Genomic DNA, 72089 nt, shown 5'->3' on the forward strand with positions numbered 1-72089 from the left:
GGCAATGGACCAGTTGACTCTGAAGTTTATATGGAAATGTAAAACATCAAGAATAGCTAAAATAATCTTTTGGAAATACATTAGAGGAGGGCTTAGGCTGACAGATAAAGGCTTCTTTTTTTAACTACAGAAATTGAGAAGGTAGTACTAGTACAGGATAGACAAACCAGCGTTATGGATAAGACAGAAAGCCCAGAAACAGACGCATCAACAGACAGTGCAGTTATGAGCAAGGTGACACTGCAGTTCAGGAGGACGCCGCCCTCCCCACTGCCGGAAGGGAGCTGTGAGCAGCCCGGACAGCGCATTCAAAGCACAGGCACGACTCTGCCAGCAAAGGTCCATCTGGTCAAAGCTATGTTTTTTCCAGTAGTCAGGTATGGATGTGAGAGTTGGACTATAAATAACGCTGAGCACCGAAGAATTAATGCTTTTGAACTGTGGTGTTGGAGAAGACTCTTGAGAGTCCCTTGGACTGCAAGGAGATCCAACCAGTCCATCCTAAAGGAAATCAGTCCTGAATATTCATTGGAAGGACTGATGCTGAAGCTGAAACTCCAGTACTCTGGCCACCTGATGCAAAGAACTGACTCACTGGAAAAGACCCTGATGCCGGGAAAGACTGAAGGCGAGAGGAGAAGGGGACAACAGAGGAGGAGATGGTTGGATGGCATCATCAACTTGATGGACATGAGTTTGAGCAAGCTCCGGAAATTGGTGATGGACAGGGAAGCCTGGTATGCTGCAGTCCGTAGGGTTGCCAAGAGCCGGACACGACTGAGCGACTGAACTGAACTGAATGATAACGAATTAACTGAACGCATTAAAAAAAAAAAACCCTTATCCCTACTTTACACCACGTACAGAAATCAATCCCAGGTGAATTGATGTATTGTAGAAAAGTAAAACAATAAAGCTTCTCGGGGGAAAAAAACTTAAAAGACTATCTTCACAACCTTTAAAAGTGAAGTCGCTCAGTCTCGTCTGACTCTTTGAGACCCCATGGACCGTAACCTACCAGGCTCCTCTGTCCATGGGATTTCCCAGGCAAGAGTACTGGAGTGTGCTGCCATTTCCTTCTCCAGGGGATCTTCCCAAGCCAGGGATCAAACCCAGGTCTCCCGCATTGCAAGCAGATGCTTTACCATCAGAGCAACATCTGAGGACAAGCAAACACATCTTCAGAACAGGTTAAGAAAAAAAAGTGCAAGGGCCAAACCACAGAATGAGAGAAGATATTTGCAATGCGTATCAGACAAAGACTAGTATTCTGAATATGTGAAGAATGAGTCAGAAAGAAGTCTAATATTTCCCTGTTTTTCTGAGGAGGGGAAAAAAGAAAAGATTCTTAAGACTCTCAAACAGGTACATTACAAATGAGGATAACCAAATGGCCAATAAACATGAAATGTGCTTAGTTTCATTAGCCATCAAGGAAATAAAATTAAAATCACAATGAGATTCTACTGTGTAAACAAAAATCCTGCCAGAATGACAGACAATAGCAAATGTGTACAAAGATGTAGAGCAACTGGAACTCTTGTATATTGCTGGAACTAATGCAAATTCCTTTTAGAAAACTGATACATAATTCACGTATGATAATTCACCCTTCTGAAGTGACAAGTCTTTAGTATTCACAAGACTGAGGACTGTATCATTTCAGAACTACTTATATAACCCTCAGCAGAAACCCTATACCTATTAGCAGTCAACCCTCAGTGCCCTCTCCTCTTGCAACCACTAATATGTCTCACAGAACTGGCCTGTTCTGGACATTTCATATAAATGGAATTACACATTTTGATTTTTTGTGACTGGCTTCTTTCACTTAATATGTTTCCAAAGTTCATCCATGTTGTAGTAGATATCAATATTTCATTCCTTTTTTTTTTGTTTTTTTCTGGCCATACCACCTGACTTGTAGGATCCTAGGTCCTGCAACAGGGACTGAGCCTGGGCCCTCGGCAGCAAAAGCAGAGTCCTAACCACTGGACCACCAATTCCCCATTCCTTTTCATAGTTGAAAAATACTCCATCGTATGGACAGGCCACACTTTGTTTATCCATTTGTGCACTGATGGACGTCTGGGTTATTGTCACCTTTTAGCTATTATTACTAGCTGTAATAGCTGTACTGTTATACATAATGCTACTATAAACATCTGTATACAAATGTTTCTAGGAGGACATCATTCTCATTTCTGTTGGGTATATATCCAGGAGCGGAAGTGGTAGGTCTTATGGTAACTATATGCTTAACCTTTTGAAGAACCACCACGCTGCTATCCAGAGTAGCTGTGCCACTTTACATTCCCAACAGCAACATACAGGTGTTCTAATTTCTTCACGTATTTGCCAATTCTTATTTTTTATTTTTGGCTGTGAGGTGGGATCTCCTTGTGGCTTTGTTTTGCATTTCCCCAGTCAATACTAATGACATCAAGCATCTTTTTATGTGCTTGTCACTTGTGTATCTTCTCTGAAGAAGTATCTACTCAAGTATTTTGTCCATTTTAACACTAGGTTGATTTCCTATGAAGTTTTAAAGAGTTTTCCGATATTCTGAATACTAAAGCCTTATCAGATATATAATTTGCAAACATTTGCTCCCAGAAATGCGACCTCCTATAACTTTGGAAAAACTGTTTGGCTAAACATTTAATATCTGCTAATGTTGAAAATACACACAGCTTACGAATCCAGCAATCCAGGTCGACATACACACCCAACAGAAAGGAGGACACATTTCCACAGGACACGCTGAAGACTGCTCATGACTGCACAAGTCGTAACAGCAGGAGGAAGACTGAGTGACCAGCCAGGGGCCTGGCAGGAAGCTGAATCCCAGTGCCCGGGTGCCCCTGTCCTAACCCCTGCGCCTGTGTACACTATTTCTCCTGGTAAGGGAAGTCCACAGGTGCAATCGGGATTCTGAGAGGGGAAACAGACTTCCATATTCTTGGAAGTCATCCCTCCATCTAGTAAGTAAAAAAGCTGAACACACTGAGAAAAATAATCAAGTCTCCTTGGATCTGTCAGAAGCGAGGGGATAGGGCCAACTGTACTCCCCCAAACTGGAGAGACAGGTGGGTGGGCACAGAGAATCACAACTTAACTGAAGCAGAAACTTCCAGGCAGAAACCTTCTAAGGGAGACAGCGCTGGGGTGAGAGGGCCTGGACCGTGACTAACAGACTGCTGGAGCTCAGCATGGACAGGCCTGTGAGTTAAACACTATGGGGATCATAAGGGGATCCCCACAGTTTTGTGAGTTTTACGTCCAGGAATTCTACTAGAGTCTCAGAGGGAAATTCAGAGAAAAATCCCCTGGTGCTTCTGGCAGGGGAAGGAAGAAAGTAACCATTTTGAAATAAGTCAAAGTCATCTGTTCTTAACAAGGCCTGCCCTCAGCAGAAATTATTTTATTAGAGACTGAACATACTGGCAGGGAAATCCCCAACTCCAGCTCCCCCTAGACAAGCATTCGTGAAGTTCAGAGCCCAGGGACACAGGCTTACTGAGAACTGATCACAGGACTATGGAAAGACTTCCTCCCCAACCCCTCACCATCACAGCACTAAAGGGTCCATTCACTGGCGCGCATTTTACCCCGTACATCATGTTCAGCTGTCAACAGAAAATCACAAGGCAGAGCAAAAGGCCAAAAAAAAAAAAACACACAAAAAAACACAAAAAAACCAAACCACATCACAGTCTTTGAAGAGACACAGCAAGCATCAGAATCACATTCAGACTCGGCAGAAATATTAGAACTGTTAGACCATGAATTTAAAACAACTGTGATTAACACATTAAGGGCTTTAACAGTAAAAGTAGACAACACACCAAAACAAATGGGTAATTTAAGTAGAGAGACGGAAATTCTAAGAAATAACCTTTTTAAAAAACAGATAGAAAACTGTAACAGAAATGAAGAATGCTTTCCATGGGCTCATCAGTTGACTGGACTTGGCTGAGGAAGAATCTCTGAGCTGGACGATAGGGTAACAGAAACTTCAAAAACTAAAAAGCAAAGATAAAAAAAGACTGGGGGTGGGGGAGGGTGGGGAAAAAAAGAGGAAACAGAATACCCCAAAACTATGGGACAACTACAAGAGATGTAACATATACATGAGAATGCTAGGAGAGAAAAGGACGGAAAAAATATCTGAAGCAATAGTGACCAAGAATTTCCCCCAAGTTAACATTATTGAGAATTTCCCCCCAATTAATGTCAGATACTAAACCACAGACCCAGGAAGTTCAGAGAATACTAAAGATAACCACTCCTCCACCCCCACCCCTAGGCACCTAGGCATATTATATTCAAGCTGCATAAAATCAAAGATTTTTAAAATCTCAAAAGAAGTCAAAGGGAAAACACCGCCTATGGAGGACCCAAGGCAATAAAATAACATTCAATTGCTCTTCAGAAACCATGCACGCAAGGAGAGTGAAGCGTTGGGGGAGCTTACAGCGGATTACTCACGTGGGCCAAATTTAATCCCATGGATCCTGATATGCAGAAGCAGCAGGGTCAGAGCGAAGCGGTGTGCTGGGAGCAGAGACTAGAAGATGCAACGCTGTTGCCTTTGAAGATGGACAGGGGGCCAGGAAACAAGGAAGTCAGGCAGCCTCTAGAAGCTGGAAAGGAAGGAAACAGACGCTCCCTGGAGCCTCCTAAAGAAACCAGACCTGATGACACGTTAACCTAGCACAGCTGATTTTGGGCTTCTGCCCGCCAGAATAGATGATAACACATTTGTATTAAACCACTAAATTCTGCCAGTGTGTTACAGCAGCAATAGGAAGCTAACACACCCCTGTCAACAGCTCACTAGAGAAACCAGTGCTTTTGCACAAGAAATACTGCGATGCAATGAGAATCAGTAACTATCGCTACAGGCAACGAAACGCAGGCTCCCCAGAAAACGGCAAGAAGCCTGACGCAAAGAAACAGAGATGTTAAGAGTCCGTTTATACACAGCTTAAATACAAGTAAGACTGAGCTATGGCTTTAGAGGAAAGGGCAGGAATTACTTGGTGGGCGGGAGGACTCGGGGGCGGGGGGCACGCAGGAAATACCAGTAACGTTGTCTTTCTTGATGCTGGTGCTGGTTATATGTGGTCACTTTGTGGTATTTCAAACCATACACCTGTAAGTTGTCTACTGTTCTGTACTGTGTACTTCAATCAAAAAAAGCTAGGAAAAAAAAAAAATTAAGTAGTTTAAAAACAAATTTCCTTGCAAAAGTTGGGACCAAAAAAGGTTTAAAGTCTAACCACAGTAAACAAAAGATCTTCAATTAGTTAAAACTGAACCTCATATAAAGTGAACAGTTATAATTAATTCAGGTAACAAAGCAATTCTGAGGGTTTTCTAGTATATCTCCAATGTACACAGGAAAAAAAAAAACAAACCATGAGTTGGTCTAGACATGCCAACATGGCAGACATGCCACAGTATACCACGAAGCACGGTCTGCAATTTTCTTCAGTGGCTTCACTTACTTCAAGTACAACTAGTTTAGGAAAACTGGCCTTTACAACACCAGAAAATTGCAGAATCGTTAAGATTTTATCAACGGCATTTTCCCCCTCATTTTATCAAACAAAATGTTTTCGCAAATTAATTTTTCCATGCCCACAAACACCCTAAGTTTTTCCCACACTGAAACAAATTATAACCCTCTCATATATTTTAGTATTTACATTCAACCATTAGGAGCCAAACACTACTTATAAAACTAAACAGATTTTAAAGTTATAATGAAAGAATTACGTTTGAAAGTAGAAGAACTGTCCTCAAATATTTTGTGGAAAAAAATCTTAGGAATATATATTATAAAGTTATAACAAAGACCAATGTAAACAGAAGTAACCGTTTTCCCTCAATTATCTGAAATTAAGCAATAGGTCAAACGTATGTACGTTCCTTAGTTGAACATCAGTATGAAAATCTAACTGTTCTTACAAATGTTCCAAAGCTGAGTTTCAAAAGGTGAAACCACCACCAGGTGATCTGACCTGGAAGGACGGTAAGAGCAGCCGTGTGAATCTGCCGAACTTCTAAAACAGTTTCTGCCCATTAAATAATGATTAAAAAAAGGCTTTATTTTTTTCTACTAGGAATGCTGACATTAGATTTGATAGTTCAAGACATGCTGATAGGGAAGATGTACTGATCAAGGTAAATTCCTAATTTAAGGAGACTTACAGGGTAGTAATCTCAGGTACTTACTTGTCTCTCAGAAGAGGAGAAAGCTTAATAATCCTCTGAAGTTAAATAAAATACTGACAAATCTTATTCTCTGTATGATAAATATAGATTTACATATAAGAGAATGCAACAAGTTATTTGAACCTGAATGCAGAGAATAAATACTTTATTAACTGATTACAGTTGAAAGTCACAAACAAAAAAGGGGTATATTAAGGCAGAGTCATATATATATATATATATATAGGTAAATATATATATATATATAGATATAGACAAATCCAGACTGTTATACCTCTTTACATTTTAACCTCTGCATTATTCTTTTATCCATTCAGGCAGTGTGCTTTCTTTTTCTTCTCAGTTAAAGAAACAAATCTTGACCAAAGTTTCTAAATCACATTTTGATAACTTATAGGACCATGGATTAAGACAGTGACTAGTGTATCCAATGCTACCTGACAGGATTCTCAGCACATTCCATGTGTGGTGGTATAGTTACGGTGGGGTGGAAAATCTGACAACTGATCATCCTTTTCCAGCAAAACTACTACATAATTCTTTAAAAGATTTCTTAACAGTCTTAACTAAAATAAGCTTGGACTTCCAAGTCAGTCAAATGCCCAAAGCGTATTATTTTTCTGCCCTTCCCAAACCCTCCTAGATGTTTTAAGTAGCCTTCAGAATATGATTCCATGGCTGTATTTCACATCTATAAATTTGAGTTTTTCAAAATCCAAAATTACTTTCTTATGCAAAGTGGCGATGCAAACAGCAATCCTACATAGTGTAGAATAATTTTTTCTGTATAGTTCCCTTTTATTAAAAAATGGGCAACCACACACACAAAAAAAGGACATAAATTTAGTCCATCTGAAAAAGCACTCCAGCTCCCTAATCCCACTTCTGAAGGAGAAGGCAGAGGCAAGTTTACATTATCCCAGAAAGTGAATAAATGGCTTTATTTGGCATCTTCAAGAAGCTTCTCCTTCCGCAGGAGATGTAGGTGTGGTAGTGGAGACCGTCACTGGTTTCCGTGCGATTCTGTCCAGCTCCGCATGGACGTCTGACAGGACGGGCTTCTGGCCTACAGTGAAGAAAAAAGGCCACGATTTACACATAAGGCAAGGGATCTCTGACACCAGGGCATCTTCATTTAACAACTGCCAATGGTTTCACTAACTGTATCTAACACGCGTCTAAAAAACATATGTAAACATGTATTTACCTAAAATACATATATATCCAAAACTTTACACATATGTATCTAAACACATATATATCTAAAACTTTATCTAAAGCACATATATGTATATATAAACATCTTAATTTAAACATAAATTCCCTCATTTTCATTTTTTTTTAAATTTTTAATTTTGGGGGGGTCACACGCCATGTGGGATCTTAGTTCCCTGACCAGGGATCAAACTCACACCCCCTGCAGTGGAAGCACAGAGTCTAAACCACTGGACTGCCAGGGAAGTCCTTACAGTCCCTCATGTTAAACTGTAGGGTCTGTTACCAAATAGAAGTAAAACTAGCACCTACCATTTCATCTCATTAAGGTTTTTTTAAATAAGAAGGCACAGAACAAACATAGAAAATAGCCAGAAAATAGCTAGAAAATAGCCAACAAAATTTTGTAATCTGGAAAGATGAGTGAGTGGTAATTAAATTAGCAACCCTGAGACAGGTAATCTTTTCTACACTGAGGGTGACAGAAGCCAGAAACTAATTCAATTTATACTCAGAAATCTGTAAGATTGAAAACGGTAGCAGCAGGTACTTGAGAAAAGGGTGGCAAGAAGGTGTGATTAAAAAAGAATTGGTTAAAGTCTGAAGAGCACTTACAAAAACAAAAGGAAAAAACACTTCATCAAAATTTAAAAATTCTGTGTTTCACAGGACACTCTTAACAAAGTGAAGGGACAACCGACACAAGAATACTTGCAAATTCTATGTCTTCTATATAGGGGAGACAATTCTTGCAAATTCTACATTTGAAAAATGTCCAATAAACAGAATATATAAAAAACACTTAGAACTCAATAAAAACAACCCCATTTTAAATGGGCAAAGAATTTGAATAGACATTTTACCAAAGAATAGATAAAATTATTAAACATGTGAAAAGATTTTCAAAATCATTAGCTATCAGAGAAATTCAAATCAAAACCACAATGAGATACAACTTCACAGCTGAAATGATGTCTCTAACCAAAAAGATGGACAAGTGGTGACCATTTTGTAATGTATAAATGTATAATGTATAAATGTATAAATAAATATCAAATCAGGGACCTCCCTGGCAGTCCAGTGGTTAGGACTCTGAGCCTCCACTGCACAGGGCATGGGTTTGATCCCTTGACGGGGAACTAAGATCCCACATGCTGTGCGGTGTGGCCAAAACAAAAAAATCAAATCACTAGGTCGTATACTTGAAATATAGTATTGTTCATCAATTATATTTCACTCTAAAATACAGACATATACACAAAAATGTCTCTAACAAAAAAGACATTCTGGACTTGGATAAGCAAAACCAAAAGAAAAAACAACAAAAGCCCACAAAGATGAACAATAACACCTGTTGGAAAGGATGTGGAGAAACTAAGGTCCTCAAACTGCTGGTGGGAATGTAAAGTGGTGGAGCATTTTGGAAACTTTAAACACAGAGGTGCTACATGACCCACCAATCCCACACCTAGATTCGAACCCAAGAGAAATGAAAACACGTGCGTGTCAACTGAAGAATGGATAAATAAAAGATGTGTGCAGACCCACACAATGGGATTTTTTTCAACAGTAAAAAAATATTGATACATATGCTACAACACGGATGAAACTCAAAAACATTACTTTAAGTAGGCATGTACTGTTTCATTTATATGAAATCTCCAGACAGGCAAATACAAAGAGAAAGAAAGCAAATCACTGCCGAGGAGGACTGCAGGGGAGGGAAGGGTAACTGATAACAGGTTGGATTTTTTAATTAAAAAAAATTTTTTTTACAATGGTGTGTTGGTTTCTGAGATACAACAACTCAAATCGTCCATAATTATACATCCATCCCCTCCCTCCCTTACCTCCCTCTTCTCCCCCATCCGATCCTTCCAGATCATCATAGGGCACCAGACTGGGCTCCCCGTGCTCCCAGCAGCTTCTCCCCAGGATCCATCCGACCTGGTAGTGTATATATATTGCTACTTCCTCCATTTGTCCTACTCCCTCCCTCCCCCACTGTGTACACAGGTCCATGCTCTGCATCTCCTTTCCTTGTCTGCAAGTAGGTTCCTCAGTGTCACTTTTTCTAGATTCCATATATATGTGCTAATAGTGTATTGGTTTTTTCTGACTTTCTTCACTCTATTATTAGGCTCTAGGTTTAACCTTCTCACTAGAACTGTCTCACATTCCTTCTTTTTGATGTGGATGTTTTTAAGGAGATGAAAATGTTCTAAAATTAGGTTACGGTAATGTTGTGCGTGGATTCCCTGGTGGCTCAGCAGTGTAGAAGAATCCGCCTGCCAGTGCAGGAGAAATGGGTTCGATCCCTGGGTTAGGAAGATCCCCTTGGAAAGGGAATGGCAACGCACTCCAGTATTTTTGCCCAGAGAAGCCCATGGACAGAGGAGCCTGGTGGGCTACAGTCCCTGGGTATCAAAGAATCAGGCGTGACTGAGCAACTAAACAACAACAACAACTGGTTTGTGTAAGTCTGTAAATACATTAAAACACTGAAATGCACACTTTAAATGCGCAATACAGCTGTTAAGAAAGGAACGCTCCAGTAAGTACCTGACTTTTTGGCAGACGATGGTAAACCGCCGCCTCCGCCCGCAGCCCCACCTCCAGGGCCACCTCCAACACCAGGGCCTCCTGGGGAGCCAGTCTTCTTACTCAGCAAACTGTTAAAGAAATTTGCCAGGACACCTTCACTTGTAGCTCCAGCTATTAAAAAAAAAAAAAAAAAAGGATAAAAAACGTACTCAAAGCATTCAACTTTTCTGTAAATTATTACAGTAATGATACACAGAAAATGAATCACACACAGAAGATGTTCCACATCCAGGCCAACTTTAATCTTTTGAGGCTGGGTAACTTCTCTAATCAATCATATATAAAACAAAATATGAGTAAGTGTTAAGAATGCAAGATAATTATTAAAAACTTAAGAGTGTTATTTTTTTCTGTACATTTTATTTCTTTTTTGCTGTGCTAGGTTCATTGCTGAAAGAGGGTAGAGTGTTATCTTTAAAAGGCCAAAAGCATTTAAAACAGATGCTACTTGTGAATATATATCCCCTTTGAAAGGGGTTCTTCAAAAATAAAAATAGTTGCTTCAAGTATTACACAAAGCTGTCCAATCTGATATGAAAATCAGTAGAAGCTCTAAGAGATTAATGGACAAATAAGCAATTCACAGAAGAAAAATAAACAATTCACAGAAGGGCAATAAACAATTTACAGAAGAAAAATACAAACAGGAAAGAAATGCTAGGGGCGGTGGGAGCTCTTACTAGTTAGTATTTATAGAATGCTGATTAGGTTTAGGCAAACTCTAAGGCTCCATGTTGATGACAGGTAACCTGAACAACTGAGAAACATCAGGAAGGGGCATGAAAAGACATGAAGTCTCACCCACTAATCCCACATAGGGCAAGTATTCCTATAGAAATAACTATAATGCATACAGTTTTTTTTCTGCTTGTTAATTGCAAATAACCCATTTCAAGTAAAACATGAATTTCTCCAATGAACTATAGGTATAGTTCAGTTCAGTCGCTCAATCGTGTCCAACTCTTTGTGACCCTATGCACGCCAGGCCTCCCTGTCCGTCACCAACTCCCGGAGTCCACCCAAACCCATGTCCATTAAGTCGGTGATGCCATCCAACCATCTTATCCTCTGTCGTCCCCTTCTCCTCCTGCCCTCGATCTTTCCCAGCATCAGGGTCTTTTCAAACAAGTCAGCTCTTCGCATGAGGTGGTCAAAGTATTAAGAGTTGCAGCTTCAAAATCAGTCCTACCAATTAACACCCAGGACTTATCTCCTTTAGGACGGACTGGTTAGATCTCCTCAAAGTCCAAGGGACTCTCAAGAGTCTTCTCCAGCACCACAGTTTAAAAGCAACGATTCTTCAGCACTCAGCTTTCTTTATAGTCTAACTCTCACATCCATACATGACCACTGGAAAAACCATAGCCTTGTCTAGACGGACCTTTGTGGACAAAGTAATGTCTCTGCTTTTTACTATGCTGTCTAAGTTGGTCATAGCTTTCTTTTCAAGGAGTAAGCATCTTTATATTTCATGGCTGCAGTCATCACCTGCAGTGATTTTGGAGCCCAGAAAAATAAAGTCAGCCACTCTTTCCCCATCTTTTGCCATGAAGTGATGGGACCAGATGCCATGATCTTCGTTTTCTGAATGTTGAGCTTTAAGCCAACTTCTTCACTCTCCTCATTCACTTTCATCAAGAGACTCTTTAGTTCTTCTTCACTTTCTGCCATAAGGGTGGTATCATCTGCATATCTGAGGTTATTGATATTTGTCCTGGCAATCCTGATTCCAGCTTGTGCTTCCTCCAGCCCAGCATTTCTCATGATGTACTCTGCATGTAAGTTAAATAAGCAGGGTGACAATATACAGACTTGACATATTCCTTTTCCTATTTGAAACCAGTCTGTTGTTCTAGGTCCAGTTCTGACTGTTGCTTCCTGACCTGCATACAGGTTTCTCAAGAGGCAGGTCAGGTGGTCTGGTATTCCCATCTCTTTCAGAATTTTCCACAGTTTATTGTGATCCACACAGTCAAAGGCTTTGGCATAGTCAATAAAGTAGAAATAGATGTTTTTCTGGAACTCTCTTGCTTTTTCGATGATCCAGCATGAGTAAATATAACACAAAGCTTTTATAAAGTGCACACCATAGAGTGTATGTTAAAACTACACTGTAAGATGGTTCACAGTCTGATTCACTCTGAGTTTCTATCTCTATAGATACACAAAGACAAGACACTACTGCATAAAAAAGAAAATAGCTTAGGCAAGAGGTGGGATGACACTGGGTAGATTTCTATTGTGAAATACATTGTGTTGTTTACTCTTAAAAAGAGAGAAATGTACCTTTCATGTTTGGATCAATCTTTTTTGACCCAGCAGGGATGGGTGACACGCTAGCAACATTGGATGACACAGATCTGTTTGGTGTTCGAGGGGAGCCTCCTGGGACTCTTGGTGAGGCGTCCTAGGTAAAAAGGTGAAAGCCATATGTATAAAACCCTGAAAGCTCAACTTCACAAAAATTATCACATAAACAAGTCCTTTACAACTGGCCCCCATCTCTTCTACTGGTCCCTTTATGCTGCAAGCCCTGGACAAAAGTGTTTAGCAACCGTGTCCTCATTATTAGAATACCAGGGACCCCTCACATTTTAGCATATTAATTTTCCCTTCAATGGAAAAAGGGAAACACACAGAATAATGAAGCATGGTTATGAAAAGAAGCATGGGAGTCAGATCCAGACTCAAATCTGGACTTGCATCCTATCCCACCAACTTAATCTCAGATAAGCCATGATGTCCTAGAAAGCCTCCATTTCGCCTCCTGCAAAATGGGGATAAGGATAGGACTTGCCTCATCCGGCTGTTGTGAGGATTTATAAAACAACATACAAAAATGGTTCAGCCTAGTAATGGATACAGGGCAAACGGTACAAAATAGATCTTTATGATTTCAATATTCTAAAAGGGAATCAAAGTTTATCTTTTAAAATCTCACAGATTCCAGGGGAATTCTTAATTCAACTTTATATCCAAGTACACCCATAAGAGACAGATACACAATTAAAGAAACTAAGAACTAAAACAATATGCACTGCATTTTAATCGTTTAGTCAGGATCTGTAATACTGACCACAGGCCTTCCAGCTGCAGTTGGTGGTTGCTTTGCTAAAAGGGACTGGAAAACACACAAAAAGTCTAGGTTAGACATTCAGTCATGTATTGCTGTTTTTTAAGAAAATGTGTACAAGAACTGTGTAACCATTAACCATACTAAGTCTGCTTCTGATGTAATTTCATACCTGTAGCTTCATAAGAAACACTTGGTCATCTTCTGCCATAATTTCCTTCTCATGCACAAACTGAAATGAGCAATGCATAAATGAACAGGTCATTATGCTAAAGTCATTCATAACTCACTGTCTAGATTAGCACAATTTTTTAAAAACACTAAGAATATGAATATTACCTGTATCACATATACATGGGTGGACTGCCCTCCCCAGGGCCCTTCAGCAGAGCCATCCAATGCCGATCTGCACTAATATAAATGTCCATATCTGTGCTGTCCAACCTGTCAGCCAGTGGCTACTGAGGAGCTGCAATAACGGCTAGCGTGACTGAGGAACTGAACTTCTCATTTAGTTGTACTTAATTTACACTTAAGAGCCCATAAGAGCCATATGTAACCAGTTCCTACTGCACTGGACAGCACAATCCACGAGCCACACGCATATAGACTCTTATAAGATTTATACATGCTTATCAAATCTGCGCAACTCAGTGGTAAAGAATATAATGCAGGAGACACAGGTTCAATCCCTGGGTCAGGAAGATCCCCTGGACAACGGAATGGCAACCCACTCCAGTATGCTTGCCTGGAGAGTCCCATGGACATGGGAGTCTGGTGAGCTACAGCCCGTGGTGTTGCAAAAGAGTCAGACAAAACTTGGCGACTAAACAACAACAAAACAACAGTTAGGTGTTTTAAAAGGGCCAACAACATCCCAGTTGAGAGAAGAGCAACTTGCTCCTCATTTCCTGAAATAAAAATATAATATCCCTTCCATCTGCTGAACAATTAGAAAAAAAGGGGGGGGGCGCTGCCAATCCCTCCTGCTCCCCGTTTCTGTGCAAGGCAGGCCGTTGTCTTGTTTGTCAACCAGCAGCCAGGGCGACCCTTTGGAAAGGTTAAGGCAGGCTGGATCCCACCTCCACTGCAGCTTGCCTGCCCGTCACTTTCCACCCCACTGAGCATGAAATCCATGAGTATGAAATCCAGAGCCCTGCCTGCAGCCTAATGCTGAGGCCCCGCAAGACCCTCGCTCTGCCTTTCCTCCCTCTGCTCTGGCCCTCCCGGGGGCTCTTTCCCAGCCCCTCCAGCCGCCTTACACACTCCTGCCTCAGGGCGTGCACGTTCTCTTCCCATGCCTCCATATCCTCCCCTCTCATCGGACCTGCCCTCCCCATTCCCGACTGTAACCCCCCACCCACCCGCTTCCCCTCCCTCACTGGGCTTCCTTTCCAGAGCACAGACCACCACCTGAGTGATGGCATCTACAGATTCACTACATTATGGTCCTGTTTAGCACCTAATGCCTAAACGGCAGCTCAATAAATATTTGTGGAATGAATAAAAAACAATTTGAAGCACAACTTCGCTGGTAAAAGAAAGAATGGGAAAAATATTGTTTTTAAAGTGTGCATTTCTTTTAATAGACATTCAAACCGAATAATGCACTAACTGAGTTTTCATTTGATGCTATGTGTCTTATTTCTAACTGCTCTATAAATGTTTGGACTTTTAATTAAGACCCTTATTATATGCTGAATCAACATTACTTTTTCCTGAAGCATGTTTAAATTAAAAGTCAGTGAGAACTTACTAAATGCGAATACTCAACTTTATACAGCTTTTCAGAAGTGTCTATACTATCTAACCATAAAACACCATCCTTAGCGAAATCAAGACATATGAAAGCAGAGTATCATCTGGAATCAGATTTAAAAATCTTAAGAATGACATGCAACAATACGGAATAAAATGGAGCCTGGCAGCCCGCGGACCTGCTGAGCGCTAGTGCGAACAACTCATGACCGTGAAGACGACGCGAGATCTGTCTCAAGAGCCAAAGGCGAATACAATTATTCCACCAAGGTTTTCCTGGCTTTTGATTGAGCCCCAGGTTGTAAAGTTCACAACTTGATAGAAATGAAACCCCTTACCTTTCTACCTACAATCTTAAAATTATGGGCTTCCCCCTCAGTTTAAAAGACTATTAAGACTATACACTAAAATTTACCTTTCGGACAGGTGGTTTAGTTATGATGTCTTCAAAATTATCTTCTGCTTTTAACGTTTGAAAGTTTTCATGTAATATTCCTATTTTCTTATCATTATCCCACCCTGCTGGACTAGAAAGAAACACAGATGATAAATTCTCAACCATTTATACAGTCATTCTTTCATTGATCAGATTAAGGAGAACAGTTTCTATGAAGTTAAATTTGACCAATTATGGAAAATTAATCTATTACAATACTCAAGTTACAGTTTACTAATTTCTACTTAAATGTATTAACTTTCTTGATTCTAGAACTGACATTACAGGTTTTTTGAGAGGAACTAATCATTAGTGTTACCTCCCCATTTATTCAGATAACTTTTCAAAGCATATCTAGGTTATTATACATTGGGTCCTTTATGTACCATTAGTCAATTAAAGAACAGATACACTGACTGATACATGCACCCAATAGATAGGTTAGATATAATAGCAGCCTTTCAAAAAGGCTCAGGCCAGCAGTAAATCTGAAAGGCAACAATAATAAATCAAAGCATGTTATAAATAAAATAATCTAGGAACAGATTCTCACCAACTCATCAAGGAAAAGTTTACTGGTCTCACTTCAAAACTGAAAATGATATAGCATCAAACTGCAGCAACAGTATATGACAGAACAATATACTTCGGAGCACAGTAGGGTTTTCCTGGTGGTCCAGTGGTTAAGACTGAGCACTTCCAATGCAGGGGGCAAGGGTTCGACCCTTGGTTGGGGAACTAAGATCCCATGTGCTGCGTGGCACAGCCAAAAAAATTTAAAAAAGCATACTTACATAAATACTGCATCTTTTTCCACAACAACAGCAGGAATCTTATAAGGAAATCCATAGAGTTTCTGGACGATGTACTTATATACTAAATCTATATTTTTATTTTCTTTTACTGAAGTGTATATAAGTGCTGCACCATCTGAATAATACCGTTAAAGAAACTTTTGGACAAACTCCATGAAGAGGTACTGTAAAAGTCTGTGTTCTCAGTTTAACATTTACAGCATATTAGTTTCAAAAATAATTTCCATGAATATAATTACACGGTAATCAAGAATTTCAAAATCATAAAGTATTTCACACACGTTAAATTCAAATCAAACAATCTCTACATAATTGATTTAACTCAGGAGGGCAAAAATCTCGTTAGCCAAGAAAGTAAAGGTAATTAACTGAGTCCACTACTACCTCTATATTTACAGCACATGAAGACAAGATTTGTTTTTGCTTTTTACCTTCTTAAACTTCATGAAGGAGGGATATTATTTATCAAAACAACTGTCTTGCCTTTTCAACAAAGGTAGTCGGCACTAGCATCTCTTATAATTTTTACTAGTTTCAGGAATCAGGACCCTGGGGAGAAAGCTCAGGAAAGCCACTGAACAGAGAAGATGAACCATCAAGAAACATCAAGGAGCTTTCAGGAACAATCCACAGCAACTGCGACCAAAATGTGATATAACACAAGCCTACATGAAGACACAGTAACGAACACAGATTCTAACTGTGACCTTTATCCAAATGACCTGTGGACCAAAAGATCAAGAGACGCCTGTAGAAAAAAGGGCCATGTGACTCCTGGCAGATGATGTGGTGGGAGTGGCTAATAGAAATCTGACCACTGCTCAGGGGGATCTGCTAGCACTTGATGCTGGGTCCCGAGAGAAATGGTGACTCAGGCCAGGAGGAAGTGATGAGACTGGTCTAACCTCTGAAATGGGATATTCATATTTTCTAGGACACGAACCAAAGCTTGAGAACCTTAAAATAGTATTGCGAAATATACTTAACTTGTCATAATACTTAATTTGGTAGAAACAAACTTCATAATCTTAAGTAAAAGCTTAACTGTGTGAACTTGTCAACCATCTTTCTCACAATGAGAACCAATTTATGATAATTTGGAAAATTTATACAGCTGGAAAATTTGCATTATAATGAAACATGTTTTAATTTTAAAGGAAACATGATTTTGAATTGTTGCCCTCACTCCCTGGTGGCTCGGACAGTAAAGCGTCTGACTGCAATGCAGCAGACCGGGGTTTAATCCCTGGGTCGGGAAGATCCCCTGGAGAAGCAAATGGCAACCCTCTCCAGTATTATTGCCTGGAAAATCCCATGGACGGAGGAGCCTGGCAGCTCACAGTCCTTGGGGTCGCAAAGAGTCAGACATGACTGAGCGACTTCACTTTTCACTTAAGTTCACTCACCCACACAGACACAAACCCACATACACAACTCACTCTCCTGAAGTGATATGTTTGTATTCTTTTAAAATCAGCCGGCTTTATTACAGATCTGTAATTATTTTAGTGGACAATCTTCTTCCTGTTCACATCTCTCTATATACATTTTCAAGTGTAGTTTTAAATAACCATTTAAAGAGAGTGCTTGTTCTCAAATTTTCTAATCTGCAAAGATAACTAAAAAGGCCATAAACACCTGACTTCAATTACTCCCACTTTTTGTTTTCTTTGGCAGACGAATGCCCTTTAATTCAACCCAACTAACCATTATGTGGCATGAGAAGAGAAAGGGCAGCAGAGGACAAAGTCCTGAAGGAAAAGGGGGAAAAGGAGGCTCCCAGGGTCAAGCGATCTTCTTCACTATTCGGCCAGGCTTTCTCCACGTGGTCAACGTGCACTAATGACGATGAAAACCTTAGGACACTCTAAACACGTGTCTGTCACTTACTCTTCCTATCTAGTCCTAATACCTATCATTCAGTCACTTTTCAGACCCACAAGCTTTGGTTCGGGAAGGCAACTGCACCAAATCTGATCCAGGAGGGGCGAGTGAGCACACTTCTCCTTCAGTGCTCTCAAGCCATCTGAAGTTTTCAACAGGAAATTCTAAAAGCATTCACTCACTGATTCATTTTATCCTTTGCTTAGCTGTATATTCATTGGTTCATCTAATCCTTGCAACCTAGACTACACAAGATTCCTATGATTGGTTTTCTAACCTTGTGATCATCAAAATTAACCCAGAAAGCTTTTTCAGAATTTAGCACAGATTTCTCCAGCCTTCCTTTTGAATGTTCCAATTCAGTTAACTCTTAGATGGGCAGAGCCAGATTTAAAAACCATTTAAAACCATTGCTCAGACTATGCAATGGGGATGAATGCATACTCTGGAGAAGATTAACATACTAAACATATTAAACATAAGAACACACAAACCCAAACACTGATCTTGCCCTACCACCCACCCCCAAGTAATGAACACCAGTTTTAAATGAGAATATTTACAATGCTAACTTGTTAGAATTTTCTGCATAAGTCTGAGAATTATTTTTCTTAATCATAGTACTTTAAACACATCAAATCAAAGTTACATATTTCAGTACTTGCTTTTGTATCTCAAAATACCAAGATACTTGGGAATTAAAATGAAATTTCTAACCAGAGATAGGAAGATAAAAGTTTATGGAATTTCTAAGTTCATCAATTTACTCCTCAACTTAAATAAACAAACAGCTTAGAAATATTGCACCAACCAATGTATTAAAAGGATACACTGTAAACAAAACTTCCGGATATGTGACTGAATAAAATCAAAATGCTCATCTCTGTAGTCATGTTCTTTCTCCAACACACTAATGGCATCACACTAATGAGTTAAAATAATTTTAAAAAGAACAATATTAACTTTAAATAATAATATAATGATTTAAATTCAATTTTGGGTGGGAGAATATCACGAAACTACAACTCTGATATGGTGACTGATCGGTAGGACCTAGAGTATCAACTACTCCTATCTGTCTAGAGACTTTTAGTCAGAGTCTTGAGACTAATGAATGCTTTCATTACTTAAAGAAGTACTGACTTCTATGATATACTGATCTCTTTGGTGATAAGAACACCAAAGAGAAAGTTTTGGTACATAAAGGAAGAATAACAGGACAAGCTTATAAACAGCGGTTATACTTGTTAACTCAATGACTTACATTCTAGAACAAGTTCTCTAAAACATTCCGTATCTCCAGGGAGTCTGTACCACACACCATTTCCCCTTTGTTCCTCTGATGATCCGACAACTCTAAATTGACCTTCATTACTTTTCTGGTGCTTTTATTCACTCTCACTTCAATTTTACCAACAGTAGAAAAGAGGAATTACAGGGTATTTCTGAAATGTCACCAGTTCAATCAATGAAACAAATCTGATTTCTACTTGGCAACAAAAAAATGTTAGGAAAAAAATTAAAGCATGTTCCAAACATGACATCCAAGTAACGTCACCAAAACTTCTGAATTGGAAGCTTATGAAATCTAAAAATAAACAAGTATTAATTTGGGGTCCAATCTGTCATTTTTTGTCATGCGTATATTTATCATAGGATGGTTTCCTTTATAAACAGCATATAAAATGTGGCATATTTGTCCATTCTATAGAACTGAGAGCATTTCAAATTATTAAAGATACATTTAATTACTATAATGACACTTGGCAAAGCGTGACAGTTTACTAAAGATATTGTTAACTGAACTATGAGGATGTGGCAAGTAACAGGCTGAACCTCAATGTCCAGGGTCTGCAAAATGAGCTGAGTAACTCATCTAATCTGAGACACACATTCTCCCACACCCACATATTTTAAAACCTCTTAAACTCAAGTAGAACTGATGGTGCCTTAGATTCTACGAAATACTATAAATGATCTCTTCTGGCTTGAAAATTTTATGAATCTATGACTCATCTGATACTGATTCAGGTCCCTTTTAAACTCAACATTTTTTTCATTAGAAAATAAGATCTTTTATGAGGCAATCTGCAGTGTAAAAACAGGAAAATAGCTGCCAATAAGCAGCTGTTTGCCAAACAAAATCAAAACAAGCCACACGCGAAAGGACTCTACTGGGAGAGCTTAGGCCAGGTTTACAGAAAAGGTACAAGCAACACTTCCAACTACACCAGAATTACCGTTTGAAAAGCAGGCAACAAATTTTGACTTAATTATTTTAAATCGTACTCCTATTCCTTTGTTATTGATAAGTTTTACTTTAAACTCTTCAAAAATTAAATTATATTTTAAAATCTATCATTTTTATTCCAAAGATGAATTTCATACCCTCTTTCAATTATATGCACAAATTTCACATTACTTTTTGATAATAATTTTAGATAGCAAAAGCATTTTCTTAACTAGTTCGTGGCTTACTAAAGTAAAAACACACTACTTAAGACCAAATAGGGAGAAGATGAAGTATAAATTACTTTTTAAAGGAAATCTGATTTTATTATAAAGTGTATATATACAGTGACAGAACGAAATTAACAGAATTTTTATAATAGCAACCCTACCAGAATCTCTTAATAAAAGGCTTTTGATAGATGCATATCAACTTTACATAATGAGCACTGATAGGTCTTTAAAATCAAGTCCATTTTATATACATAATCTCCTAATATATCAAGATATCAGCATATATAACTCAATGCAGGAAAATATTTTACAAACTTGATAATCATCATCTTATCTGTAATCTTTTCTACTAAACTGACTACACAATTTGAAGTCTAATCAGAATTAGGAAAATGAAATTCGATCACAATAGAACATCTGAAGTAACACTTTCTTTCCAAGAAAACTACGATTTAGATCACAAGGCTAACATGTGAACAGCATTCAATATTTTAAACTATTATTTCTAGTTTGGAAGTTACCTAGAAAAAGTAATGTGTCACCTCCACAAGGAGCCTAGAAAATAAACAACTGGTCATCCCGGGCCAACATCAGAAGCAGCATCTACAGGAAGCAGACTAACCTTTGTGCACACCACTAGCACCGGAACGCCCAGGTTCTGTGTGAGCGTGTCCGCACCCAGAGGCAAGAGCACGCTGTCATCCCTGTCCTCCTGTGACGCGGTACTTCTTCTCTGAGGGGAAGCTGGGAAATCTTCTCCTGGTTCAACATATTCTTGAAAATCTCTCACCACTGAAAATCAAAGTAAGGTAATTTAATACATAGTTTAGCTTTTCATTTCAGTAGGTAGCTTTTCTGCCATAATCTAGACACGTATTTTTTTTTTTTACTAGAGTTCATACTTGGTCTTTTAAGAAACAAAAAGGGTTTGAGAAATCTGCTTCGAAGACAGTACAGAAACACTGGACACTGGACCCACATTAATTATCAGGAGGCAGAACAAACGCTGAGTGGTTCCAAAGAGTGGGGTTCAATGCAGGCCTGGCTCATCTGGGCAAATTACTGTGGGCTAGTCACAACTGAGCTTTGTCCCTCTTCCTCTCTAACTCACAAAGGGCACTTGACAGATAAAGGAAAAGATAAATGTGTGTTGGCGGGGGGCGGGGGGTCCACAATTTAAAAGATGGTTCCAGATGACTTTCTAATAGTAACTTCTCTCTAAACTTTTTATTCAGGTCTTTTTATCTAGGTGCAATCTTGAGCCATATTTATTCTATCACTCCCATAAGAACTCATGAGGTATTACCAAAACTGATACAATTTTTAGAATTCATCTGCAAAACTATCAAAACCTTCACTTAAAAAAAAGCTACTGTGAATATACCAAGGACCTTAACAAAGTATACTTTGATTTAGTAATTCCTCGTCAAAGAATTCTTAAGGAACCAATGATATACACAGGGATTTCCACATGACTGATTTTCATGTTTAAAGGCAAAACAACAGCACAGGATAATAAGTGCATGAGGGAATATTATACAGAATCACAAAGGAGGAAAACTCTCCTAACTGACATGGGATCAAGGAAGAGGGTATCCTGGACAGTTGACCACGGTTGCTGTAGGAACACAGGGGCACGTGTACACCTTTGTGCATGCATGCTCAGTCGCTTCAGTCAGGTCCGACTCTGTGCAACCCTATGGATTGTAGCCTGACAGGTTCCTCCATCCACGGGGATTCTCCAAGGCAAGAATACTGGAGTGGGTTACCATGCCCTCCTCCAGGAGATCCTCCAGACCCAGGGATCAAATCCGTGTTATCTTCTGCATCACAGGTGAATTCTTTACCGCTGAGCTCTAGGAAGCCCATGCACACCTTTACTGCCCTTCAAATCAGAGGCTGAAACCTCACAGTGGTTCTCAAATCTGAGCACACACCAGAAGTTTCTCACTCAGCAGTCTACGGTAGGGCCTGAGAATATGTATTTCTAACAAACTCCCAGCTGTACTGTTGCCGGTCGTGGGACCACAGACTGAGAACCACCTTATGGCAGAAACTTAGGCAGGAAAAAGCTCCATAGGCAATGGCCAAAAAGAAAAGAAAGGTACAGATTAAAAGCAGTTAGATATCTTTTTCAATGATTTAGGACATACATTCTCTTAACGTTTTTACTGTTTCCATACACATAAATTTCAGTAAGCTGTCAAATTTCCCCTAAAAGTTATCAGCTAACGACAGCAAAGAACAGCAGCATGCCATCTGTATATTTCCTTAAATGAAGTGCAACACCAACATATGAAGAGCTCTCAGTGAAATAAAGAAGTGTGACGACTGGCTTACAACTTGTCAGAAACAACCCATGTTATTTTCATAATTTCCATGAAAATTTCCAACTTACGTGGGCACATACAAAATATATTATGTACTTCATAAACCATAAAACCAGCTTCACATCTTTATGTTATAGTGTTAACATCCTTATGGACATACTTCATTTTGACAAGGTTAATAAGATTGCTCCACTTATCAAGAAACTAAACTACTGAAAATGAGCAGCTGTAGAAAGATTCAGAATTTTTTAATCCTGAAATACCGCTCTCCAAATGAACACATACGGCCTTTTGGCAAAGAAGAAAGGGCATCTCTTCAGAAGAGTCTGCCATTATGCGTATGCTTCCAGTGTAAAGCTATATTAAAACCTAGCACGTCATCCAAACTGAATTTCAAAGGCAGTACTCACATTATGTTTCCATCATCAAATCTTTTTCAAACTCAAAAATTCCTAACAATTATGAAAGTCAACTAGGAAATTTTGTCTTCGAAATCTGTATTGTCTAGACTACTCACACTTTTGTTCCATTTCTTTCATTTCTTCAGGAGGAATTTTCAATTTGTCAATATGTTCTCTAACAACACTTGCCCATTTCTGTAAAGAATCCAAAGCAGTCCAAGGCTTTGACATGTCAACAACCAGCATAACCAGAGTGTCCTTCAGAGAAATGGCATCCAGTGAAAATTTAAGGAGGCCTTTGTGATATGGGTCTCCATCCAAGATCCATACATTACATCTTGTTTGATCTGCAAAAGACAAAGAAGGTTACCAAGGCAACAAGACAAAGTCATCTCATCATCCAACTCACAATACTACTTGGTATTCTATGGCAGCTCCACAGGAGAGGTCTCCTTTGGCAAGGTTCAACTACTTAGGTGACATCTACCAACTCAGTATATTCCTAATGAGTACTCAAGAAAATGATTTAACTGCCAACACAGAAAATGAGCATCCTCTACTTAGAATTTCTCAATCCCAAACCACAGACTGAATCACTTGTTTCTATTCTTACCATGAGAAGACCGAGTCATGCATATTCAAGATATTATATACAAAAATGAGAAAGCAAGTGATCTACAGGAGACAAAAATGGCTGATCAGATGAAAAAAGCTGGGATGTAGATGACATTTTCTTGTCAAAAAATGAGAAGACGGAAAAACGAGGGCAAAATATTCACAGAACACTCTTATTTCACTAAACAGGAGAGAAATGGAACTTAAAAACTGAGATTCTTCAAGGTCAGTGAGAAAGCTGAAGTTCACATACCAATACCTTAAGATGTTTAAAAATACCACCATACGAATCCCAATCCCAAACCCTAAACTATTTACTGACTGGCATGAGATAGTACGAATCCTGGTAAAATAAATGACACTAAGCAAAGTCAAAGACCAATATTCATATGGACAGCAGCACAACTTGAAGAAAGACATCAGGAAAATTAATTACAAGTAAACGACACTCACCGTCCCTGTCTTCATCATGAACATTTAAGTACAGATATTCCAATCCTCTTCCTTTCTTGTACTCCTCTATTCCCTGAATTTTTCTTATTAAGCTTGTTTTTCCAGCTCCATCTTCACCTGTAAAAAGGACAGATCTTTAAAATTATAATATGGACTATTTAAGGATGCTTTCTAGTGTGCTGAGTGAAAAACCCAATTGGAACTAGCTTCAACCAAGAGGGTAATTTGCCGGAAGATGACCAGGGAACTGTACAGGAGAAGATGCAGACTTCACCTCCATGATTCTCTCTCCATTATCTCCACTCCTCTTGTTAAGCCTCTATTTCTTCTATTACGAATAATCTCCACTGTGGCTATCTTTTAAGAAGCTCAACTTTTACACCATCCTCATTCAAGCTACAAGGAATAAAAGACTCTCTCTGTCATTTTTCAGTCTGAGGACCCTCAGGTAAAGACTTTTAGTTGGTCCAGTTGGCATCACGTGCACACACCCAAGGGCCACTCATGAAGGAAGGGTCATAGATAAAAACTGACCAGGGCAGGGACCTGTGACTGGCCTCACCCAAATCATGAAGCCATAAGAAATAAGTAGCAAAGGAAAGGGGTGAGTAACTTAGAGGCAGTGAGCTGAGTAAGAACAAGGGTAGAGAGAATGTAGAATAGACAAAAACTGTAGGCTTAAAAAATATTAATAGCAAGAAATCATGTGACTTAAACCTGGCACAAATTTCAGAAGCTTAAAACTAGGCCAGCTATTTGATGGTTTGGTGGGAGGTTTTTTTAAAAAGTTTTTTTTTTTTTAATATTGGGGCTTCCCTGGTGGCTCAGATGGTAAAGTGTCTGCCTGCAGTGTGGGAGAGGCAGGTTTGATCCCTAGGTCAGGAAGATCCCCTGGAAAAGGAAATGGCAACCCACTCCAGGACACCTGCCTGGAAAATCCCGTGGTTGGACACAACTGAGCAACTCTACTTAACACTGTCTTTAAATACTACGTGTTACTACTTCATGGACTTCTTTTGTTATTGGCAATATCATGTTATTAGTACTTAATAAAAGTGAATTTCTTGGATCTAAGGACTTATTTCTACAGATTCATGAGTTCTCTGAGAATTTCAAAATTATTTTCAATTTTCATGTTAAGCATTTAAGAAACTATATATATCCTGGATCTTCTAACTATCTTTAGCTGTCAGGAAACTGCAGTAGCCACCTGTGCATTGGTGTTTTCATCCTACTGGTGCCACACTAAGGCCAAGTGACGCAGACAGAGCAGAGCAGAGGGCGGCCACGGGGCCAACTCACAACAAAGTGTCCCGGGGAGTCAACGCTGTTTTCAATCGCACTGCTCCTACTGGCTTTAAACCATCTCTCAACACTTCACAGCAGTAAGTGTAGCCTTTGCTATTGTTCAGTCGCTTCAGTCGTGTCCGACTCTTTGGGACCCCGTGGACTGTAGCCCGCCAGGCTCCTCTGTCCAAAGGATTTTCCAGGCAAGAATACTGGAGTGGGTTGCCATTTCCTACTCTAGGGCATCTTCCCCACGCAGGAACCGAACCTGTGTCTCCTGCATTGCAAGTGGATTCTTTACTGCTGAGCCACCAAGGAAGCCAGTATTTAAACAGATGCTTGGGGGAAAAACCTGTATTTAAATAGATGCGTGGAAGAAAACTATTTTCAGGACAGCGGTAAGTGTAGCCTTAACTAAGCAATAAAGAACTTGCCATTAAAAAGAGTACTTATTTTTCAGCACTATTTTTGCAGTAAACTATTAAAGATCCACCAAGGGAATTTCCTGGTGGTCCAGTGTTTAGGACTCAGTGCTTCCCCTCCTGAAGCTGGATTTGATCCCTGGTCAAGGAACTAAGATCCCACAAGCCACGTGGTGCAGACAAAACAACAAAATAGAGAGTCCATCAAAATAACAAACTGGGTTGAAAACAGTAATAACTATGATAATGACATGCATTCCGTGATGATCACACTTAAAACAGAAATCATAAATTCAACCAGTGAAAACGAAAACACAGACTTCAGTTTACTATTAAACTTATTTAATTTCAGCAAAACATCATTTGTTATACTGATTACTAATTTGAATGTTATCAGTTTTACAGTTTTTATGGCATTTACGTCATAAAAATTTTTTTTTTTTTTGGTTGCCATCGTGCAGCACGTGGGATTTTATCCGATCAAGGATCAAACCCACACCCTCTGCACTGAAAGTGTAGAGTCTTAACCACTGGACCGCCAGGGAAATCTCTATATAATTTGCTTTTGTAGTTCAAGAACTATAAAACAAAATTTAAGAATTTATATCTAGTCAACTAAGTGGGTATGAGCAACAGACATAAAACAGTCTAAATCATAGTTAGATCTAGGAAAACTTGCTTTTAAAGAGGGTCCTTGGCAAGATCAGAGGATTTTTAAGGCAGTGAGACTATTCTGTGTGGCACTATAATAGTAGATACAAGTCATCAGGCACTATATTTTCAAAGTACATAAAAACAGGCAGTAATTAGTCAGGTAAAACTTCACTTAATATGACCCAGGATTTAGCTTGTCGCTTTAATTTCCATTTTAGATGTTAGAAAGTGAAAGGGTATGTTTAGAAGAGTCAAAAAACTTGAGTTAGTCTCAACTTTTTTTAAACGTTTCAAATATATATTTTATATATAAACATTTCTGAATAAAAAATACATATACTTGAAGATGATCTTAAGCATAAACAAAAAGAATAAAACCACAGTAACATCAGTTAGAAACAATCACTGATAATTTGGTCATCTATGGTGAGATGATGAGTGATTCCTTAAGCTGTAAGTTTTTGTCTTCCTTTTAGTTTATCTAATTCTAACTGTAAAGGCTTGTAAACAGTTTCAGGTCAGAACTCCAAATTCATGACATTGTTTAGGTGGTTAGAATAGGAAAGCGGAGTCCAAAATGGCGGCGGCTAAAAGACAAAGACAGGAAAAGCCCAAGAAAACGAACGAAAGAAAATCCAAGGACCAGAGTGAGAACCTCGGGTGGAACAAACAGCCCTCCTGGCTAGCCCATTTTACACACGGCAGGCTCGGGGGAGAAGAAGGAACATATAAAAAGAGGAGCCAAACTGAGCCCCTCTCTTCTTTTGGGTCAGCCCACCTCACGCCTCAATGATGTATGTTCCTTTGCTTACCAAATAAAACTGAGCTGTAACCAAGCCATCAGCCATTTCACATTTTTGGTGCAGTGAGACAGAACCGAGGAAATTACACACTCCCCTGACGTATCAACAAATATTATCAATTGTGGGATTTTCCCTAGCAGTCTAGTGGTTAAGAGGACAGTGAAGATACCAAGAATCGACTCAGTGGAAAAGACCCTGATGCTGGGAAAGATTGAAGGCAAAAGGAGAAGGGGACGACAGAGGATGAGATGGTTGGATGGCATCACCAACTCAACAGACAGGAGGTTGAGCAAGCTCTGGGAGACAGAGGAGGACAGAGGAGCTTGGCATGCTGCAGTCCATGGGGTTGCAAAGAGTCAGACATGGCTTAGCAAGTGAACAGCAACAACTAGTGGTGAAGACTGCACTTCCGATACAGGGGGCACAGGTTCAATGCCTGGTCAGGGTACTGAGATTCCACATGCCATGTGGAGAAGTCAAATAAATGAATTAAAAATACATACACACACACACACACATATGCTGTCAATCATAAGGACACAGGCTTGCGATTCTAAGTTCTTGCAGCCATCACTATGGCGTGGCCGTTTCCTTTTTCTGAGGTCTGTATACAAGTGGAAGGGCTCTCCCTCACTTTCCTGAGATCAGAGTTTGTTTACCATCATTCACTTCACTGGATTAATGGTTCTCAAAAATGCATCAGACTCCCCTGGGGGGCTTGTTAAAACACACTGCTGGGCCTCGCCTCCTGGCTTCCTGGTTCAGTAAGCCTGGGGTGGGGCCCACACATCTGCATTTCTAACAAGCTCCCAGTGTTGCTGATGCTGCTGGTCCAAGGACCACACTTTGAGAACCGCTGCACAGACATTTACTACACTAAGCCAAGCACTAGGAATACAGAGATCCACAGGTCAAAGCTGCTGTCCTACGAGCTCATAAACTGGAGAGGGGAAAACAAGCAGAAGAGGAGTTCAAGATGCTGTCATCAGGACTACAGCAGAGATGGGCAACAACCATGAAGCCAGCCCAAAAGGAAGACTCTGGTTTTGCCTGGAAGTCAAAAAGGGTTTTGAAGAGAAGGTAATATTTTAGTCAAACCTTGTAGTGTTCATGAACCATACTGAGTTACTCTCTCCAAGAAGTAGGGAAATACATCCAGAGCCTGGAGGCAAAGAAGTGTCCTTCTAGAAAAGACAGATAATTTGAATGTAAGAAATGTAGGATGTGAGGAAGAAAGGGGCCAGAAAGTGAGCACAAAGAGGGAATGCAAGATTATGAAGGGCATCCTACACCAGTCTCAGCTGCTCAACTACTTATTGTTCATCCCCATTTAGAGGTCCCATGAATAACTCACGGGGCAATATGCATAAAAGCAGTATTGTTATTTTGCCACCTAATTATTCATGTAACATTCCAACCTCAAGGCTTTGATCCACTGTTCCCTCACATTTAGAACATACTCTCTTCAGAAATTTATGTTAAGTTTGTTACCTAAGCTTCCTCCCAACCTCCTTCAAATGGCACCCCACTCCAGTACTTTTGCCTGGAGAACCCCATGGATGGAGGAGCCTGGTAGACTGCAGTCCATGGGGTCACTAAGAGTTGGACACAACTGAGCAACTTCACTTTCACTTTTTCACTTTCATGCATTGGAGAAGGAAATGGCAACCCACTCCAGTGTTCTTGCCTGGAGAATCCCAGGGGCAGGACAGCCTAGTGGGCTGATGTTTATGGGGTCACACAGAGTCGGACATGACTGAAGTGACTTAGCAGCAGGTAAACTGTTCCTAACCACTGTATTTAAACTCACAACCTTAGAGAAAAAAAAAAATCACAACCTCCCAACACTCCTGCTGTGTGTTTTATTTTTCTCCACTGAACTTACTAACAGAACATAGGTTTGTTTGTGTTTTTTTTGCTTAGTCACTCTATCACCCAAAACTCCGGAGGACCAGGCATTTTTGTGTGCCGATGACTGCTGCATCCCTGGTGCTTACTAACTCTTCACAATGGAAGGTATATTCCTAAGCCACCTAAAAGCAGCCACTGATAAACTGTCACAAACAAGAAAAAATGTGGCAAAGCAGTAATACAACTTTCACAAACCCCTGAATGAAAGATACAAATTTTGTCCCCTTAACCACTTATGGAGGGTTTTTATTATGTATTGAAAGTGAAAGTACCACAGTCGTGTCTCTTTTGCAACCCGACGGACTATACAATCCGTGGAATTCTCCAGGCCAGAATATCTGAGTGGATAGCTCTCCCCTTCTTCAGGGCATCTTGCCAACCCAGGGATCAAACGTCAGTCTCCCACGCTGTAGGCAGATTCGTTACCAGCTGAGCTACCAGGGGAGCCCATGTATTACTATTTATTGTATATTAATGGCTTTGAAATGCAAAAGCCTCAGAAGTTAGGATAGAAAAGGGATGAAATTTCAAGTTCATCACCATGTTTCTATGTAAGAAAAACTAAGACTGTCATCTACCTTTGTTCACCCACACTCTGAGCAGTCAGGACCACCGTAACCGCTGCTCCCGTCCTATGGAAGCAGCGGTGGCAGCAAACACAGGCGGCCGATCGCATGCAGCTCGGTCGCTTAGCGGCTCAGGCGTGTCCAGCTCTGCGACCCCAGGGACCGCAGCACGCCAGGTCTCCCTGTCCATCACCAACTCCCGGAGTTCACTCAAACTCACGTCCATCGAGTCGGTGATGCCATCCAGCTATCTCATCTCTGTCATCCCCTTCTCCTCCCGCCTTCATTCTTTCCCAGCATCAGGGTCTTTTCCAATGAGTCAGTTCTTCACATCAGGTGGCCAAAGGATTGGAGTTTCAGCTTCAGCATCGGTCCTTTGAATGAATATTCAGGACTGATTTCCTTTAGGATTGACTGGTTTGACCTCCTTGCAGTCCAAGGGACTCTCAAGCGTCTTCTCCAGCACCACAGTTCAACAGCATCAGTTCTTCAGTGCTCCACTCACTCTATGGTCCATCTCTCACATCCATCATATGCATTTAACCCACAGTCTAATTCCAACACAACCACACCTCTGGGGGCATGATGATTACCTCCCATTTGAGGATACTAGGGTTCAGAACTGTTAAAATGTCTATCCAAAGTCTCAAATAGTTAGGAAATGACAAGGTCAGGATCTGAAGTGATAAAAAAATTGAACTCCAAAACACCCTCTTTCCTTGGGACTTCAGTGGTGGTCCAGTGGCTACGACTCTGTGCTCCCAATACAGGGGACCTGGGTTCCATCCTTGGTTGGGAACCAGACCCCACATACTGCAACTAAGTTCACATGCCGTAACTAAAGATTCCAAGTGCCACAACTAAGACCCAGTGCAGTCAAATAGATTTTTTTTTTGAAGTGTCCACTTTCCAACGTACTACACACACACACACACACACACACAATCTAAATCTTCAGAAAACAATTAAACATACTGCTTATTATTTCTGTCTTATGACAAAATAATAAAGTATTCCTGTTTCAGGGGCCATTTACTTTCAGAAGAAAAGCAATTTAACGCATTCCTCTCTCTCAACTGCCTTTGAGTGATGGGTGGTTCTGTTCCCACTCTCTTGATTCTACTCTAAGGACCACGAATGACATTTGTTTTACTATATTGGTAATTTCTTCTCTCCTGGAATTTTAGACCTTGGGGATCCATTTAAAAAAAAAATTTTACAACATTAAATTTGAAAAAGAGTATACTGTCAAATAAATGTAATATGATAAATATGGTAGAGATTTCCCCCCCACGGCCCCACCCTGGATTCTGAAATTTCTCATTTCTGGTAACAAATTCCAAATGTTCACAATGAGAATAAGGAACATTAAATAAACACACACAGGCTATAAGGAACTCCCATGACATCCTCTCTACTTACACGAGGGAACAGGCCAGGGCACACCCACAGACACTGTGGGGCATAGTGACAGCCGTCCCAGCCCCCCAGAGAAGGCAAGTCAACCTTCTCACAAGTGCACTCCTGGGACTCCCCTGGCGGGACGGTGGTTAGGAATCCACCTGCCAACGCAGGGGTCACAAGAACTGAGCCTGCGTGCCACAAATGCCAAAGCCGGAGCACCCAGAGCCCAGGCTCCACAACAAGAACCACCACCGCCACGAGCTCCGCCAGAGAACAGCCCCCACCCGCCGTCACGGGAGACGGCCCTCTCACCGCAACGAAGGCCCAGGACACCAAAAATAACCTTTAAAAACAAGAATATTCTAAATCCAAGAGAGAAGATTCTCGAGATGTTTGAGGATGCACTTTGCTTGCTGAAATAAAATCTTTTCAGGAACAAAATTTCTCCCCTCATCAACATTAATGACATTTAGAAGTTAAACAGTTGGCTGAAAAAGTAAATATTGATATTTTATACATTTTAAAATAAATCTTAAGCCTCAATTATAATGACCATTTTCTGCTGCTGTCCCTTTTGTTTAAAAAAAAAAAAAAAAACACACCTAAATGAACTCTGATATGATTTGTCTTGATGACAAATGTGGACAACTGAAAACAGATTTCCTAAAAAGAGCAATAAAGGCACATTGTAAACAAAACCTCATTTGTTCCCTAGTATTTCCAGAAAGCTCAACTGAGCCATTAGCAAACATACAGTCTTGTTCTAGGATTATACCCATTTTCCAATCATATCCCATGTGAGACTGTTTTTTCTCTGTATTAACCCACAGCCACCTCCCAGCTCTCTTCTCTCACTATATAAACCTACCACTCAAAAGTGAACGTTCACCAAGTCATACCACACTCTAACCCATTCCACATCCTACAGCTGAGTAATCTTCCCAAAACAATCATGCCACTCACTCTCTTAAGACCCTGAAAGGGATTCTAGTTAATAGTATTTAGAGGGAAATAAGGAGAAGGCAATGGCACCCCACTCCAGTACTCGAGTGGAGTAGCCTGGAAACTCCCATGGACGGAGGAGCCTGGTGGGCTGCAGTTCATGGGGTCACTAAGAGTTGGACACGACTGAGTTGACTTCACTTTCACTTTTCACTTTCATGCATTGGAGAAGGAAATGGCAACCCACTCCAGTGTTCTTGCCTGGAGAATCCCAGGGACCGGGGAGCCTGGTGGGCTGCCGTCTGTGGGGTTGCACAGGGTCAGACACAACTGAAGTGACTTAGCAGCAGCAGAGGGAAATAAGCCAATGTGTGCGATTTACTCTGAAGTGAGTTTTTTCTTCATGGTTGCATGGTTATATGAAAAGGCAAAAACAGTTCAATACTAATAGCAGACTCTGGTTTGGGTACATGAGCACTAACCGTAAACTTCCTTCACCTTTTCTGTTAAGTTTGGAATTCTCGTTAAGATTTGTCAGAAGAAAACCCTAAGGGTCTCCTGCCATCCTCACAGTACAAAGCCAAGAGTAGAGGTCACTGTCCCTTACAAAGCCCCCTGCCCTTTCCCGCCTCTCTCTCATCAAGTCCTACCACGTGCACACGAGGCTCCAGCCACTCACAACTTCTTCCAGGGCAGCAGAGAGGCCTCGTTCTCTAAAGCTCCACACGCGCTGTCACTTCTTTCTGGAACTCCCCCTCACCACACCTGGAGAGCCCTGCCTTACCTCTCTGGTCTCAGCTCAGTGTCCTCTAGAGCCCCGCCTCCAGAAGTCGGGTTTAAGCAGCCTCCTGTGTTCCAACAACGCTCGCTCATCTCACTGCAGTGCGTCGGCTTATCCGTTTCCTTCAGTGTGCCACATCTGTCCCCTTCTTGCAACATCCTCTGAGCAAGTTCTCCTAACGGCAGCAGGGTATGAACTCCTTGCGTTTAAGATGCTTACAGGAAAGAAATTATCCCATTCTTACCAGGCACTGTCCTTGCTGGCTCATCAAAACCAGGACTTCCCTGGTGGCACAGTAGATACAAATTCGCCTGCCACTGTAGGTGACACAAGCTCGATTCCTGGTCCAGAAAGACTCCAGGTGCTGCAGAGTAACTAAGTCCATGCTCCACAACCCCTGAGCCCACGCTCTAGAGCCTGCAAGTTGGTACTGTTGAGCCTGTGGGTCGCAACTACTGAACCCACTGTGCCTAGAGACTGCGCTCCACAACCAGAGAGGCCACTGCAATGAGAAGCCTGCGCACAACTAAGAGTGGGCCCCACTCTCTGCACCCGGAGAAAGCCTACACAGAGCAGTGAAGATCCGGCACAGCCAAACATAAATACATAACAAACACCAGGAACCATGTCTCCGTCTCTTCAGGCTGCTATAACAAAAAAACCATAGGCTGGGTGACTTTTCAACAAAAGACATTTCTTTTAACAGTTCTGGAGGTTGGGAAGTCCGGGTCAAGATGCTGGCATGTCTGTCTAGAAAGCCTGGCTTCCTGGGTCAGAACAGTCTTCTCGCTGCGTCCCCTCATAGCAGGAAGGGTGAGAAGACAGCTCTCTAGCATTTCTTTCTTAAGCATGCCAATCCCATTCACGAGGGCTCCACCTTCACAAGCTAATCATCTGCCAAAGACCCCCATCTCCTAATGCCATCACACTGGGGTTAGAATCTCAACAAGAATTTGGGGGACACATTCACTCCACAGCATCGGTCCTGGTCACAGAAGATCCTTTACCACCATCATCCTTTTTCGGTTGTGCTGCATCTCCCCGCTACACACGGGCTCTCTCTAGCTGTGCAGAGCAGCGGCTGCCCTCCAGGGGCAGGAGACGGGCTGCTCGCTGCGGGGGTGCTTCTGTGAGGAGCACCGCTCTAGGCCCACGGGCTGCAGTAACGGCAGCCCGCAGGCTCCGGAGCTCGCAACAACGTTCTCATCTTACAACCACGTGGAGTCTCTATTTTCATAACAATACCTCATCTGTCATCGCTTATCTTGAGCCTTTACCACAATCTACTACGATGATTTACTATTACCTATAAAACTCTCATCAATAACAGATCATAAAAACTACCTCCTTCGCTAAACTTAGGAAAACTTTCTAGTCACTGTACAGAGTCATCAGTATTCAACTGCCTGGCTACAGCCAAGCTGAAATAAGTTTGAAGATACTAAGTCCATCATAAAACTTTCTCTCTTTATTATGCAATTAGAAGGATCAAAGTGTTAAATTCAGGATGCCTATCAGAATTGGTAAGACATTTTAAAATCATCTTTAATGGCCAAACTATTCAAGAAACAAGTCGCTAACCTCCAAGTTATTTTTGGAAAACAAAACACAGAGCCTAAAAGTAAAATCAACAAAAAACTACATACACACTTCATTTTATATAAGTAGCATCTTTAAAGTGGCCAGTAGGAGAATGGGGCCTGTGTGGCTTCAAACAATGCTGAAAGAATGCACCCACCTGTCATCTACAAACTTCAAGAAAGCCTTATCTTCACTTCCTTGGCCTTCAACTGGCGGCGAAACAGACACACCAGCATTAAGTGTGCCAGCCAAACAGGTTATGATCTGTAAACACACACTTGTACAAGAGAGTTCCTCTTGAAACAGACTAAGATGAAAGTCCTTCTATAAAGCACTCCTTAGTGATGATGTTAAAATTATTCTCTAAATAGTTTATCTAAACTTGCATTTACATACTAGATTTTCTTAGGTCATATTTTAAAGGAGTTCTGAAAACAAACCAGGAAATTCCCTGGCAGGCCAGTGGTTAGGACTCCACGCTTTCACTGCCAGGCTCAATCCCTGGTCAGAGAACTAAAATCCCACAAGCCACAAGGCATGGCCAAAAAAAAAAAAAACCCAAAACAAAACATAACTGGAGCTTCCGAGAAAAGATGGCAGAGATGAAGGACATGAGTTCATCTTTTCTTATGAGAACACCAAAATCACAACTAACAGCTGAAAAACCATTGACAAAAAAATCCTGGAACCTACCTAAAAAGATAATTCTGCATCCACACACACAGCGGCAGCCACAGTGACACAGCAGGAAGGGACACCATCATAATAACATCAGATCATATACCCGCAGGTGGGCAACCCACAAAATAGAAAACAATTAAAACCTGAGGTCCTCCCACAGGAGTGGAAGTTCTGAGCCCCACATCGGGCTCACCAGCCTGGGGATCTGAAAATGGGAGGAGGAGCCCCCAGGAGATCTGGCTTTGAAGGCCAGCAGACGCTGACGGCTGCTACTTCACAGGACTGAAGAAAACAGAAACTCTACTGTTAGCAGGCGCACCAGGACACAGGGTGAAAAGCACTAGCCGCATAAAAGCCTGGGCCAGACACATCTGCTGGTATTGGAAGGTCCCCTGCAGAGGCGAGGGGCTGCTGCGGCTCACGGCAGGGACAGACACTGGTGGAGGCAGTTCTGGGGAGTACTTAGTGGCAGGACGCGTCCTAGAAGCCACCATTTTTTCACCAGGACCTGGCCCCTCCCAACAGCCTGTAAGCTCCAGTGCTGGAGACCAACAGCGTGGGAACATGGTCCAACCTATTAGCAAAAACACAACTTAAAGTCTTCTCGAAAGCTGCCCACTAAACATATCCCCTTACACAGCCCTGCCCACCAAAGGACAAGATCCAGCTCCACCCACCAGTGGGTAGGAACAAGCCCTTCCCACTGGGAAACCTGCATAAGTCTCTTAGTCTCATCCACCACGGGGCAGACAGCAGAAGCAAGAACTACTACTCTGCAGCCTGCAGGACAGAAACTGCAATCACAGAAAGTCAGATAAAATGAGAGAGCAGAGTATTTCCCAGATGAAGAAACAACATAAAATCCCAGAAGAACAACTAAGGGAAACAGAGACAGGCAATCTGAGAAATAATTCAGAGTAATGGTAGTAAAGATGATTCTAAGTCTCAGAAAAAGAATGGAAACAGGACATCCCTGGTGGCGCAGTGGAGAGGAATCCACCTGCCAATACACGGGACACAAGTTCGATCCCTGGTCTGGGAAGACTCCATGTGCCACAGAGCAGCTAAGCCTGTGTGCCGCAGCTCCTGAGCTCCCCAGCAGCCACCAAGCCCACCCGCTGCAACCACTGAAGCCCACGCACCGGGAGCCTGCGCTCCGCAAGAGAGGCCGCTGCAGGGAGAGGCCCACACACGGCAGTAAGAGCAGCTCCCACGCGCTGCACAGAGAACGCGCCTGCAGAGCAATGAAGACCCGCACAGCCAAACATAAACTGATCTTCTTTCAAAAGAGAATGAAGGCACAGATTGAGATACAAGAAATACTTAACAAAGACCTAGAAAAACTAAAGAACAAACAGAGACAAACAATAACTAGATAAAAAATACACTAGAAGGAGCCAACTGCAGCGTAAGAGGAGGCACAAGAATGGAGAAGACAGCAGAATGGCAGAAAACACTGCCTCGGAACAGAGTAAAGAAAAAGAAAAAGAACAGAGTCTAAGAGACCTCTGGGACGACTTTGGATGCACCAACATTCGCATTTTAAGGGTCCCAGAAGGAGATGGAGAGAGAGAAAGGACCTGAGAAAATATCTGAAGAGACAATAACTGAAAATTTTCCTAACATGAGGAAGGAAACCGTCACCTGAGTTAAGGAAGCACAGACAGTCCCAGGCAGGATAAACCCAAGGAGGAATATGGCGAGACACATAGTAATCCAACTGACAAAAATTAAAGACAAAGAAGAAATATTAAAAGCAACAAGAAAAAAGCAATGATTAACAAAGAAGGAAACTCCCATAAGGTTATCACCCGATTTCTCAGCAGAAACTCTGCAGGCCAGCAGGGAGTGGCAAGTTATATTTAACGCGATGAAAGGGAACACTCTACAACCAAGAATACTCTACCCAGCAAGGTTCTCATTTAGATTCGAAGGAAAATTCAAAATCTTTACAGACAAGCAAAAGCGAAGAGAATTCAGCACCACTAGACCAGCTTTGCAACAAATGCTAAAGGAACTTCTCTAGGCAGAAAAGAAAAGGCCACAACTAAAAACAAGAAAATTACAAGTGCAAAATAACAAGTGGTAAAGTCTAACATACAGTAAAAGTAGGAAATAACCCGCATACACATATGATATCAAAACTAGCAATCATGGGCCGTCCCTGGCAGTCCAGTGGTTAAGACGCTGCACTTCCAATGCAGGGGGCACGGGATCCATCCCTGGTCAGGGACCTAAGATACCACATGCTGCACGGCACAGTCAAAAAATCAAAACTTATAAAACTAGCAATTGTGAGAAGAGGAGAGTACACACGCAGGATATTGGAAATGCAGTTATAATTAAAAGACCAGCAACTTTAAACAACCTTGTTTATGTACAGACTGCTCTATCAAAACCTCAAGGTACGGCTTTGCTGGTGGCTCAATGGTAAAGAATCTGCCTGCCAATGCAGGAGACACGGTTCGATCCCTGATCTGGAAAGACCCCACATGCCCTGAAGCAACTAAGCCCATGTGGCACAACTATTGAGCCCTCAGCCCTGAACTACTGAAGCCTGTGCACCCTGGAGCCTGTGCTCTGCAGCACGAGACCCCCCGTAATGACGAGCCTGCACGCCACAGCTAGACTAGCTCCCACGCACAGCTACTAGAGAAAAGCCCGTGCGGCAACAAAGACCAGCACGGCCAAAAATACATATACTTTAAAAAGCAACTTCAAGGTAATCACAAACCAAAAATCTACAATAGACACACTCACACAAAAGAAAAACAAATCCAAGCACAATGCCAGAGTTAGTCATCAAATCACAAGAGCACAAAAGAGGAAGGAAAGAAAAAAACCTACAAAAAAATTCAAAAGAATTAAGAAAATGGTAATAGAAACAGACATATCAATAATTACCTTAACTGGAAATGGATTAAAATCAATGAAAAGACAGAATGGCTAAATGAACACAAAAACAAACAAGACGTGTATATATGCTGCTACAAGAGACCCACTTCAGATTTAGGGACACATACAAACTGAAAGTGAGGAGATGGAAAAGGTATTCCACGCAAATAGAAATCAACAGAAAACCAGAGAAGCAATACTCCTATCAGACAAACAGGCTTTAAAATAAAGACTGCTACAGAAGACAAAGGAGGACACTACATAACGATCAACGGATCAATCCAAGAAGATACAACAATTGTAAATATATATGCATCCAACATAGAATCACATCAATGTAAGGGAAATACTAACAGCCATTAAAGGAGAAATTGACAGCGACACAGTAACAGTAGAGGACTTTACCACCCCACTTTCATCAATGGACAGATCATCCAGACAGAAAATCAATAAGGAAACACAGACCCTAAATGACATATCACATCAGATGGACTTAATATTTACAGGGCATTCCATCCAAAACCAGCAGAATACCCATTCTTCCAAGTGCACATGGAATATTCTCCAGAAATGATCACATGCTGAGCCACAAAGCAAGCCTCAGTAAATTTAAGAAAACTGAAATCATATCAAGCATCTTTTCTGGTCATAATACTATGAGATTAGAAATCAACTGCAAGAAAAAAAGACTACCAAAACACAAACATGGAGAGGCTAAATAATATGCTACTAAACAATCAATGGATCACTGAAGGAATCAAAAAAGGAAATCAAAAAATACCCAGAGTAAAATGAAAATGAAAGCACAAATATCCAAAAACCTAAGAGACGCAGCAAAACCAGTTCTAATAGGGAAGTTTGTAGCAATACAGTCTTACCTCAAGAAATAAGAAAAAAATCTCAAAAGCTTTTACATACATATATATAAATAATATGTACTATACATTTGAGAAAACTTACAAATTTTTGTCTAAAAAATTTATGAGATTTTTATTTCACTCGTTTGATTTAGTATGACTAGAATGCTAGATTTCTAATTAATAAACAGATATGCAACAAGCAACAAGGGTTTACTGTATAGCACAGAGAACTATAGTATCTTGTAATAACCGATAATGGAAAACAATTTCAAAAAATATACGCATATATGTATAGCTGAGTCACCTGCTGTGCACCCGGAACACTGTAAGTCAACTCTATGTCAATAAAATATACATATTAAGTTTAAAAAAATTTTTTAAGAAATAATAAAAATCTCAAACAACCTAACCCTTATACCTAAAGCAACCAGAGAAAGAAGAACAAACAAAACCCAAACTCAGTGGAAGGAAGGAAATCATAAAGATCAGAGCAGAAATAAATGAAAGAGAGATCGAGACCACCGAGACTAAATGCTGGTTCCCTGAAATGACAAGCAAAATTGATAAACTTTATCCAGACTCACCAAGAAAAAAAGGAAGAGGGCCCAAATCAATAAAATCAGAAAGGAGAAGATACAACAGACACCACAGAAGTGCAAATGTTTGGGACTTCCCTGGTGTTCCAGCGGTTAAGAATCTACCTTGCAATGCAGGGCACATGGGTTCAATCGATGGCTGGATAACTGAGATCCCACACGCCACAGAGAAAGTAAGCCTGCCTGTCACAACTACCGCGCCTGTGCACCTCAGCTAGAGCGCTCACGTGCTGCAGTGAGAGATCGCAAGTGACACAACCAAGGCCCCATGCAGAGTGGGTAAAAATATTTAAAGAAGAAACCATAATACAATACAAAGGATCATAAAAGCAACAGGTACAAGCAACTACATGCCATTAAAATGGACAACCTAGAAGTGGACAAATTCTTCGAAAGGTACAATTTCCCAAGACTGAACCAGGAAGAAACTGAAAATATGAACAAACAACTCACAAGTACTGAAAAGTGAAACTTGAGATTAAAAAAGGCCCAACAAATCAAAGTCCAGGATCAGATGGTTTCACAGGTAAATTCTATCAAGCATTTAAAGAATAGAGAACACCTCTCCTAAAACTCTTTAAAAACTGCAAAGGAAGGAACACTCCCAAATTCATTGTAGGAGGCCACCATCCCGGATACCAAAACCCAACAAAGATAACACAAAGGAAAAAAAATTACTGGCCAGTATCACTGATGAACACAGATGCAAAATTCCTCAACAAAATACTAGCAAACTAAATCAAACAATACATTAAAAAAAAAATCATACACCATAGTCAAGTGGGATATAACCCAGGGATGCAAGGATCTTTCAGTATCTGCAAATCAGTGTGATACACCATACCACATCATTAAACTGAATAAAAACCATACGATCACCTCAATAGATGCAAAAAAGCTTCTGACAAAATTCAGCACTCACTTATGATTTAAAAAAAAAAACCTCCAGAAAGTAGGCATAGAGGGAATATACCTCAGCATAATAAAAGCCATCTACAACAAACAAGGCTGTATACTGTCACCCTGCTTATTTAACTTATATGCAGAGTACATCATGAGAAACGCTGGGCTGGAGGAAGCACAAGCTGGAATCAAGATTGCCGGGAGAAATATCAATACCCTCAGATATGTAGATGACACCACCCTTATGGCAGAAAGTGAAGAGGAACTCAAAAGCCTCTTGAGGAAAGTGAAAGAGGAGAGTGAAAAAGTTGGCTTAAAGCTCAACATTCAGAAAACGAAGATCATGGCATCTGGTCCCATCACTTCATGGGAAATAGATGGGGAAACAGTGGAAACAGTGTCAGACTTTATTTTGGGGGGCTCCAAAATCACTACAGATGGTGACTGCAGCCATGAAATTAAAAGACGCTTACTCCTTGGAAGGAAAGTTATGCCCAACCTAGATAGCATATTCAAAAGCAGAGACATTACTTTGCCAACAAAGGTCTGTCTAGTCAAGGCTATGGTCTCTCCAGTGGTCATGTATGGATGTGAGAGTTGGACTGTGAAGAAGGCTGAGCGCCGAAGAATTGATGCTTTTGAACTGTGGTGTTGGAGAAGACTGTCGAGAGTCCCCTGGACTGCAAGGAGATCCAACCAGTCCATTCTAAAGGAGATCAGTCCTGGGTGTTCAATGGAAGGAATGATGCTAAAGCTGAAACTCCAGTACTTTGGCCACCTCATGCAAAGAGTTTTCTCATTGGAAAAGACCCTGATTCTGGGAGGGATTGAGGGGCAGGAGGAGAAGGGGACAACAGAGGATGAGATGGCTGGATGGCATCACTGACTTGATGGACGTGAGTCTGAATGACTCCGGGAGTTGGTGATGGACAGGGAGGCCTGGAGTGCTGCGATTCATGGGGTCACAAAGAGTCGGACACGACTGAGCGACTGAACTGATCTGACTGACAACAAACCTATAGCTAACATGATACTCAATGGTGAAAAGCTGAAAGCACTTCCTTTAAGATCAGGAATAAGACAACGATGTCCAGTCTCTCCAATTCTACTCAGCATAGTTTTGGAAGTCTCAGCCACGGCAGTCAAACAAATGAAAGCAATCCAAATTGGGAAAGTAGTGGTAAAACTGTCACTGTTCGGAGATTAGACTATACACAGAAAATCCTCAAGATACTGCCAGAGAACTACTGGTGGCTAGTCAAGGAATTTAGCAAAGTTGCAGGATACAAAATTAATGCACAGAAATCTCTTGCATTCCTATACACTAACAATGAAAGATCAGAAAGAGAAATTAAGGAAACTATCCCATTTACCACTGCAACAAAAAGAACAAAATAACTAGGAATAAACCTACCTAGGGAGGCAGAAGAGCTGTACTCAGAAAACCGTAAGGTAGTGATGAAAGAAATCAAAGACAACACAAATGGATGGAGAGATGTATCAATGTTCTTGGACTGAAAGAATCAACATGGTGAATATGTCTGTACTACCCAAAAAGTGAAAGCGTTAGTCGCTCAGTAGTGTCTGACTCTTTGCAACCCCATGTACTATAGCCCACCAGGCTCCTCTGTGCATGGAATTCTCCAGGCAAGAATACTGAACTGAGTAGCCATCCCCTTCTCCAGGGGATCTTCCCAACCCAGGGATCGAACTCAGGTCTCCCACACTGCAGGCAGATTCTTTACCACTGAGCCAGCAGGAAAGCCCAAAGCAACCTACAAACTCAATGCAATCCCTATTACCAATGGTATTTTTCACAGAATTAGAACAAAAATATTTTAAATTTGTATAAAAATACAAAAGACCTCAAATGGCCAAAGCAATCCTGAGAAAGAAAAACAAAGCTGGAGGAATCAGGCTCCCTGACTTCAGACTAAACTACAAAGCTTCAGTAATCAAAACAGAATGGTCTGACACAAAACCAGAAATACAGATCAATGGACGCAGAAATGAGCCCACGCACCTGCAGTCATCTCATCTATGACAAAGGAGGCAAGAATACACAATGGAGACAAGACAGTCTCTTCAATAAGTGGTGCTGGGAACACTGGACAGCTACATGTAAAAGACTGAAATCAGAACTCCCTAACACCATACACAGAAATAAACCCAAATGTTTTAAAGACCTAAATATAAGGTCAGACACTATAAAACTCTAAAGAGAAAATATGGGCATAACAAATTCCAACAAGATCTTTTTCAACCCACCTCCTAGAGTAATGAAAATAAAAACAAAAATAAACAAGTGGGACCAAATTAAACTTAAAAGTGTTTGCACCGCAAAGGAAACCATGAACAAGATGAAAAGACAACTCTCAGAATGGCAGAAAATATTTACAAACCAAGCAACTGGCAGAAGATTAATCTCCAAATATACAAAGAGCTCAGAACGTCCATCGTGGCCCAGTGACTAAGACTCCACATCACCAATGCAGGGGACCCAGGTTTGATTCCTGGTCAGGGAACTAGACTCCACATGTCATAACTAAAGATCCCAAATGCCCCAGTGAAGATCAAAGATGCCATTAAGATCCAGTGCAGCCAAATAAATAAATATATGTTAATATATATGCATATTTATATATATACATATACATGTGTATACACACACACAAGACACAAACAGCTAATCCAGACCAAAAAAACAGAGTCAACCAAAAAATGGGCAGAATACCTAACAGACATTTCTCCAAAAAAGACATACAGATGGCCAAACACATGAAAAGATGCTCAACATCACTAATTATTAGAGAAATTCAAATCAAAACTACAATGAGGTAACACCTCATACCAGTCAAAATGGCCATCATCAAAACAATCTAAAAAAGTAAATGATGGAGGGACTTCCCTGGCGGTCCAGTGGTTAAGAAGCTGCCCGCCAATGCAGGGGACAGATGTGATCCGTGGTCAGGGAACTAAGGTCCCACGCGCTACAGGGCAACTGAGCCTGTGCACCACCGCTACTGAGCCCACGCCCCGGAAGCCGCGCGCCACGACTCCTGAAGCCCACACGCCACAAAGCCCACGCTCCGCAACAAGAGGCGCCACCACAACGCGGAGCCGCAACAAGGCAGCTACAGAGCAGCTCCCCGCGCCACGACTAGCGAAAGCCGGTGTGCAGCAATGAAGACCCAGAAGGGTCAAAATAAATACATTACTACTTTTAAAAATTAGAAACTAAATAAATGCTAGAGAGAGTGTGGAGTAAAGGAACTCTCTTACACTGCTGGTAGGAATGCGTACTGATACAGCCCGTAGGAAGAACAGCGACATTCCTTAAAACGCTAAAAACATTCACTACTCCATGATCCAATCATCTCATTCCTGAGCATATACCTGGAGAAAACCATAACTCAAAAAGAAACATGCTCTCCAATGCTCACTACAGCTCACTTTGCAACAGCCAGAATATGGAAGCAACCTAAGTATTCATCAACAGAGAAATGGATAAAGGAGATGTGGTACATACATACAAGGGAATACTACTCAGCTATAGAAAGAAATGAAATTGTGCCATTTGCAGAGACATGGATGGACCTAGAGATGCTCATACAGAGTGAAGTCAGAAAAATAAATATCACATTAACACATATGTGGAATCCAGAAAAATGGTACAGATGAACCTATTTGCAAAACAGAAATAGAGACAGACATAGAGAACAAACACAGGGACACCGAGGGGGAAGCAAGGGTGGGATGGATGGGAAACCAGGACGGACATACATACACTACTGTGTACTGAACAGGGAGCTAATGAGAAACCCACTGTGCAGCACAGGGGGCTCTCCTCACTGCCACGTGGCGACTAAAGGAGAAGGAAAGCCAACAGCATATATGGACAGCTGTGCATGCATAGCAGGTTCACTCTGCTAAACAGCAGAGATTAGCACCTGACCTGCCTCCTGTGTGCAGGTCAAGAAGCAACAGTTAGAACTGGACATGGAACAACAGACAGTTCCAAATCAGGAAAGGAGGACACCAAGGCTGTATACTGTCACCCTGCTGATTTAACTTATATGCAGTGTATACAATGAGAAACGCTGGACTGGATGAAGCACAAGCTGGAATCAAGATTGCTGGGAGAAGTATCAGTAACCTCAGATATGCAGATGACACCACCCTTATGGCAGAAAGTGAAGAGGAACTAAAGAAAGAGCCTTTTGATGAAAGTGAAAGTGGAGAGTGAGAAAGTTGGCTTAAAGCTCAACATTCAGAAAACTAAGATCATGGCATCTGGTCCCATCACTTCGTGGGAAATAGATGGGCAAACAGTGGAAACACTGACAGACTTTATTTTCTTGGGCTCCAAAATCACTGCAGATGGTGACTGTAACCATGAAATTAAAAACGTTTGATCCTTGGGAGAAAAGCTATGACCAACCTAGACAGCATATTAAAAAGCAGAGACATTACTTTGCTAACAAAGGTCTGTCTAGTCAAGGCTATGGTTTTTCCAGTGGTCATGTATGGATGTGAGAGTTGGACTATAAAGAAAGCTGAGTGCTAAAGAATTGAAGCTTTTGAACTGTGTTGTTGGAGAAGACTCTTGAGAGTCCCTTGGACAGCAAGGAGATCCAGCCAGTCCATCCTGAAGGAAATCAATCCTGAATATTCATTGGAAGGACTAACGCTGAAACTGAACCTCCAATATTTTGGCCACCTGATGTAAAGAACTGACTCACTGAAAAAGACCCTGATGCTGGGAAAGATTGAAGGTGGGAGAAGGGGACGACAGAGGATCAGAGGGTTGGATGGCATCACCAACCCAATGGACATGAGTTTGAGTAAGCTCCAGGAGTTGGTGATGGATAGAGAAGCCTGGCGTGCTGCAGTCCATGGGGTTGCAAAGAGTTGGACATGACTGAATGACTGAACTGAAACTGAAAAATTAACACAGTATAAAGCAATTATACCCCAACAAAATTTTTAGAATAGAAACAAGTAAATAAAATAGATAACCAACAGGGACCTAGTGTATAGCACAGGGACCTCTGTTCAATATTCTGTAATAACCTAAATGGTAAAAGAATTTGAGAAACAATACACACATGTACATGCATAACTGACTCACTTTGCTGCACACCTGAGACTAACAACCCTGTTCATCAACTACACCCCAAATATAAAATAGAAACTTAAAAACCCCTAACATACTTGGGCCACCTGATGCGAAGAATGGACTCGCTGGAAACGACCCTGACGCTGGGCCAAACTGAAGGCAGGAGGAGGAGGGGACGACAGAGGGTGAGACAGACGGCTGGATGGCATCACCGACTCAATGGACGTGAGTTTGAGTGCACTCTGGGAGTCGGTGATGGACAGGGAGGCCTGGCGTGCTGCAGCCCATGGTGTCGCAGAGTCGGACACGACTGAGCAACTGAACTGAACATTTCTTTAGATCAAACTATACCATAATAAAGTTATTTTCATGTCCTCATCCAGGCACTGGGCAACTTTTTCTGGAAGGGACTAGACAGCAATACTTCAGCTTTTGCAGGTCACATAAGGTCTCTGTCACATATTTATCTTTGGGTTCTGCCTCCCCAACTCTTCAAAAATGTAAAAAACAAACACCGTTCTTAGCTTGCTAGCCACAGAACAAGAGTCTATAGGCCAAATCCTGTCCTAGTGGATGGACCAAAAGAAGGAATTTGTTAATCCAATTACAGTGAAATTCTCCACAGCAAATAAGCCTGTATTTCAAATTATTCATCTGAACCTATTCAAGTAAATCACTGTCTGTGAGCCAAGTACAGGATCCAAGCACTTAAAAGAACTTCGGTTTTACCATAAACCACCAATAGTCATCAGTTCTCACTTCGAAGCTCAAATCTGAACACCAAATTAGGGGAAAAAACTCCACATAAGGTAACCAAAACAGCATCAACATAAACATGTGCTTATGATGTTGTTTTATCTCAACAGATCTCTAGTTTAACACCAGGATGTAATGCCCATCAACTTTATAATATTTTGATGAATGAATTTATAAAGCTCTAGAAGATGGGACTTCCAGTAACTATAACCTTGTCACCATTTAGTTGTGTGAACCAGGACAAGTCAGATACTTTCCATTTGCTCCCTTGTCTTCTAAATGGAGGTAGTGAAGTGAAGTTGCTCAGTCGTATCTGACTCTGCGATCCCATGGACTGTATGTAGCCTACCAGGCTCCTCCATCCACAGAATTTTCCAGGCAAGAGTACTGGAGTGGGTTGCCATTTCCTTCTCCAGGAGATATTCCCAACCCAGGGATTGAACCCAGATCTTCCGCATTGTGGGCAGACGCTTTACCGTCTGAGCTACCAGCTCCTGCTGCTAAGTCTCTTCAGTCGTGTCCGACTCTGTGTGATCCCACAGACAGCAGCCCACCAGGCTCCCTGTCCCTGGGATTCTCCAGGCAAGAACACTGAGTGGGTTGCCATTTCCTTCTCCAGTGCATGAAAGTGAAAAGTGAAAGTGAAGGCGCTCAGCTGTGTCTGACTCTTTGGCAACCCCATGGACTGTAGCCTTCTAGGCTCCTCTGTCCATGGGATTTTCCAGGCGAGAGTACTGGAGTGGGTTGCCATTTCCTTCTCCAGGGGATCTTCCCAATCCGGGGATCAAACCCAGATTGTCTGCATTGTGGGCAGACGCTTTACTGTCTGACCCACCAGGGAAGCCCCTAAATGGAGGTAGGGTGGGGTATAAAACCAGACGATCTCCAACCTTTAAAGTGACGGATTTAAAGTTCTAGGACTATTACAATCCATACCTTCTTGATCAGTGATATGATACACTGGGGTTTTTCCTAGACATTGGTGTTTTAAAAAGAAAACAAAAGCATGAATTGTGAAACTGAGCGGTTGAAACACTAAGTACACACTGTACTAGGTTAGAAACACCTTGAACACTTCCCATGTATGCCAATGTTTGAAGCGTTTTACAAATAATATCTCATATAATCCTCACAATAATCCTCAAAGGTAAACAGTATAATCTGAAAGATTAAGCAACTTGCTGAGGAAGGGTCAGCATTTAAATCCAGCAATGCTCCTCCACGCTATTATCTCTGTCACTGTTAGGAGCAGGTTCCAGCATTCTCCCCTCAGCTCAAGACAGACAGCGATGACAAGGGAAACGTAAGCGGTGCTCTGCCTCCCTTTCCTCCCAGCTTCCTCTTCTGCTGCCGCGGAAGGCTGAAGCACAGCACACTCCCTGCTGGGCAGAGGTGTGTGTCTCTGGCACCTGCTTTCTGCACAGAGCTTTGGTTCACACTTCCGCACACCTCTGTTGGAAACTTTACGGTCCACCGCATCATGACACTAATCATAACAGAATTCTAGCCTGCCATATTCCTTCTGTATCCGAGTAAGATACCAACATTGTAAAATGAACACCTCTGATTTGGCTTTGCATGATGTAAAATGAATTACTGGGCTTTCCTGGTGGTCCAGTGGTTAAAAATCCGCCTGCCAACGCAGGGAGCATGGGTTCAACCCCTGGTCCGGGAAGACTCCACACGCTGCGGGGCAACTAAGCCCACCACCACAGCTACTAAGCCTAGAGCTGGGGCTCCACAAGAGAAGACGCCTCGACGAGAAGCCCGTGCACCCCAACTAGAGAAAGCCTACGCGCAGCAACAGAGAACTCAGCACAGCCAAAAATACATTCTTATTAAAAACAAATAAAAAATAAAGCATCCTATTTCATCTGAAAGCTCTGGTGACAAGAGCCATGCGCAGTTACCACCGGAACTACTTCTGGGCTTGGACCTTCCGCATGGCTTTCCGTAAGTTATCTGGATGAGCCAAGGAGGGTGGGGGGTTGGTCTGCTCTTTGTACCGCAAACAGCATCTCTCTCCCTTCCTCAGCCGGCAAAGGCAGGGAGAAGCTACTAACCAGCCATAGGATCTGCGGCCACTGCTTCAAGACTACCTCCCTCCAGTGTGTCAAGGAGTGCGTGTGGTGGAAAGCCAAGCCTGAATCCCAGCTCAGCGCCACCCTGGGGTTCAAAGCCCTCTTCTACAAGACAGGGAACATGCTACAGAGTAAAGCACCCAGCAGAAGACTCGAGTAACAGGCACAACACACACCCGTCAGGTGGTCCTAGCCCTACCTCTGAATGTCATTCAGCCATCTACGGGACAATAAAAGCAAAACCTACCCTTTATCATTTCTCTCACTAGGCCTGAACTGAACAACACTGAGTTTAATTCAATAAACATTCACCAAGGCCAATAAATACCGATCCCAATGGTTATTAACAGTTCCTAGGCTCCAGAGGGTCAAGGTCACCCTAATGCAACAGTTCTTAATGAACAAGCATAGTATGTATTCTACAATTAAACTGCCTTTAAATTAATATGCCAGTTTTTAACCTCCCTACCAGATAGGCAAAGATTGACATGAACAGTCCCTGGTGTCACCAATGGTGTCAGACAAACAAGTCCTTTCACACACTGACGGTGGGACACGTAGAACAGGACAACTTTCTGAGACTACTGTTTAATAATATTTAAGAAGACTTTAAAGATATATACTTTAGACCTAGCAACTCAACCTGTGGGAATTTATCCCAAAGATAATACCTGGTAAATGGAAAATGGGGTGTAACAAGAATAATCTGTTTACCCATCAAGTATAATTTTATGAGATGGGAAATCCATATCCATTACCGTACCAAAAAAAAAAAAAACCCGATACATAAAGATAGAAAAATCTGATTTCAAAATACGAGGTATGAGCCTATTTTGTTTAAAAAACAAACATGTACATAGAGAAAATGAAGACTGATTACCTCCAGGTGGTGAGATCACTTGTTATGGTCATTTTTCTAACTCATAAGTATTTTTTCTCTCTGGCAAGAAACATGTATTGCTTTTATCATTTAAAATAAGCAGAAGGTGTGCTACACATCATTTTAGTTCTCTGAATCCCAGGAAATATGAAAGACTCTTCCCTGAAAGGCCAGGAGGCTGCACGCTGCTACCCGCAAGCCCACAAACGGCGGGAGGGCTGACTCCGACTCCGGGGCCTCTGGGTGAGGGCCCACACCTGAGCAGCTCGGGACCTTCTCACCAGGCCTTCAGCTACAGCCACACGTCCCCTCCGTCCTGCAGCGCTCCCCTCCCCACCCGACTCGCAGAAGTTTACTCAGATGCCACCTTTTCCATAAAAAGCTTATGTAATCTGTTTAGCAATTACTTCAGACTGACACGTATGACTTTTTACTATACGCTGTGAGTCTTTCCCCACTGGAGTTATAAGCTCCTGGAGGGCAGGGACCAAGTCCTAGCGAGCCTTTTCTCCAGATGACCCAGCAGAGCATTTTGTGCACGCTCTAATAAATGCTTGATAAACTAATGAATAAAGAGGTTACCTGTGAGGTTTTTCTAACAGCCACTGCCCTCACTTTACAAACAAAATAAGGACCCCAAAAGGTTAGTCCATGGTCACTTTTTCTTCTTTTTGGCCTCACCACAAAGCATGTTGGATATAGTTCCCCAACTAGGGATTGAACCCATGCCCCCTGCATTGGAGCACAGAGTCTTAACCTCTGGACCACCAGGAAGTTCCTTGGTCATTCACTTAATAGTACCACGGTCCCATGCTCAACTTGGGTCTTTCCTTTTTCCTAACTCAAGGCTCCTGGTCTGCATTTTCAAAGGGTTTTTGCTGATCTTCCTTCATGTCTTATTACCTGACATGTATACTTCTCCCAGCTCTGTTTTCTGTTTTTGACAGTAGCTCTAGAAGGAAATAGATGAGCTTCTCTTGACAATTCTTAAACCTGTGTTCAGACTATACCTCTAGCTGGTCTATACCTCTATACCTCTAACAATGAACCTTTAAGCAAAAGATGGTCAACATTCATCCAACAGTTATTTACTGAGCACCTATTAGGGGCCAAACATTATTCAGTAACTAGAAAGCTCCTCTATTTACTGGCACCTGGCATTTATTGATAAAACTGACACCCCTAACATTCTAATCCCATGGATGGAGGAGCCTGGTGCGCTGCAGTCCATGGGGTCGATAAGAGTCGGACACGACTGAGCGACTTCACTTTCACTTTTCACTTTCATGCACTGGAGAAGGAAATGGCAACCCACTCCTGTGTTCTTGCCTGGAGACTCCCAGGGACGGGGGAGCCTGGTGGGCTGCCGTCTATGGGGTCGCACGGAGTCAGACACGACTGAAAGCGACACAGCAGCAGCAGCAACATTCTAAAAAGAGGGGGCTACAAACTTCTGCCCAAAGGTCACATCTGGTCTGCTGCCTCTTTCTGTAAATAAAATTTTACTAAATACTGCCACCCCCATCCACGAATGTATTCTCTATGGCTGTCTGTGGGCTACAAGGGCAGAGGTGAATAGTTACAATGGAGACCATATGGCTCACAGAACCTAAACTATTTACTATGTGGCCTTGATAGGTTGCTGACCATCGTAAAATACCATTATGCCACTGGACTCTCAAAACACTTTATATTTGGTATATTTTACAGCAACAGTAACATATAATAGGCAATAGTTTTGTTAATCCTTTGAAAATTACCAGTCCAACAGCATAGCTGTGATAGCATTATTCCTTATATCACATTCCTGTAAGCAATCATGCCAGCAAACAGCGCCACCTGATAAAAATCTGTTTCTCACAAGTCATACAACTTTGGGGATCTTTAATCTCAGTTTCTCTCAAACGGTTCCTAACTGAACAATTTCATTCTTTTCAGAGTCAGCCCTTATACAGAAAACCACTCACTTCCTTGACAAGTTACTTCCCTGAAAAGATCTCTAGTCCAACGTGTATCTTGAGGTCTCCTACTTGCAATAATTCAAACATAAAAGAAATGAATTTTATTCCTGATGATGCTCAGTATTTTGTGAGACTTTTTTTGGCTGCACACTATCCTGAACTAGTAATGTCTTCAGGGGTAAAAAATGCAGACTCCAGATTTCTTCCCTGAGCAGAATCAAACCGTCCACATATACAAAGAAATACTTTATTAGTTTAAACCCAGTTACAGCATGTTTTCAAAATATTTCTTCAAAAATATACAACTCACAAGCTTTACAATTAGAAATAATTATAGAATGTCAGAGGAGGTACTTCAGAGATCACTAAGTCCAAGTCTCTTAACTTTCAGAGGAGGTACGACTTCAGAGATCACTGAGTCCAAGTCTCTTAATTTACAGATGAGAAAGGTGAGGCTTACATGGGCCAACCAAGCAGCTTTCATTAATTCACAATGGCCTCAGAACAGGAAGTGATACTAATGTCTCATCTATCAGCCGGGCACCATGCTGGCGTCCAAGGCTACGTATGTATCTTCAGACAATTAATTCAATTAATCTTTATCAATGAGATGTTTTGCAAATGACGCAGATTACATTAGGAGAACCAAAGAAAATTCCTTAAAAACTGCTAAACATCTTTTACTTTTCCTACAAAGAAAGCTCTCTTTTCTTAAGGAGAGACTGCCTGGTGTATAGATTAAGAATACTGGCTCTGGAGCCAGGCTGCACAATTCAGAATCCTGATGTTGCCCCTTTCTGGCTATATAACCTCAGGGCAATTTTTCTTTCCTGATCTTTACGGGGATAATTTCGGTATGTAAACAATCCTAATGTGCCTGGTACATGTAACTGCCTATAAATTTGTTGCTGTTGTTATTTTCCTTAGGTAGTCTTATCAAAACATGGTTAAGTAACCCAAGGTATGGAGAAAGTGCCCTCGACAGCGGCTACTAAAATTCATATAACTACAATCACTATAGTCAAGTTTGATTAAATAGTAAGGGTAAAGAGAAAAAAGTTCTTAAAAGGACCGTTTTTAAGTTAAATCCTACTAAAAACACACACACAAGAAGTTCTGCCTTTTAATATCAAGAACAAACAAGTTCACTCTCAAAATCCTTCAAGCAAGAATGACTGAATGCTCATGCCAGAGTGTTGCCAGGTTTCACCAGGGCTCAGACACAAGTAATTGACTTCTTCAGCACAAACGCCATGACAACAGAAGCTACATCCCAGAATCCAACAAATATTTCGATTTTACTTTAAAATAGTTATTAGTATTTTCACTTAAAGATAGCCTTTTTAAAAAGTTATGCAGTAGAAAGACTAGGTGGCACTTTCTCCCTTGAAGGAATTTCTATCAAAAGTCCAAAATCCTCACCAACAGCAGAGGGCAGGGTCTTTACACCTGCGTGGCCTTGGAAAACTCACTGAACAGCTCTCTAAAATTCAGCATCTTATCTACAAATCAGCATTAACATCTACATCCCAAATTTGGGGAAGTTGGGAGGAACAGGGGCAGAGGAGGCAAACTAAGATTTGTATGTAAATGCTTTGAGATATGACCCAGAATCCCAACAGACTCCTGGGCCTGTATCAGAAAAAACATAATTCAAAATGATACATGCATCCCAGTGTTCACTGCAGCACTATTTACAACAGCCAGGACACGGAAGCAACCTACATGTCCATCAACAGAGCGACGGTTAAAGAAGATGTGGTGCACGTATACAGTGAAATACCAGTCAAGTGAAGTCACTCAGTCGTGTCCAGCTCTTTGTGACCCCATGGACTATACAAATAGCTGTGAAAAGACGGGAAGCAAAAACCAAAGGAGAAAAGGAAAGATATAAGCATGTGAATGCAGAGTTCCAAAGAATACCAAGGAGAGATAAGAAAGCCTTCCTCAGTGATCAATGCAAAGAAATAGAGGAAAACAATAGAATGGGAAAGACTAGAGATCTCTTCAAGAAAATTAGAGATACCAAGGGAACATTTCATGCCAAGATGGGCTCGATAAAGGACAGAAATGGCATGGACCTAACAGAAGCAGAAGATATTAAGAAGAGGTGGCAAGAATACACAGAAGAACTGTACAAAAAAGATCTTCATGACCCAGATAATCACGATGGTGTGATCACTGACCTAGAGCCAGACATCCTGGAATGTGAAGTCAAGTGGGCCTTAGAAAGCATCACTACAAACAAAGCTAGTGGAGGTGACGGAATTCCAGTTGAGCTATTCCAAATCCTGAAAGATGATGCTGTGAAAGTGCTGCACTCAATATGTCAGCAAATATGGAAAACTCAGCAGTGGCCACAGGACTGGAAAAGGTCAGTTTTCATTCCAATCCCAAAGAAAGGCAATGCCAAAGAATGCTCACACTACCGCACAATTGCACTCATCTCACACGCTAGTAAAGTAATGCTCAAAATTCTCCAAGCCAGGCTTTAGCAATACGTGAACCATAAAATTCCAGATGTTCAAGCTGGTTTTAGAAAAGGCAGAGGAACCAGAGATCAAATTGCCAACATCCGGTGGATCATCGAAAAAGCAAGAGAGTTCCAGAAAAACGTCTATTTCTGCTTTATTGACTATGCCAAAGCCTTTGACTGTGTGGGTCACAATAAACCGTGGAAAATTCTGAAACAGATGGGAATACCAGACCTCCTGACCTGCCTCTTGAGAAACCAGTATGCAGGTCAGGAAGCAACAGTTAGAAATGGGCATGGAACAACAGACAGGTTCCAAACAGGAAAAGGAGTACGCCAAGGCTGTATACCGTCACCCTCCTTATTTAACTTCTATGCAGAGTACATCATGAGAAACACTGGACTGGAAGAAACACAAGCTGGAATCAAGATTATCAGGAGAAATATCAATAACCTCAGATATGCAGATGACACCACCCTTATGGCAGAAAGTGAAGAAGAACTAAAGAGCCTCTTGATGAAAGTGAAAGAGGAGAGTGAAAAAGTTGGCTTTAAGCTCAACATTCAGAAAACTAAGATCATGGCATCCGGTCCCATCACTTCATGGGAAATAGATGGGGAAACAGTGGAAACAGCGGCTGACTTTATTTTTCTGGGCTCCAAAATCACTGCAGATGGCAACTGCAGCCATGAAATTAAAAGACGCTTACTCCTTGGAAGGAAAGGTATGACCAACTAGATAGCATGTTCAAAAGCAGAGACATTACTTTGCCAACAAAGGTCCATCTAGTCAAGGCTATGGTTTTTCCAGTGGTCATCTATAGTTGTGAGAGTTGGACTATAAAGAAAGCTGAGCGCCAAAGAATTGATGCTTTTGAACTGTGGTGTTGGAGAAGACTCTTGAGAGTCCCTTGGACTGCAAGGAGATCCAACCAGTCCATCCTAAAGGAGATCAGTCCTGGGTGTTCATTGGAAGGACTGATGTTGAGGCTGAAACTCCAGTACTTTGACCACCTGATGCATAGAGCTGACTCATTGAAAAAGACCCTGATGCTGGGAAAGATTGGATGTGGGAGGAGAAGGGGACAACAGAGGATGAGATGGTTGGATGGCATCATCCACTTGATGGACATGGGTTTGGGTGGACTCCAGGAGTTGGTGATGGACAGGGAGGCCTGGCGTGCTGCGGTTCATGGTGTCGCAAAGAGTCGGACATGACTGAGCAACTGAATTGGACTATAGCCTGCCCAGCTCCTCCGTCCATGGGATTTTCCAAGCAAGAATACTGGAGTCAGCTGCCATTTCCTTCTCTAGGAGATCTTCCCAACCCAGGGATTGAACCCAGGTCTCCCACACTGCAGGGAGGCTCTTTACCATCTGAGCCATCGGGGAAGCCCCTGATGAACTACTACTCAGCCATTAAAAGGAGTGAAATAGCGTCATCTGCAGAGACATGGATAAACCTAGAGACTCATATAAAGTGAAGTCAGAAAGAGAAAAAAACATGTAATACTGCTTATATGTGGAATCTAGAAATGATACAGATGAATTCATCTGCAAAGCAGAAACCGACACAGATGTAGAGAACAAACCAATGGATACCAAAGTGGGGAGGGGAGGCTGTAATGAGCTGGGAGATTAGGACTGACATACACATACTACAAATTACACATACATACATACATTTGTACATACACATATATACAAATTATATAACTAATGAGAACCTACTATATAGCCCAGGGAACTCTACTCAATGGTCTGTGGTGACCTAAATGGGAAGGAAATCTAAAAGAGAAAGGGGTATATGTACAGCTGGTTCACTTTGCTGTACAACAGAAACTAACAACAATGAAAAGCAACTATACCCCAATAAAAAGTTTTAAAATAAGAAAGAAAAGAAAATGTGTTGAGGATGGCTCACACACAGGCAAATACTGCCAGTTTTGAGTCCTTCCACCCCAGGCAGTGGGAGGGGAGGCTGCAGAGCAAGGTAAAGCTAAACTGCCATTTGTGTTCGGGATATATAATGTTTGATCACTGTTCCTGTTTTACATAGTGGTTGGAAATTAACATCTTTTTAGTCTCAGATTTGGTTTTTTTAAATATGGGACTCCAGAGATCACCATAATTCATATTATGAAAGACACACTAGAGCCAAGCATCCTTTGCCTAGCGCCTCCAAACTCATAACAAAGAAAACCACAATCCCCCTTTATACATTCTTCTCTTCCACCAGCATAAACTGAAGGCAGCCATAATACACGACGGTGAAATGTGCTTAAGAAATCTTTACGAGGTATTCCAGAAAATTAAAACTGGTTATGTAATCAGTATAAAAATCTGTTGTCAGCTTTTTCCCAAAGCTGAAAAGGACTTTGATGAAATCCCAGTAGAACTAGTACCCTCCCAAAAAAATTTTTTAATTATAAACTTGCATAACTTGGTATCAGGTGGAGCTGGAAAAGCTCATATAAAAGGAATCTATTTTACAGCAGAGAAGATATAGAACAATCTATTCTAAGTTTGGAGGGATGGAAGTCTAGGGCCTCTAAGTATATTCAGTCTTTGACCCAAAGACAAGTTTAAAAAAGCGTTTAAAAAGCATGGTGCAACCTCAGTGCAAATTAGACACATCAAGAAATGAGCAAAGCTGTCACTTTTGTTTCACTAGAAACAGAACCATGTAAGTAACATCTAATGCGCTAAGGATTAGTTGGGAAGAACTTCTAAAATAAAAACAAAAATCAGGATCTTATCTTAACAGCGGCAGCATCTGAAAAGAAGTCTTGAGAGTATTTAAAAATACAACCAAAAATAAAAAATAAAAATACAACCCACCTCAATGAGGTCAAGCTGTGTTAGGTACATTTTAGTTTAAGCACTTAATAGAAATTTGTTTAAGCTAGTAGATCGAAAACATTTTCTGGATTTTTTCTTTTCTTTTTTTTTTTTTTTTTTTGCTTTTGGATTCTGTCTCTGGCCTATATTACCACTTATGTAGGTACTAACTCAATTTTTAAAATAAAAATATTTTCTAATCCACTTAAAAGAGATTCACAAAAAGTCATTGTGCTGTTTTCAGTTCACAAACATTATCTCACTCAGTTGTCCCCACAATAAGAAGTAGGTATTATTTCTACAATGTCAATTTTAAGAAAGAAGAAACTGAGGGTCATAGAAGTCAAAGAACCTGCTTCAGATCATTGGACTAGTATGTGATAGGGTCATGAGGGAACCCAGGTGAATCCGCAGTAGATACTTTCAATTACATTAAAAACAAAGGTAACACTAATTTTTCAAATAGCTTCATTAACTTCAATTAACGTCAAGAATCACACTGCAGACTGGCAGCAGTTCATGAAAAATGATTTGTTTTTCTTTAAACATTCCCATTAAAAGCAGACCCTGACAAATAGATTTGAATTTTGTTTCCTTTCCTGTTTTTAAATATAAAAAGTCTTGAGGCATCAATACCAAAGTTTTAAAATTTAACCGTCATCTTATGAGCCAAACTTCAAATTTTCACATCGCAAGAGTATCAAAGAAATCTCTCCTCTAAATGACTTTGGAGCTAAGCCTGCAAAAATGTGAACCTGTGACTTGTTCTCCACGTCCACCCGCAGACTCAGTCAAGAAACAAATACCTAACTCCCGGAGAGCAGAGGGGATACAGAACAATCAGGACACTCGACACATTAGACCATTTCTCCTTATTACACCCATGTGGCCAAAGGGGCTGAACGAGAAAGCTGTTTACTGCCCTATAGGTGTCAGTGAAAAAGGCAGCCGCAACACGAGCCCATTGTACCTATAAAAGCTGACTTAAATAAGAACATTTATCACAACTACCAGGTCTCCTTTCTAGCTTCTGTCAATTACACAAAGAGCTTGCTATTAAATATTGATGGCATGCTATATGCAACAGAACTCTGGCGAAGAGCCTCCTGCTACCAATTTTTGTTATGAAAGAAAAACCGTCCTTATTTTCGACGTGAAGCCCAAGCCACGAGCTCTGTCCGATGGGTTATCGCATTGTCCTTCCCAGGGGACGCTGTTAGGGCCACCCCCACACACACCCAGAGGTGGAGACAGGTTCTGGGGAGGGCGGGTCCCTGAAGGTCCCGGGACAGGGGTCCCAGTGTCTCTTCTCCCCAGCTGTCAGCGACAGGTCGGAAGGCGGGGCGGGGCCCGGCCAGGCTGTCCTCACAAAGCCAGCCAGAGCGCGGCGGGCGGACCCGGACTCAGGCCCGGGAGGACGCCGCGCAGGGCGGAGCTGGTGGGGGCACTTACCCAGCAGCAGCACGTTCTTCCCCGCGGGGAGTTTGGAGCGCGAGCGGGTGGAGACCTCACTGAGGATGCAGGACCTGGCGGGGAACAAGGCGCACGCTCAGGCCGAGGCCCCGCGCCGGAGGGACTGCCCCGGCCTCCACGCCCGGACGGGGGCGGCCGAGAACGCGGCGGCCTGGGCCGGGCGCCGAGCCCCGGCGGGCACGCGACCCTGGACCATTCCCGGGGCGGCGTTGCCGGCGGGGACCAGGGAGGGCTGCGATCCTTACCAAAGGTTCTGTCCGTCCTCGTCGTCGCCTGCCGCGGCGCCGCCGTTGCCCGACGCTAGCTCGTTGGCTAGGGGGCCGCCTGTGTAAGTCGCGGTTAATCCTGGCGGACAGGAACCGAAGGAGCCGACTCGCCCCACGGCCGCCATCTTGGCAGGGAATCGCACCGCTCCCGGCAAAGCTGAATGAGCGCGGCGGCGGCGGCGGGAACCCGGATATGGAGCGTTCGCCGCACGGGAGCGGGGCGGGGCCTGCGGGGGTGGGACCCAAGCTCTGCAGGGACTGACGGAGTAAGAGAGGGCGAACTGCGCGTGCGCTGCAGACTGGCCGGCGCTGCGGGGTGCGCGTGCGCAGATTACCCGGCCGGCCGCCCTGTGCCGCAGCGCCAGTCCTAAGCTCTGCGGGTTGATTGCCGCCGCCCCCATCCCTCCCGCAGTCCTGGGCTGCAGCCGGGCGCCTTGGGGTGTGTCAGGGGAACAATGCTATCGTCCTCTCTCTCTCTCCCGCCCCCCACCTTCCCCCCTTCGGGTCCACAAACCGTAGCGGGTGTGAAATTCCTGCACTGTCACTGCTATCCCGGCTGCTGCAATTAGAATTGGTTTTTCTATTTACCTGAGACACAGCTATCATCCTGCAATCTTCTTTCACCATTGTTGTGCGCATTCTGTTTGCCTCATTCCTGTGTCTTCTTTCGTTATTTTAGTGGAGAACTTCCTCCGTTGGTTTTATGAGAGAAAAAAAATAGGGTATGGCTACGTTTTGGGAGACCTGTATTCAATCAAGGTCCAGGTGAAAGCTTCATGAAGGAATAATTGATAAAGGTGTTAATGATCTTAAGAGATGGGGTTAGCAAGAGCAGGAAGATTTAGGGCTGAAGGGAAAAAGGAAGGAATGTTCACTAGATCCAGAGAGCTGTAGCTATAAGAAAAGTTGATGAGCAAGATCTGTGGCTTTGAGTAAATGAACACAGCTCTGACCTCTCTCCTTCTGCCCTGAGGTATCCCACCTGTGTCACATTAGCCAAAGCCATCAGAAGCCGAAAGACACGAGAACTCGAGCAAAGGAATCCATGCAGGTTTACCTATCTGAGCACAAAAAGGGCTTGGGAAGAGCAAACAGAAGATACCCAGCTCACCTTGTCTGTTTGAAAAAGCAGTCTATACTCAGTGATAGTTTGGCTGGGTATAGAATTCTTAGGATGCAAATTATCTTTCCTTATGTTTTTTTAAGGCCTTTTCCCCTTGTCTGCTAGATTTTAGTGCTGTCATTGAGAAATCCAAAGCCATTTTGATTCCTACTCCTTTGTTATGTAGTCTTTTTTTTTTTTTTCTACTTGGATGCCTTTAGAACTTGCACAGATTTCCACTAACACACATACCGCTTCCAGTTTCTGCACTGTCATACTAATTATCCTGCCAAGTATCATAGATAAATAATTCATACTCTTACTCTAAACCAACCGCCCCACTTCTGCACTAGATTCCATCTCCTCTCCACCACTCAAGGGCATTGCTCCAACAATTCTCCCCGCCTTTCTCGAGATAATCACTTATTGATTTCAATTGGATCATTTTCTCTTGGCCCTCCCTACTCTTTCACCAGCTACCGCTACATTTCTTTCCTCCCTTTTACAGCAGAACTCTTTAAAATTGTTGTCTTTACATGCTGTCTTCAATTCCTCTTCCCCTTAGTTCTTAGAACTCACTTCAATCAGATTTTTACCCCATGACTCCACAGAAACTGCTCTTATCCTTGTAGTCAGTGATCTCCTTATTACTAAATCCAATGGTAAATTCTACTTCCTTGTCTTTTTAGCCTTTCAGCAACATATTCTATAGCTGATCATCCTTGCTTGATATTCTTCTTTACATGGCTTCCTGGTCACCGTGTTCTCTTGCAGTTTTTTTCCTGTGTCACTAGCTGCTCCTCCTCAGTCTCCTCCACCATTTCCTCATTTTCTTGACCACTTAATGGCTCAGGGCTCAGTATTTGTTCCTCTTCTCTATCTATACCCAATCCTTTGGTGATCTCATATAGTCTCAATAAATTCCATCTGTATGATAAATCTCCCAGATTTTTCTCTCCAGCCTAGAGCTCCATCTAGAACTCCAGATTAATACATCCCAACTGTTTCTTTCACATCTTCACTTGGATATTGAACAGCAGTCTCAAACTCAGCATGCTTTAAACTGAGTATCTGACCTCTTCCCCCAAATTCTGTTTCACCCATCACCTAACCTAGTGATCCCCAACCTTTTTGGCACCAGGGACCAGTTTCATAGAAGACAATTTTTCCATGGATAAGGGAGGGGGATTTGAGTGATGGGGAGCAGTTGTATATACAGGTGAAGCTTCACTTGCTTGCCTGCCACTCACCTCCTGCTGTGTGGCCTGGTTCCTAACAGGCTACAGACAAGTACTGGGGGTTGGGGACCCCTGACCTAACCCACTAGGTAGCAGTTCCTTATTGCCTAAGTTATTCTTGACTCCTCCTTTCCCTTCACACAGCACAATTGAATACATCAGGAATCCAAAAGTCTTTACCTTCAAAATATACCCACAATCCAACTTCTTAACACTCACCCTCTGATGCTACTGTGAGCTATCTTCTCTTGCCTGAATTGCTATAAAAGGCTCTTCAATACAGCAGCTGGAGGGATCTTTTAGAAATATGAGCTAGGAGTACCCTGGTGGTCCAGTGGTTAGGACTCAGGGCTTTCACTGCTGTGGCCTGGGTTCAATCCCTGGTCAGGGAACTAAGACCTCATAAGCTGGCTTTAAATATATATATATATATATAATTTTACTCTTTTACTCAAAATCCTATAGTGGTTTCTCATTTCAATCAGTAAACTCCAAACTCCTTAAATGACCCACAAAGTCTACAGAAGCTGGCCCCTATTGCCTCTCTGGACTTTTCTGCTCTAATTGGTCCCTCAGTTTCCCTACTCAGTCATACTGGTCCCACTGCTGTTCTTTAAACATATTGTGTATCCCTTTGATTTAGCTGTTCCCTCTGCCATGAAGGTGATATTGAAAGTGAAAATGTCAGTCACTCAGCCATTCCCAACTCTTTGTGACCCCATGGACTGTAGCCCACCAGGCTCCTCTGTCCATGGGATTTTCCAGGCAAGAATACTGAAAAGGGTTGCCATTTCCTCATCCATGATATCTTTTCCAACCCAGGGCTCGAACTCTGGTCTCCCACACTGCAGGCAGAGTCTTTACCATCTGAACCACCAGGGAAGCCCATGAAGGAGATAAGGAGCTGCCAAACCAATATCTTCCCCCAAATAGCCACCTGGCTACCTCCCTCTCCACCATCAATGTCTTTGTTCAGTTCTCAGCTTCTAGATGAAGTCTACCCTGACTACCCCATTCAACACTGAAATTTAAATCTTCACCTCTGCAATTCCAGGTTCTTTTTATCTTGCCTGTCTTTTTGTTTTCCATAACACTACCTTCTGACATAGTATAAGATGTACAGATTATTACTTCGTAACCTATTACCGTCATCCTCTATATCTGCAGGGGATTGGTTCCAGGACCCCCAAACAGATACCAAAATCCATGGATGCTCAAGTATATGAAATGGGGTAGTTTTGCATTAAACCTTTGCATACCCTCCATATACTTTAATCATATCTTTGTTGTTTAGTGACTAAGTCGTGTCTGACCCTTTGGCAAATCCTTGGACTGTAGCCCACCAGACTCCTCTGTCCATGAGATTGCCTAGGCAAGAATCCTGGAATGGGTTGCCATTTTATTATCCAGGAGATCTTCCTGACTCAGGGATCAAATCTGTGTCTCCTGCATTGGCAGGCAGATTCTTTATTGCTGAGCCACCAGTTCAGCTCAGTTACTCAGTCATGTCCAACTCTTCATGACCTCATGGACCGCAGGACGCCAGGCCTCCCTGTCCATCACCAACTCCTGGAGTTTACTCAAACTCATCTCCACTGAGTCAGTGATGCCATCCAACCATCTCATCCTCTGTTGTCCCCTTCTCCTCCTGCCTTCAATCTTTCCCAGCATCAGGGTCTTTTCAAATGAATCAGCACTTTGGATCAGGTGGCCAAAGTATTGGAGTTTCAGCCTCAACATCAGTCCTTCCAATGAATACTCAGTACTGATATCCTTTTTAGGATGGACTGGTTAGATCTCCTTGCAATCCAAGGGACTCTCAAGAGTCTTCTCCAACACCACAGTTCAAAAGCATCAGTTCTTTGGTGCTTAGCTTTCTTTATAGTCCAACTCTCACATCTATACATGACTACTGGAAAAACCATAGCCTTGACTAGACAGACCTTTGTTGGCAAAGTAATGTCTCTGCTTTTTAATATGCTGTCTAGGTTGGTCATAACTTTCCTTCCAAGGAGTAAGCGTCTTTTAATTTCATAGCTACAGTCACCATCTGCAGTGATTTTGAAGCCCCAAAAAATAGTCAGCCACTATTTCCACTGTTTCCCCATCTATTTGCCATGAAGTGATGGGACTGGATGCCATGATCTTAGTTTCCTGAATGTTGAGCTTTAAGCCAACTTTTTCACTCTCCTCTTTCACTTTCATCAAGAGGCTCTTTAGTTCTTCTTCACTTTCTGCCATAAGGGTGGTGTCATCTGCATATCTGAGGTTATTGATATTTCTCCTGGCAATCTTAATTCCAGTTTGTGCTTCCTCCAGCCCAGTGTTTCTCATGATGTACTCTGCATAGAAGTTAAATAAGCAGGGTGACAGTATACAGCCTTGGCGTACTCCTTTTCCTATTTGGAACCAGTCTGTTGTTCCATGTCCAGTTCTAACTGTGGCTTCCTGACCTGCATACAGGTTTCTCAAGAGGCAGGTGAAGTGGTCTGGTATGCCCATCTCTTTTAGAATTTTCCACAGTTTATTGTGATCCACACAGTCAAAGGCTTTGGCATAGCCTTTATATATAGCAGAAATAGATGTTTTTCTGGAACCCTTTTGCTTTTTCGATGATCCAGTGGATGTTGGCAATTTGATCTCTGGTTTCTTTGCCTTTTCTAAAACCAACTTGAACATCTAGCTAAGCCACCAAGGAAGCCCTTAATCATTTCTCAATTTCTTATACTACCTCATAAGTAAGTGTTAGTTGCTCAGTTGTGTCCACCTCTTTGCAACCCATGGACTGTAGCCTACCAGGCTCCTCGGTCCACAGGATTTTCCAGGTAAGTGTACTGGAGTGGGTCACCACTTCCTTCTCCAGGGGATCTTCCCGACCCAGGGATCGAACCCAGGTCTCCCGCATTGTAGGCAGACACTTTACAACTGAGCCACCAGAGAAGCCCTTAATATAATGTAAATACTATGTAAATAGTTGTAAATACAATGTAACTGTTATATAAATAGTTGTAAATGCTATTTAAATAGTTGCCTGAGCAAGGCAAATTCAGGTTTTGCTTTCTGGAACTTTCTGGAGCTTTTTTCCCAAATATTTTTTTTCTTGGCCACACCAATTGGCATATGGGATCCTAGTTCCCAGACTAGGCATCAAACAGGCAAAGAAGAAAAGGAAAGATATACCCATCTGAATGCAGAATTCCAAAGAATAGCAAGGGGAGAGAAGAAAGCCTTCCTCAGTGACCAATGCAAAGAAATAGAGAGAAACAATAGAATGGGAAAGACTAGAGATCTCTTCAAGAAAATTAGAGATACCAAGGAAACATTTCATACAAAGATGGGCACGATAAAGGACAGAAATGGTATGGACTTAACAGAAACAGAAGATATTAAGAAGAGGTGGCAAGAATACACAGAAAAACCATACAAAAAAGATCTTAATGACCCAGATAACCACAATGGTGTGATCACTCACCTAGAGCCAGACATCTGGAATGTGAAGTCAAGTGGGCCTTAGGAAGCATCACTACGAACAAAGCTAGTATGGGTGATGGAATTCCAGCTGAGCTATTTCAAATCCTGAAAGATGATGCTGTGAAAGTGCTGCACTCAATATGTCAGCAAATTTGGAAAACTCAGCAGTGGCCACAGGACTGAAAAAGATCAGTTTTCATTCCAATCCCAAAGAAAGGCAATGCCAAAGAATGCTCAAACTACCACACAATTGCACTCATCTCACACAATAGCAAAGTAATGCTCAAAATTCTCTAAGCCAGGCTTCAACAGTACATGAACCATGAACTTCCAGATGTTCAAGCTGGATTTAGAAAAGGCAAAGAAACCAGAGATCAAATTGCCAACATCCACTGGATCATTGAAAAAGCAAGAGAGTTCCAGAAAATAAATCTACTTCTGCTTTATTGACTACACCAAAACCTTGACTGTGTGGATCACAACAAACTCTGGAAAATTTTTAAAGAGATGGGAATACCAGACCACCTTACCTGCCTCCTGAGAAAGCTCTATGCAGCTTTCAAGAAGTAACAGTTAGAACAGGACATGGAACAACAGATTGGTTCCAAATTGGGAAAGGATACACCAAGGCTGTATACTGTCACCCTGCTTATTTAACTTATATGTAGAGTACATCATACAAAATGCTGGACTGGATGAAACACAAGCTGGAATCAAGATTGCTGGGAGAATTATCAATAATCTCAGATATGCAGATGACACCACCCTTATGGCAGAAAGCAAAGAAGAACTAAAGAGCCTCTTGATGAAAGTGAAAGAGGAAAGTGAAAAAGCTGGTTTAAAACTAAACATTCAAAAAACTAAGATCATGGCATCTGGTCCCATCACTTCATGACAGATAGATGGGGAAACAGTGGAAACAGTGAGAGACTATTTTCTTGGGCTCCAAAATCACTGCAGATGGTGACTGCAGCCATGAAATTAAAAGATGCTTGATCCTTGAGAGAAAAGTCATGACCAACCTAGACAGCATATTAAAAATCAGAGATATTATTTTGCCAACAAAGGTCATCTAGTCAAAGCTATGGTTTTTCCAGTAGTGATGTATGGATGTGAGAGTTGGACTATAAAGAAAGCTGAGCACTGAAGAATTGATGTTATTGAACTGTGGTGTTGAAGAAGACTCTTGAGAATCCCTTGGACTGCAAGGAGATCCAAGCAATCCATCCTAAAGGATATCAGTCCTGAGTGTTCATTGGAAAGACTGATGTTGAAGCTGAACCTCCAATACTTTGGCCACTTGATGATGCAAAGTGCTAAATTTGAAAAGACCCTGATGCTGGGAAAGATTGAAGGCGGGAGTAGAAGGGGACGACAGAGAATGAGATGGTTGGATGGCATCACTGACTCAATGGACATGAGTTTGAGCAAGCTCTGGGAGTGGTCATAGACAGGGAAGCCTGGTCTGCTGCAGTCCATGGGGTTGCAAAGAGTTGGACAGGACTGAGCGACTGAACTGAACCATGCACTTGGTAGTCCTACAGTAGAAGTGTGGCGTCCTAACCACTGGACCACTACAGAATTCCCTTTCCAAATACTTTTAATCTGAGGTCGGTTCAATCTGTGGATGTAGAACCCACAGATACAAAGAGTGGACTGTATAAAATTTACTTATTTATTGCAACTTAATCTCTGTGGGGGCTTCACTAATGTAGCACTTTGTGCCAAGAACACAGCACAAGATTTGTTGAAGGTATGAATAAAGGAACAGATTTACTCTTTGTCACCAGGTTTCTAAAATTTCAGGATAATGATGGCCTGGATAATGGAAAATGATGACGATGATGGTGTTTGTGCATTTCAAGAGGAAAAAGGAATTTAAAAAATTCTTTAATACTTGAAAGCAGGAGCTCTCTTTTACAATACATTAGCCACTTTTTGATATGTATGTGTGTGTGCATGTGAGCATTCAGTTGTCTGACTTTTTGTGATCTCATGGACTGTAGTCCACCAGGCTCCTCTGTCCTTGGGATTTTCTAAGCAAGAATACTGGAGTGGGTCACCACTTGCTACTCCAGGGGATCTTCCTGACCCAGGGATGGAACCTGCAGCTCTTGAGTCTTCTGCATTGGCAGGCGGATTCTTTACTACTGAACCAAAATCCTTCTAAAATGTATTCCACATCCTCTTGCTACTTTAAGATGCTGCCTGAATACTGATTTACCTTTTCTTAAGAAGCTCTGGGCCTCTCTAGGTTTCTCAATAATAGTATCCTGCTGTTGTATGAGGAAGTCTTAGATCCTGCTGCGATACCCCGGGGTGTACCCAAATATCCTTTTTAGTTTGGCTTCTAATTCAGCTGAGCCATGGAGCCTGGAAGTGGGGAATGGAGCCCTAGTTAGAGGAGAGACAGCTCCTCTCTCTGGCTTTCCATCACTGAGGAGCTATGTCTCCTCTCTGTCAACCATCATCCCCTGCTTACTCATCAGCTTCCTCAAGGCCATCTGCTGCTGCTGCTGCTAAGTCGCTTCAGTCGTGTCCGACTCTGTGCGACCCCATAGACGGCAGCCCACCAGGCCCTGCCGTCCCTGGGATTCTCCAGGCAAGAACACTGGAGTGGGTGGCCATTTCCTTCTCCAATGCATGAAAGTGAAAAGTGAAAGTGAAGTCGCTCAGTCATGTCCGACTCTTCGAGACCCCATGGACTGCCCCTACCAGGCTCCTCCATCCATAGGATTTTCTAGGCAAGAGTATTGGAGTGGGGTGCCATTGCCTTCTCCGCAAGGCTATATAGTTTGGGATTCTTTTTCTCAAGAAAAGTGATCATTTGCAGGCACAAGAGCTCTGCAGAAAACTGGTTAGGGGGGAGAACCTTCTGGAGGGCTGACGGATGGCGGGCTGAGGTGGGGGGTGGGGCTGGTGCAGGCCACTTCCTCTTTCTGCCAGGGATGGCTCCCTCTGTGTTTGAGAACTGGGACAAAGCAGCCACCCCTCGGGCTGCTTCCTCTTGCACCAGCTCCCACCGGCTGTCTCTGGCAGATTTTCAAATAAGACTTGCTTCACCCACTGCGCCAAATGCTGGCAATCACAGTGGACACAAATGCCAGCTGAAAAGCCAAAAGAAAAAGGAAATGAGCAAGGCCAGGAGTGACCCCTTAGAGGCTGACTCTATGAACAATTCAAACAATACAAGAAGTTCAAGAGTGCCCTACATAATATATGATTTTTTTTTTCTTTTGTAACACCCCGATGTTTGAGAAAAAGCAATAATTCTAGAATTGGCAGAGTCTCTGCTTACAAACTTTCCCAGCAGGAGATCCAGGGACCCAATTAGAGGGAAAACATGCCTAATCTTGCTTTTTTTGCTTTCCTTTGAGTTGTGTTTATCTCATTCCAAGTACCTCCATAGAATGAATGCAATGATGGGTATTCAGTTCACATTTCAGTCACCAGTCCCTCTAAATTACACACCTACCCTCTCTCCTACCACTCACCTAGGACTTTTACAGGTGAGCCCTGAAAGAACGTCATGTCTTAGACAAAGAAAGAGAGGGGGAAACAGCCTGAGAGGAGAAAACAGGAACAGACTTTCTTAGGTGTTTTTCCCCCTGCATGGAAAACGCCTGAAAAATAATCTCTTCTATTTCTGGGTCGAAATTGAAATCCATGCCCTTCTTTCATTAAAAAAAAATATATATATGCCTGTGTATGCATATGTGTATAAGCATACCTGAGGATCACAGTTTACAAAGAAAAAACACTTCATTTGCTTTGAAATATATCATTGAAAAATACTATGCTCTGAATATTTTTTAAAATTCCAGAATAAAGCAATTATTAGAATTGTCTTTTCATTTCAGGCTGAGCTCCTCAGAACAATACCCATGTTCATTCCTGGAAAAATGGGTGATGAATAAAAGGGTAAAAACCTGTAAATCAATCCATATTCACATGGAGTAGATGCTCGGTGACACACAGGGAAAACAAAGGGGCTTATCTTTTAGGCTAGAGGAATGTTTATCTAAGCATTTTAATTATCTACTTATACGTTTTTAATACCGAATAAATAGGATTTTTAGAATGCTTAGTTGTCACTGTTGTTTTAATCTGTTCTTTACCACCAAAAAGAAGGAAAAGAGAGGTCCACTGATTAATGTATTGCTAGCTGGATACTTATTACATATGTTTTTGGAGGATCTCATTTCCTTGTATTCAGATGCTCTCAAGTTCAAGTCCATTACCTTTTTAAAGGAATAGTGATTTCACTGCAGCTTACTTCTTAGATTTCCAGAATTACACTCTTGCCACCCTAACTCCCTAAAGGAGAATATATTTAATAACTGACTTTATAGATTGAGATCTGTCAACATTAGATCATCACGGTCCTTACATTTTTCTACTCTGGGGGCTCTACCTGAGGCAAAAAATAGGAAATTCCATGGCATTTCCCCCCTTTTTTATTCCATGGCGCTTTTAGAAATGTGCTGTCTTTTGGGGCTGCAGGTGATTTCATATTCATAACAATTTAGTCTACTTTAGTCTACAGCTAATTATGGTTTCTTATTGCTTTGACTAAAAGTAATCCTAGGAGTATAACCTATTATATTCTGCACCAACAAAAACATTATGTTCATTTCTTTTTTCCCTACATGGGAAAGAGGATGAAAGAGGTGCCCAGTGGGAAGTTTCTAATAAGCAAAATGAATCAGTTATTTTACACCATGTAAAATTAAAGAGTTGTTTATTTGGAGGTTTTTGAGATTCTTAATCGATTCAGTGCATGCTAAATCGATTCAGTCATGTCCTACTCTTTGCGACTGTAGCCCATCAGGCTCCTCTGTCCATGGGATTCTCCAGGCAAGAATACTGGAGTGGGTTGCCATGCCCTCCTCCGGGGGATCTTCGCAACTCAGGGATCAAACTCACATCTCCTGCATTGGCAGGCGGGTTCTTTCCTACTAGCACCACCTGGGACACCCTTAAGGAGATTCTGCTGCTGCTGCTGCTACTAAGTCACTTCAGTCGTGTCCAACTCTGTACGACCCCAGAGACGGCAGCCCACCAGGCTCCCCCGTCCCTGGGATTCTCCAGGCAAAAACACTGGAGTGGGTTGCCAGTTCCTTCTCCAATGCATGAAAGTGAAAAGTGAAAGTGAAGTTGCTCAGTCGTGTCCGACTCTTAGCGACCCCATGGACTGCAGCCTACCAAGCTCCTCCGTCCATGGGATTTGCCAGGCAAGAATACTGGAGTGGGCTGCCATTGCCTTCTCTGTAAGGAGATTCTAATGATCTTCAAATTTTTACCATTAGAAAACAGAGGGACTTCCCTGGAGGTCAAGAGGTTAGGACCCAGCGCTTTTATTGCTGGGGGTGCGGCTCTGATCCATGGTCAGGGAACTAAGATCCTGCATGCTGCACAACCTAAAGAAATAAAGGAAACAGAAAATTAGCGTTCCTGAGTAGGTGACATCAGGAAGTAGAGTGTCCTATCCAATTCTTCCTCTGTAAATCTCAGGATTGCTTCAACGAATCAAACTTATCTTCTATTTCAGTTCATTGGTAAATGGAATAGCCACATAACCTACTAGAATTTTTACTCTGGTATACACACATATATATTTTAATATACTGGCTTTAGTCTAAGAAGTATATTGACCATATGATCTCTGGTTTAAAATTTTGCTTTAAATAGCAGCAATATTATAATGACTCTGACATTTTAGATTACTGTCCACATGATTCAACCTAAGTATTCGATTAAACAATGTTAATGAAAAATAGAATAAACCAGATAGCAGATGTGCATCATTTAGATGAAATAAAGTGTTTGGATTAGGTGTTCAGCGTGACTTCGGTGGGGTCATGGGTTACAGTCCAGGCTCCAGAGTCAGACCAATTTCACTTCAAATCTAGACTCCACAACTTACTAATTGTGCAACCTTGGAATTGTTTAAAATCTAAAGCCTCTAATACAGTTATGAGTGGTAAACAAACGAAATCTGACATGTAGTGAGGATTCAATAAACATCAGAAATATTTACTATTATTTGAAATAAATTTACCAGGTGTTTTGTACAGCAGGGTTTCTCAATGTTGGAATGGTTTAAATGTGCACATGAATTCCTTGGGAACCTTGTTAAAAAGCAGATTCTGATTTAGTAGGACTGGAATGGGGTCTGAGCATCTACATCCCTAACAAGCTTCCAGATGGGTATCTCTACCGCTGGACCACACATCAGGGATGTGTGGCAAAGAAGAACACATACTTTGGATTTATTCATCTGCAGACTAGAATCCTGACTCCAAACATGTCAGCAATATGACCTGGGCAAGGTCAAGCTTTCTCATTTCTACCATGGAGATGATAACATGTATTTCTAGTTAAATCAACTTTTTGAAAATAAAAAACAGTGAATTCAGGGACTTCCCTGGTGGTCCAGTGGCTAAGACTCGGAACTCCCAATGCAGGGGGCCCAGGTCTGATCCCTGGTCAGGGAGCTAGATCCCACAAATGCCACAACTAAGAGTTTGCGTGCTGCAACTAAAAAAGATCCCAGCTTTCTTTTCGGCCGGAACCGCCATCTTCCAGTGATTCGCCAAGATGACCAACACAAAGGGAAAGAGGCGGGCTACCTGCTACATGTTCTCCAGGCCTTTCAGAAAACATGGAGTTGTTCCTTTGGCCACATACATGTGAATCTACAGGAAGGGTGATATTGTAGATATCAAGGGAATGGGTACTGTTCAAAAAGGAATGCCCCACAAATGTTACCGTGGCAAAACTGGGAGAGTCTACAGTGTTACCCAGCATGCTGTTGGCATCATTGTAAACAAACAAGTCAAGGGCAAGATTCTTGCCAAGAGAATTAATGTGCGTATCGAGCATATTAAGCACTCTAAGAGCCTAGATAGCTTGCTGAAACGTGTGAAGGAAAATGATCAGAAAAAGAAGGAAGCCAAAGAGAAAGGGACTTGGGTTCAGCTGAAGCGCCAGCCTGCAAAACCCAGAGAAGCACACTTTGTGAGGACCAATGGAAAGGAACCCGAACTGTTGGAGCCCATTCTGTATGAATTCATGGCCTGATGGATGTAAAAATAAAGACCTGGACTGTAAAAAAATAAAAATAAAAAAGATCCCATGTGCCACAACTAAAGACCCTACATGCTACAACTGAAAAAATATATATGTATCCAGCATGCCGCAACAAAGACTGGAAATCCTGCGTGCTTTAACAAAGACACATTGCAGCCAAAAAAGCAAATAAACATGTTTCAAAAATAGTGAAACTCAAGCAGTACCTGCCGTCTTATAGGTACTTAACAAATCTGAGTTCATTTTTTTCCATAAGACATGCTCTATTGGTTCATCCAATATGAAAGGCTATGATAGCCTTCCTTCCTGGCAAGGCTGAAAATTCCGATCTTCTTTGAAAACATCTTAGAATTTGATCATTATAAAATCAACTTCAATGCTGATTTAAAAGTTTGTCATTGCATGGCAAGCAGATCAATTCAGACCAGATGTTGTGGTAACACATCAGGAAAATGCCCCAGGCAAGTGGTGGTCAGCTTCACTAAGTACCAACACATGGCCAGTCTTATTTTAGTTTGACTCTCACCCTCTTCTTCCATCTCTGAACCACGTTAAATCAAATCCAAGACATAATATTATTTCACCCATAAATATTTCAATACCTATCTTTAAAAACTAAGGGTTTTTTCCTTTAAAGACATGACCATGATACCATTATAAGAATCATTTCTAACAAAATTGCAACTATTGAATTTATGCATGTGCACATGCTCAGTCACTCAGTCATGTCTGACTCTCTGTGACCACATGGACTGTAGCC

The 72089-nt window shown here is 41.8% G+C and overlaps 1 protein-coding gene and 1 pseudogene across 1 annotated transcript; one reads left to right on the top strand and one right to left on the bottom strand.

Moving 5' to 3' along the window:
* Window positions 1–6359: 6359 nt before the first annotated feature.
* On the bottom strand, window positions 6360–59142 carry DYNC1LI1 (dynein cytoplasmic 1 light intermediate chain 1). Its single transcript, XM_006079594.4, has 14 exons — window positions 59015–59142; window positions 58406–58653; window positions 58140–58213; window positions 24291–24407; window positions 23339–23569; window positions 21114–21283; window positions 18859–18952; window positions 16124–16259; window positions 15309–15420; window positions 13308–13367; window positions 13139–13183; window positions 12349–12469; window positions 10021–10173; window positions 6360–7309 (listed from the first exon to the last, which is right to left on the bottom strand). Exons 1-14 carry the CDS (start codon window positions 59063–59065, stop codon window positions 7197–7199), a joined length of 1725 nt encoding a protein of 574 aa, XP_006079656.3. The 5' UTR covers window positions 59066–59142; the 3' UTR covers window positions 6360–7196.
* Window positions 59143–70834: 11692 nt separating this feature from the next.
* The window catches only part of LOC123330997, a 2241-nt pseudogene continuing 986 nt past the window's right edge, over window positions 70835–72089 (top strand).

This window comes from Bubalus bubalis, chromosome 21, assembly GCF_019923935.1.
Source record: "Bubalus bubalis isolate 160015118507 breed Murrah chromosome 21, NDDB_SH_1, whole genome shotgun sequence".
NCBI classification, from domain to species: Eukaryota; Metazoa; Chordata; class Mammalia; order Artiodactyla; family Bovidae; genus Bubalus; species Bubalus bubalis.

What these genes read in the sequence shown, in the direction of transcription:
- DYNC1LI1 (XM_006079594.4), bottom strand. Translation starts at nt 59,065, where the DNA reads ATGCGCACAACAATGGTGAAAGAAGATTGCAGGATGATAGCTGTGTCT. An exon ending in TGCTAGTGGTGTGCACAAAG is followed by an intron (nt 18,953 to 21,113) that starts GTTAGTCTGCTT and finishes TTAACTCATTAG; the next exon opens with TGTGATGCCATTAGTGTGTT. An exon ending in GATTGATCCAAACATGAAAG is followed by an intron (nt 10,174 to 12,348) that starts GTACATTTCTCT and finishes TTTTTTTAATAG; the next exon opens with CTGGAGCTACAAGTGAAGGT.